Source organism: Lissotriton helveticus, chromosome 1_1 (assembly GCF_964261635.1).
Source record: "Lissotriton helveticus chromosome 1_1, aLisHel1.1, whole genome shotgun sequence".
NCBI classification, from domain to species: Eukaryota; Metazoa; Chordata; class Amphibia; order Caudata; family Salamandridae; genus Lissotriton; species Lissotriton helveticus.
The window spans coordinates 1,295,433,005-1,295,505,093 of record NC_136057.1 but is presented as its reverse complement, the minus strand read 5'-3'; the positions used below and the strand labels follow the sequence as shown (position 1 = coordinate 1,295,505,093).

General features: G+C 46.0%; 1 protein-coding gene across 1 annotated transcript; it reads right to left on the bottom strand.

Annotated features, from left to right (window-relative positions):
• Positions 1 to 20,467: 20,467 nt before the first annotated feature.
• FBXL12 (F-box and leucine rich repeat protein 12) lies at positions 20,468 to 60,347 on the bottom strand. Its single transcript, XM_078681012.1, has 3 exons — positions 59,770 to 60,347; positions 29,880 to 29,952; positions 20,468 to 21,519 (listed from the first exon to the last, which is right to left on the bottom strand). The coding sequence occupies exons 1-3, from the start codon at positions 59,859 to 59,861 to the stop codon at positions 20,722 to 20,724; spliced, it is 963 nt and encodes a 320-aa protein (XP_078537138.1). The 5' UTR covers positions 59,862 to 60,347; the 3' UTR covers positions 20,468 to 20,721.
• Positions 60,348 to 72,089: the final 11,742 nt, after the last annotated feature.

The following is a 72,089-nucleotide window of genomic DNA, read 5'->3' as shown; positions in this document are numbered from 1 at the left end:
AACTGCGCAAGTTGGTAGAACTCCAGCTTGGTCCTCTGCAGCTCCGCCTGTGTACTGGGGAAGGAAATGTAATGTTCCATTCTGTCCATCATGGCATCCAGGAAGGTGTTGAAGAATCAGGATAGACAGCTCTGTGACACTCCACCCGCTGCAGCTATCACACCCTGGAAACTTCCAGATGCAAGGAGGTGCAGGCAGCAGAGTACCTGGACATGGGTGGGGATAGCGTGGGCCCTTGGTGTCTGATGCTCCAGATAGGGTTTTAGGTCCCGTATTAGGTCCAGGATGGTATCTGGGTGCAGTCAGTATCTTTCATGGATTTCAGGTTCTGTCAATTGGAACAATGTGATGCGTAGTCTGTACACCCGCTCTTCACATCTCCAGATCCTCACTCCTGCTGCTCTCAAGCGTAGCCGCCTTGCTATGAGGTAGAGGGCCACCATTGTGTTCACACAGATGCATTTTGGGCCTGTTTTTATGCACTGCACCTGATTACCACCTGCTCTTGAAACGTGGTAAATACCGATTCGTTATTACCAAATCTGGTCATATTCGGTAATAACGAGGTTTGCTACATCGCATTTCTGGGGGTTTTACCGAATCGTTAATTCTGATTCGGTATTCATTGTTTCGGTATTTTCAAATCGGTAAATAAGGAATCGGTAATTATTTACCGATTCGTTATTATCCATTCTATTCGGTATTACGTACATCTCACATGGCTAAATACTGGTCGGTAACGCCGAAAAAGAGCCATTTTCGGTGTTACCGACCGGTATTTGGCCACCTACATATGGCCCATTGTCTAGAGACAGGTAAATGTCTTAATGAAATAATAAGATACTCTATAAATCGGTGGGCTGCTATGTTTCAGACTATGTTTGAACATAATAGCCTGAGTAAAAATCTGCAAACATATCACACTGCTCTCGGTTTTCTTTTCAATTGAGTGTTTACTTTGTGATCCGAGGAATGTCCTGGGAGATTTTCACATAGGAATATGGAAAAAAGCATTGTGGAGGTCTAACAAAACCATCTAGTCCTGGTCCTGATGACTGTGAATTATATCCTGTAAGGACGCCATTCAAACCATTTCTTTCTTCAAAAAATTGAAAATCGAGGATTAATCCGAGTCATTCATAATTCTTTAGAATAATAAAATAGGTGGCAGTTTTCTCAAGAACAGTAGAGTAAATCACTCTTTGGTCCAAAGTAATCTCTCCATTCTTGCGAAATCTAGGCAAGCCGAAAATCTCACCCTATCAACTGCTTACACGTGATGTACAATTAATAGGCAAGTAGAGCGGTTTAGTAGAGGCTGGGTCGAAGCAGCTCGGGAACCTGAGGTTTGGTATCTGCCTCCAATGAAGCTTGATTCCTACATGGTCGAACAAACTGTTGCCGTTATTGCTGGGGCTGCGGCACTAGTTTGTTAAAAGTAAATGTGGTGCTTATAACCTCAACACTTATATATATATATATAATTGGTGGAAACAGTGGCTTGATTATGCTAATCCTAATGCCTGAGTTGTGGTCCTGATCTGCCTTATATGCTCTTAAGAATGCTTTAACTTTTCTCCAAATAAACACGGTTCAAAATGCATATTCTGAACATCTGCAGAAAAGTCAGTAGAGAGCATCTACGAATACCTCCATTCCACAACAACCAAGCCCATAGACTGGGCAACTGCATTAGCTGTTCCCAACAAAGGGCCCGATTCTGATGCGGTTAGGAATGGCTCCGACCCTCGGGTCGGAGCCATCCAAACCGCATCAGACCTGCCCTTGCGGATTCCTTTCCGACTAAGCCATTCCGATGGGCTCCGTAGGAAAGGAATCAGACTCGGTTTATCGGATGGCTTCCTAAAGGCTTGGAGAGCCCGTCCACCTTCGAGAAACCCTTCAGTACTCCCTCGGCCGGCTCTTTCCAGCCAAAGGAATACGAAGGCAGTTTCCCACTGCCTTTCTGTACCGGCCTTTCCAACACAGAAAGGTAGCAGGAAACTGTCTTGGTGGGGTCCAAGCAGGGCCCCCATGGGTGCGAGGCACCAATGGTGCCCCCCTGTTTATCCCTGCACACGGTGGCAGGCACCTTGGGCAGCCTGACACCTGGTGCAGGAATGAACTGCACCTCTGCATTTAACAATGCGAGCATGTATTCCGTTCGGAATGCATGCTTCCATTATTAAGTATAGGATTGCGACCGAACAAGGTTCAGTCACATCCTATTTGTAGGTCTAGAACCAACGACAAGAGTTTGGAATCGGCCCCTAAGTCTGCATTGTTTGTTTGGCCTCTTCATCAACATCCTCAGCAACTCCTTAAACACTTCGGAGATAACAATGAAACAGCCAATTAGCAAGCTCCAGCAGAGTTTGAGCTCACTTTGCCATAAGACTGGTGGTGTTCCATGGTTCCGAACGCCTTTTTTCCCAAAGAAGAAAATAAGTTACTTACCTGTAAACTGTGGCTCTCCAGTATTTGTATCTTTCATAGATTCACATGCTTGAATCATTCCCTGTCGTTGACGTGGGAGTCCCACGGTACATAAAAAGCAGTAAGTAATTACTCTAACATTAAAGTTAATAGAGAAAAAACCATTCACTTTAATAACTCGTCCTAGTCATCAGGTATGGTCCAAACACCAGCCAATCAAGCAACAGCACCCTCTAGAACCCACCCCACAGAGGCTCCAGGCTCTCAGATTTTTTAGCACAAGTGTAGTATAAACATACAATAAAACAGTGGAGCCTCTATCAGGAGGAGGGTGGGAGCATGTGAATCTATGAAAGATACCAATACTGGAGAACCACTGGTAAGTAACATTTTCTCCAGTTTTGGGGTATCTTTAAAAGATTCACATGCTTGAATGAGTAGATAGCAGTTATCACATAGGTATGAAAGTTCATACAAAAAAGTGAGCAGTACAGAGTACGAAAGAAAACTGTACCTCACCCAGTGTATATCACACTGATGTACCATTTATTTAAATATTTACATACAAATATAATAATCTGACAATGCCTATGCACAGAATAACAGTGACCTTGAATAGAACTATTTTAAAACTTAAAGGAAGGCGGGAAGGCTAGAGGTTCAGCTTATAGAAAAAGGTTACGTAGCACCGCCTGTCCCACAGCTGTATCAGCATTAATTGCAGCTTCCAGACAGTAATGCTTGGTAAAGGTATGCCTGCTGGACCAAGTTGCTGCTCTGCAAATTTGCTGAATAGGCCCCCGGCAAAGAGAGCTGTTGAGGAGGAGACTGCTTTCCTAGAATGCGCTTTCACTGTTGAATGTAGAGGTTTGCCTACTTGCTGATGGCGAAACTGGATCGCACAGGAAATCCAACGTGCTATAGTTTGTTTGGTCACTGGATATCCTTTCCTGATTTTTCCATAAGCCACAAAAAGCTTATCAGCCTTACGGATACAGGCTGTTTTCTGCAAGTACAATTTTATACATCTCTTAACATCCAGGGAATGTAAGGCCCTTTCCGCTGGTGTCTGTGGCTTAGGGAACAAAGTATTTAGGAAGACTGGTTTGTTTAAGTGAAAATCCGATGGGACCTTAGGAATAAAGGTAGGATTTGTCCGAAATATAACAGTCTTTAGTAAACTGGACGAAAGGATAATGAGTAGTGAAAGCATGTATGCCGCTTACTTGTCAAGCTGAAGTAAGAGCCAGTAGAAGTGATGTTTTACATGAAATGAACTTAAGGCCAGCTCTACGAATAGGCTCAAAGGGAGCTTTCATAAGTTGCGTTAATACAATTTTGAGATGCCAAGGCAGAGGTGGACGCCTAATTGAAGGGAACAATCTAAACAATACTTTAAGAAATTGTTTTATTATTCCTTATGACCTAAGAGACGGTGATCCATTCTGCGGGCGAAATCTGGAAAGCGCAGCAGGGAATACTTTAATAGTTGAATTAGAAAGGGCAGATTTTGTCAGTTGGAGGAAAGAACTAAGCTAAATATAATGATGCCTATGGTATTCTTTATACAAACTGATGTTAGGACCGATACCAAAAATTATCTATCCTGTGTTTTTAAATTACTACTTGACTAAATCTCAATTTCACTTCATTTTCATTCATCTAGTAGCTATCTAACCATTTAAATGAATCAACACAAACAAAAAAAGTGGTTTGCATAACTTTTTTAGTAGTAAACCAAGTCTCTATCGGGAAGAATTATTACTCCCTTTTCTCTCACTTATTTACCTTTTTACATATATATACATATTTATCTCTTTTGACATGCATATATTACACAATATTTACAATGTGCAAAAAAAGTAAATGTGAACAAAACAAAACTTTCTCCTGAACCCTTTTTATGGTTCAATTGCCCAGTAATTTCAACAAGGAAGTTTATGGTACTTTGTTATGCAACCTTAATTCCTTCATCCAGATCACCACATTCAATACTTGAGCCTTCAAAGCTGAACATCACTTTATGCTTCTTTTCTTCAAGGTTCTCATCCAATTTTTCAAATTCAATTTCAATACTTTCGGTGTCAGATTATAATAACAGTCGACGCGTTTCAGCCTCTAAATTATTAAGGCCTCCTCAGGACTTTGGGCAAACAATACACATATTACCTGCATAAAAATGCAGTCAGAATTCGTTGTGTAATTTAAGTGAAGCGGTGCCTGCCCAGCCCAATAATGGGCGTTCTCAGTGCAGGTAAGACGTCCCAAATTCGATATTCTTGTCATTGCAGAGTGTGGCTCAGAATCGTCCCGATAAAGTTAAATCCATTCAAACGGCTGTTACACCCTACACGCAAACCGGGGCAGTCCTATGTAGATTTCAGCACAAACTAGGAGGTCCCAAGGTTCAAACGGTACCTTCTATTTTGGCAATCTCTGAATTACTCGCTGGAGGAAAGAAGGAGGCAATTGTTCTGGCGAAGACTGAATACTGTGCACTTCAGAGGTTGCACATCAATGACAGAATCTCGTCCACTTGAGTTGATAAATCTCAATAGTGGAGGGCGCTCTGACGTTAGCTAGGACCTCCCGACAGTCGTCAGGTATAACTAGGTTGGCACATTCATAGTATTCAGGAGCCAAGCTACTAATCGTAGAGATGTTGGATCAGGATGGCAGACCTGGCCGCAGTTCATTGTCAGCAAGTTCTGTAATGGGCGCAACAGCATGGTTTTTTACTGCAATAGGAGTAGAAGCTCTGTGAACCAGAATTGGCGAGGCCACCTGCGAGCTATGAGAAGTTTTTGGCAGGGTTCTTTCCTAATCTTCTGAAGCACCCTTGGGACTAAAGGAATCGGAGTAAAAGTGTAAGCATAAATCTTTGACCAATTTATCGAAAACGCATTCCCATATGATCCCTGTTGGGGTAGCCAACTAACGAAGAATTGGCATTTGCGGTTCTGACTGGTTGCAAATAGGTCCAAACTCGGTTAGCCCCACAACCGAAAGATGTGATCCAACATTGGTTGGTGAAGTTCCCATTCGTGGTTGGTTTTGTAATCGACCTGCTCAATGAATCCGCTAGGATGTTGGGCACTCCTGGAACATGCACTGCTGTCAGTGTTATCTGATGTTGAATAGCCCAATCCCAGATTTGCTATGCCTGCAGGGATAGCATAGTTGATCTTGTCCCCCCTTGTTGGTTTAAATAATGCATGCTTGTTATATTGTATGACCGGATTAATACTGATGCTCCTGATATTGAGAGAAAAGATTTCAGAGCCAGTAATATTGCTTTTAACTCTAGAAGGTTTATGTGCAATATTCGTTGATGGCTGTCCCATTTTCCCTTCACTGTCAGTCCTTCTAGATGTGCTCCCCACCCTTCAAGGGATGCATTGGTTGTTATTGTGAAACTTGGTGAGTCCACTATGAACGATAGGCCTGCAGCTATGTTTGGGATATGAGTCCACCATAGGAGCGCCTCTTTCGTTTGAGGTGTTATTCTGAAAACATTATCGAAGGACCCGTAGATCTGCAGCCACTGCTTGTCCAGCTCCTCTTACAAGGGTCTCATTCACAGACGACAGTTGGGAACAAGGGGAATGCAAGAGAACAACATTCCAATAAGCGATTTGTACTTGCGGACTGAAATGGACTTTCTTGAGAGCAGTAGAGTTACCAACTTGTGAATCTTTTTTTGCCTTTCTTGTGAGGTAACGGCCTTTGCCTGATGAATGCCCAAGGTTGCTCCTAAGAATGTTCTCACCTTTGAGGGGATTAACTGAGACTTTGGGAGATTTTCTGAGAGATCCAAGGATTGGAAGAGAGAAAGACACCTTTGAGTGCGACTGCTTGCTACTGTGAAAGATTTCGCCTTTATGAGGCAATCGTCCAGATAAGGGAGGATTTGAATTCCAGCCTGATGTAGATGAGCCGCCATCGGTGCTAGGACCTTGGTGAACACTCAGGGCGCTGAACAAAGGCCAAAAGGTAGGACTTTGAATTGGAAATCCGTACCAGCCACTCTGAAGCATAAGAATTTCCTGTGTCTGGGGAGGATAGGGATGTGAAAATAGGAATCTTGAAGGCCTAGGGTCACCATGAAATCTTCCTGATTTATCAATTGAAGCACTTCCTGTAGAGATAACATTCGGAAGGATTGCTTTTTTAGAAATTTGTTGAGGCAACCAAGGTCTAAAATGGGGCGCCACTCTCCCAATTTTTTTTATGAGATAAAACCTCGAATAGAACCCTGTTCCTCACTGTAAATTTGGTACCACATTGATCACTCCCTTCTTTAACGTTATTTTTATTTGGTTCATAAGTTCTTTTAGATGAGCAGGAGGAGGTCCTCTGGGAGCGTAATTCGCAGGAATCTTTAAGAATTCCAAAGTGTGACAGTTGGAAACTATGTCCAAAACCCATCTGTCCGTAGTTATTGCAGACCATTTGGAGAGGAAAAAGGAAATTCTTCCACCAACTTTGAATGAATTGGTGGGAACAGTGGCCAGGAGGGGGCGTTTGTCACTGCTTCTTGGAGCTATCCCTGCTTCTTTAGGCAGACTTTCCTCTGTAAAAGTGGTTTAAATGACTGTTGCTGTTGTGCAGATGGGTACCTTTATTGAACTTGGTACGGCTGATATTGTTTGTACTGGTTTAGCCTCCTCGAAAGGATGACTAGCCACAATCTCTTGCTTCCCGAAAGGGCTATTTTTTTACTGCAGAGAGTGCCAAGAGCCTTTGCAGTACCAGTATCCTTCTTGATGGTCTGAAGGGCCTCGTCTATGTGCTGACCAAATAGGGATTCACCATCATACTGCATATCTGTCACCTTTGTTTGAACTTCTCATCTAAAAGAAGTAGCCTTCAGCCAGCCCTGACGCCTCAGGACAGCAGCCCCAGGCAGTTGGCGGAATCCTGTGGAAGAAACACCCACTGCGCAGTCGATGATCCTTTCTCCCAACTGTAGAATCTTTAATGCTTCAGCCTTGGATTCATCCAGCAACATTTCAATAAAGGTGAAATGTCAGACCACATTTGCCGGTCGTATCTGCCTAGGATAGCGAAAGAATTGGCCGCTTTCACAGTTGTTGCCACCATGGTGGAAAATGTTTTGCTGAAGGAATTGAGACGTCTTCCATCACTATCCGAAGGGGTCGATAATGGAGATGCCGGATTTCTGGCACAACGTTGTGCCGCCTGTGAAGTCACGGAGTCAGGTTTAGATTGTCCGATAAGGCAGGCAGGAGAATGATCCAGAGCCTTATATTTCTTTTCCAATTTAGGCAAAACTGCTGGAAATGAGGCTGGAGTTTATTACTTTTAAGCCCTCTTGCCATATGAAGTCTACAATTGGAATAGATCAAACCCGTCTTCGTTTCTTGAAATCATACAGGAAACAATCAGCTTGTTTAGTGACAATAGGAAGCTGAAACCTCTATTTGCCGCTCTCTCCATAAGGGTATGGAAGCCCCCTATATCCTCAGGTGGTGATTCTATAGGAGGTGGAGTGGAAGGCGATGGTGTCTGGATCTATTAATCATCCCATTCGTTGGGAAGGGATATCTCGTCCAACTCTCCCTCTTATCTCTCTTCATCAATGGTATGAACCTCTTGGTCCTGATGTTGCGTTACTGTAGGTACCGGAGAAACGGGAGGGGGATCTATTCAGCAAGGAAGGCTGCGTAATAGGTGTCTGAGGAACCGGAGATGCCGGCTCGGAGGAGGATATCTGCAGTAGTAATCCTCTACCATATGTTGTAAATTTGAGTCCAGAAAAATTGGCACTTGGATTGTTTGCTCTTTTGGTCTCTCTTGACTAGTAACCTCAGGGTAAAATACATAGTCCTCATCTTCATCGTCCTGGCATTTAATGAGAAGTTCGGACGGACTGTGAGCTACCCCAACCTGTCATCATCTGATTCCTCATCTGCTCCATAAACGAAAATTTCTTCTGGAGGACAGGGAGACACCTTACTTGGAAAGGTGTGTACAGGTAATATTACCTCCTGAGAAAGCTTTCTCTTAGGTAGTCCTGAATTGTCCTTAGAAGTGGCCAGAACCGACAATGGAACAAGCATTGACGAGGATATCAAGCCTGGATGGAAAAGATGAAGGTTTCGTCAACAGTTCTTCCGTCAAAGTCTTTGGCTCAGTCGACGAGGCTACTGTCGATAAAGGTACGGCCGACGAAGCTACCGTCATCGACAAGAGAGACTTATTTTTGAGAGCTGCCGACAGCCACAGCGGCGACAATGCTTCAGTCGATGAAGGTCCAGATAAGAGCCCTTTCATTTTCATTGCTGATGACGATGAAGACGAATTTGTCATCAATGAGGGTCTCACCTTCACAGATACCAATGTCGACGGAGAAGATGCCGATGACCTAATCATCTTGGCCTGAGAAGAAGAGAAAGTCGACGTTTTGGCGACGGAAGTTCTCGTCAACGGAGCAGCTTTTTTGTGAGGTAAAGTTGTCTCAGGAAGAGACCTTGAAACCTACTTCGTTTTTTAAGAGGATTTTGAAGGCGTAAAGGGCACAGATTGACCCTTAAGAGGGGCTGGTTCCCTTTTTGAAGAGGATGGCTGATCTTTAGGTTTTGAGGTGTGGTGATGCTTTTCAACACCTTAGCAACCTTAGGAGATACCAGCTCCGCCTCACTAGCTCTTTGCTGTAGTCTTTAAAGAGGAATCACTGTCCTCGTCATATAAATGATTGTCCTTTGTTTTAAGCTTCTGTAGCCACAGAAGAAGGCGTCCTTCTCCATCTCTAAAGGTTTTTGGAGAAAACGTCCTTCAAATTTTACAATCTTTCACCGGATGTTCAGGGTCGAGGCAGTAGATACATTTCTTGTGGGGATCATCGGAGTGAATTCTTAATTTCCCACAAGAATCACAATGCCTGAAGAGACATCTTTTTGAAGAGGACATGTTGAAAAGCAAGATTTGAGGAAATCCGAAGGCCATGTAGAAAAAGTGAGCAGAGCTCAGGGAGACTCCCATCACACGACGTGCTGTAGAAAATTTGAGAGCCTGGAGCCTCTGTGAAGAGGGTTCTAGAGGGTGCTGTTGCCTCATTGGCTGGTGTTTGGACCATACCTAATGACTAGAACGACGCACTGCAGAACGGACGCTGCATTTGGGACCTGGCTGATTACCTTTCTTGCTGATCACCTTTCTCCTCTACTCCTCGCGGTACCCGCTCCGCGGGTCCCGCATCGTGAGGGGAGTTTGACCATCACCGGGGGCCACTGCTGAGGGACGTGCAAGGCGGAGTGGACTGTGCGAGGCGGGGCTGCGAGCGCGGGTGCTGGGACTCTGTTTCCCAGGAGCACCCGCCTGCCTGATTCTGACCACCTGGGCTGCTCTCCTCGACCCCTCCCCCCCTAGTCAGTGATCACCATATCTGGAGGCCAGTTCTCCCGCGGCGCAGGAGGGCGCCGGGAGAAGCCCGGGACAAGGGCGGGACCGTCTGTGGCCGTCCGGGGCCGCAGGAGGCCGGGCTGGGCCTACCCCCCTTAGTTGGTGTATTGGATTCCTGGTCATACTTCTGGTTACAATTCCCGGACGAACATAACTTTGTGCTTGGATAATGCCGTCTCCCGCAAAGGAGAGTACCCCACTAAGGCCGGGAGGTGGTAAAAGCAGAACCCTTGAGAATTACTTCACGCGAGGGGCGGGGGAGGGGGACAAAGAGTGTAACCTGTCTCGATTAAGGGCTGAAAGGAGACGCTCTATAGACAACTTGAAAAACACCCCCCTTGGAGATCAATCTATTATGCCCAGGGAGGAGCTATCTTTTACAGACGATGTTCCACTCTTGTTGAGGGGTTGTACGAATACGCCTCCAGTTGAAGCTATGAGTATAGCCCCAGTTCACAGTCCCAGCCCCACTAGGGTGACAATTGATTTAGTATCCCAAGCACCCTTAGGCCCAAAGGCTAGCAAAATTCAATCCGCACCTGCCATTGCGCAAGGAGCACTTGGGCCTCCCCCTAATAAACGCAGAAGAAAGTCGAAGGGTGTGCAGGGAAGGAATAAACCAATAAACTCGCGCTTGGACTTTGGGAAGTCTTCCACCAAACCCCCTGTGCGAGTAGCAAAGATACCGGCTGATACACATCCCAAATCTACTGCTCAAGATAAATTAGCGCCCGCTTCAACAATAAACGTGGGAACTAATATTGCTAATCTTCCCCTCTCTGTTGTGCCGCTTGGGAACCTGGAATTCTTGCTAAGGTCTCTATTATTACCAATTAGCGAGAGTATAAAAAAGATCGAGATCAGACTAACCATACTGGAGACCACATTAGGTAGTCTGAAAACCCCGGCTGACCATCAGAAAAGGAACTCAGATTCCACTCCCATTACTTCAGCCCCCCATCAGCCCGTAAATAGGACTACAAATACAGTCCCCTCACAAGCTGCAAATATGGTGGTCTTGCAAAATAACCCTGTACCAACTAGGCCCTCTAACTTTAACATCCCTATTCCCCCGTCAGGCCCAACCAATCCGGTACAGCAGGCAGACAGTACCGCAATGATCCCCTTAATGAAACTTCCACCGAGACCACGTAGGCCCAACCTACCCCCTGAGACCAACGACTTTACTGTAGTCTTGGCAGGTGTCCCCCCACTCGAAGTAGGTGAAACTGAGGATTTTTGTGCCCTTAAAAGTAGGGTCATTAAGTGGCTCAATATAAATAGACCCCTCCCGTTACACCTCAATAATGAAATTATAATGGTAAGAAGGGTGCCATGGGTGGGAAGAACCCAAAAATCCATTATTGGGGACTGCATACTTGTGAGTTTTAGGGACACAGATACAGTGTCTTTCATATGTCAAGGGAAAAATAAATCTAGGGAATCCACTATTCAAACCCTTCGGGTGTCTTTTTTCTTCCCTATCACTCCAGTCCCACTGAAGCCGTCACAAATACAAAATGACTGGGTGAGGGCGGGAAGGAGGGGGCGACACCAGGACTCTAACTACAGACCTTCATTTGGCCGACCAGAACCACCTATTCACATCTATAATCGGTTTAATTGTCTGAATGATCTAGAGGGGGTGGATTGACAGATGGACAATACCCCCCAGGGTCATATGGAAAAGAATGTCGTGTTGGAGGTGTTGGGAGGGGGTACCTCTCATGTTCAGCAAACTGTAATGATTGGTGTTGGGAACCCAGGGCGTATTGAACCTAAGGTTATAACCACAGAATGCACAGGAGGGGGATATGGGCTGGCTAGGCAGGGGCCAATGCAGGAGATTGTTTCAAACCCACAGAAGGGTTCAGAAGAGAGGGGGGAGGGAATGCGATTAATTTCCTGGAACGTAGCGGGGATAGCAGGTAAATTCACCAATAAGGAATGGGTCGATTTCATTAGGAAATTTCACGTCATATGTCTTCAGGAGACATGGGCCCTGGTGAGCAATTACCACCTACAGGGATATAAATGTTTTTTTGTTCCTGCCCAAAAATCTAGATCCGGGAGAGCAATGGGCGGGTTGTCCATTTACATAGATTTAGACCTCCCAGGTACCTGGTCATCTCCAGATTGGAACTCGTATGGGTTCCAGGTAGCTCGGTTTCGTGGAAAGGGGCTAAGACTCTCTATTTTTAACATCTATAACACTGTGTTAGCAAACACCCAAACCCAGCTACTTGCTGAATTAGACCAGAGGCTGGAACAAGAAATAATATCCCAAAATAAGGGGCAGTCTCATGGGCTGTTATTAATGGGAGATTTTAATTGCCATCTCCGTCCGGCATTGGTTACGGCAAACTCAGATTGGTCACAGTGCCCATTGGAAAAGGGGCCGCATTTCACTCATACACCCACTGGGTCGGCTCTGGGTCTACTTCGGCTGAAGTATGACTTAGAACACACTATCACCATGATTGACCCTCAGCCGGATGGCACACTTCCTCCGACTTTTAAGGGCAGGGGCTGCTCATCCATTATAGATTATATCCTGGCCTCAAGATCCCTGATAAACAAAATAGTTGGGGCAGGGATAGAATGGAGCAGTTTTAGTGACCATAACCCTCTCGTTTTGGTGCTCTTATATAGGGTGGGTGTTGGAATTAGACCCCGTGGTATAATTGAGGAGAGGGTTATAGACCAAGGTAGGCGACTAAAATGGTCCAAAATAGATGGGGCAAAGTTTTTTAAAACACTGGGCGAAAAGGGCCTACCGGCCATTAACGATTGTCTAGACTTGGAAGTCCAGGGACCAAGGTTACTGGAAGCATTCGCGCAGATTGCCAACCTGATCGATGGCCTACTTAAGTCCAGTGCACCCCCTTGTAATCTGGTCAAACCGCGGTGGTTTGACAAAGATTGCTCCAAGGCACTAAGGGAGTTGAAATGCTGCCTAAAGCAAAAACCGAGGGACCCCCGAAAAATTAGGGCATGCAGAGAGAGATATAATAAAGAAACTAAAAGGAGGAAACTTGCCCTGCAGGCGGAAGCTTGGGCAGACCTAAGAGAGGCAGGGGAAAGAAAGGATCTGGAGGGCTTCTGGAGAATTATTAATAGACCGACTTTTCGAGAAAAAGATTCTCCGGATATAGGGGCTAATATCCTCCCGGAACAGTGGACCGCACACTTCAGAGGTTTATATAATCATGAGTCCGGTCCCTCTGTAGAGCAACCGGTAGCCTTAAATCAGGTTTCTCCTGTAGTATTTACCCTTAAAGAGATCACTGTAGGGATGGAGGGTCTGACTAAAAATAAAGCTCCGGGCCCGGATGGGATCCCCCCTGACCTATTTCTCAGTAACGTAGATTTATGGGCCCCTCTGATGACCAGGGTTATAAATACTGCCATCTCTTGCGACCTGCCACCATCTTGGTCAAAAGCAATTATTGTGCCAATTTTTAAAAAGGGCAACAGGGACGACCCTAAGTGTTATCGGCCGATTTCCCTGATTGACGTATCGGCCAAACTTTTGGGTAGGGCAATCCTCAATAGACTGTCCGAGTGGACCGACGAGAATAACATCTTCTCGGACACTCAATACGGGTTTAGGACAGGGAGGTCTACCAGCGACCAATGCCTGAACCTTTATATGCTGACCGCCAAATACACTTTGGCCAGTGATGAACCTATTTATATGGGTTTCATGGATTTGGCAGCAGCATTTGACCACGTCAACAGAGGAAAGCTATGGGACATGATGTCAAGTATGGGGATTGACAGTGGTTTAATCTCCATACTAAGGGAATTACATAGCGATACCACGGCCAGGGTTCGGTTTAACAGGGAGGGAGGTTTGTCTGACCCCTTTCCATGCAAGAGTGGAGTCAGACAAGGTTGCATCCTTGCCCCTTTTCTGTTTTCCCTTTACATTAACAATTTGGAGCAGTTTCTTTTGGGCTTAAAGGCAGACTCCCCCAGGGTGGGGCAGAGGCACATCCCTGTCTTGCTTTACGCGGACGACGCGGTTCTGCTTGCGCGCACCCCGCGCAGTCTACAAATCCTGATTGATGGGTTTGTTAATTTTATGAGCACCCTGGATCTTTCTGTCAACCTGGGTAAATCTTATGTACTCCTGGCCGGCAAAAAACCTTCCTCTAGATTTATTTACACAATAGGTACCCATATCTTGGAGGAGGTCAAAACGTTCACTTATCTCGGAGTGACTTTTGATGGTGCTTTACAGTTTAACTCCTTGGTGACGGAACGTTGCTGCAAAATGATTGCCTCAAACGGGGCAATAGCTGGATACGGCAGGAGGTTAGGTAGATGGAGCATGGAACAGGTGGTGAATTTGTATTGCTCCGTATCATGCTCCAAAGTAATCTACGGGGCAGAAGTATGGGGCTTTGTGAACACCACTAAAATCCAACAGGAAGAAAACAAATATTTGAAATCTATCCTGAGGGTACCACCCAGCACCGCTGGATTTATAGCCCACAGGGAGCTAGGGAGGCCATACCTGGATGACCTGCTAAAATTTAGGCCAATTGTGGCTTGGTTAAAAATATGGGCTAACCCAGAGGCGCACCTAAGCAGAGAAATCTTATTGGACTGCTTGGCTAGGACCAATTGTATGCGTATCCCTTGGCTCAAATATGTGAAAAATACCCTCGAAGATCTAGGTTTTGGTAACCTCTTCACGAACCCCACAACGATTTTAGCCCAGCACAAGAAACAAGTAGGGGAAATTTTCCTAGAGCGGAAAGTCCATTACAGAGCTGAGGCAGAAACACTCAAAAAGACTGAGGGCGCATAATCTGGTGAAGAATGTGGAGGGTATGGAGCCATATCTGTATCTCATGCACAATGCACAGGATAGATTTCTCATGTGCCGTTTTAGACTGAATCTACTTCCTTTTATGTTGGCTTACCCAGCAGGTTTTTCTACATCAATTGAGCAGAAGGGACCCTGCGGCTGCGACAACAGGTCTCCGCAGGACTCCCTTCACTTTGTTTTGCTCTGTCCCTATTTTTCTATGCCCAGGCGCAGTTTTCTTGTAGATATTTTAAAAAATGCCCATCAGGAACATGCTAGGGATGCGCTGGTCTTTTTGCAAAAAGCCTCCGACCCCCTTACCCTGTGTTGTATCATGAATTTTATTAAGGTTGCGGTTCGATTAAGAATGACCAGGGGTTAGGTATGAAAGAATCTGGATCATCTATTGTATGTTTATGGATTTGTACACTGATATTCTTGTGTTTTTTTACCTATGCTTACTATGTATAAGGATCTTGATCAATGTTTAATAACTTTTTATTAATGTATATATGTTTGTGCTTTTATGGTGTTTTTTAATCACCGAATAAAGATTTAAAAAAAAAAAAAAAGTAAAGACTAGAACGAGTTATTAAAGTGAATGGTGTTTACTCTATTAACTTTAATGTCAGAGTAATTACTTACTGCTTTTTATGTACCGTGGGACTCCCACTTTGAAGACGGGGAATAATTCAAGCATGTGAATCTATGAAAGATACTCCAATACTGGAGAACTGGACCTCTTCTTGACCAGTCAGAACCATAGGGAAATGGTTCGATTTCACTTATTACGACAAAGCATGAATCACTAAACTTGTGTTGGGCACTTTGACAAAAGCACAGGTGAGAAGTAGTTGACCTAAGATTACGTGCAGCATGTTTCGCCACTGCAAAAAATCAACCATGGCTTACTACACGCTTCCACCACTGAATTTGCCAGTGCCCCATTCAAGACAAAACTGTTTCAACAATGTACTTTCTTGCTAAAGTTTCTATAAACTGATTAGATTTCTTCTCGTCTACACAAATAATAATCCATACTTGTAAAGCGCAAACATATCACCCCTTAAGGTTCCAAGGCTCTGGGGGTCGTCAGGGAGATTAAGTGTGCTATTGCCCAGAGTCACATGATGCGGAGCTGAGCTTCCACTGGTGCCAGCGACTGAACAGTGACCCCCGCCCTCTGGAGTCAGCTGCTCTGCCCGCTGCGTCACCTCTCTCACACCTACATGCATGCTAATATTCAGTGCCTCGCCCGCTTCGTTCGCAACAGCTGAAAATGTCATGTGGCCCTCAGAAATAACACAAAATCAGTTCCTGTAGAAATATCAATGTCTCTGGCATTATGTAAATCCTAAAATAAGCCTTTATATATACACAAGTATAAGGCAGAAAAAATTCTGACTCACTTTAAGCATCATCATCAGTGTCAGGGTACAGGTGATTGAACCATAGAGCCTTTGAGCTAAGGTCCAACAAGAGTATAAGAAATGGCTAGATCAAGAGTACTTAAGACTGTGCCTAAAGGTGCTGGAGCATCAAGCCTCTTCTTTCCTTCCTCTTGAACCCAGCCTAGACTATTCCACACCATAGTAGGACTATTTGGATACGTTCTCTAATGTGGCCTCTGGCTTGGCACTAAAGACAGCCAAAACCTGGGCCAATGATCCATAAGTAAGTGGATTTTCTTGTATCTGCCAAGAATCAGGAGCATTGAGAATAAAGAAAACTCCTATTATTAAGCACTGCATAAAATAAGGGATTAAAATACCATCCCTACAGAAGAAAACTTCAGAAACACTAAATACTTTGATGCTGCAAAAAAGCATAAGCTTTCACATTCTCGGAAGGCACCTGTGTCTTTAATGAGTTACAATTTCAACTCAAAAGCTCTAACCACTACACACCAGCCTGTGCATTCCAATCTCTATTCAACAAGGGAGCTACAATGCTGAGGTGTTGTTCTATTTCAAAATCCCTCTCACAGACACCAGTAAGAAATCAAACAACAGGCATTCTGTCGCACAGAAAAGGATGACAAAGGCGTCATTAAAGGGCAAAAAGTATTTGAAAGTCTAATCTGCTTAGAAATATTTTGCATTAATTCCCTGAATCAAGAGATTTCCCTTCCCTTCCTGTGAACTCAGTGAAAGTATAAAATTGAGTTTGATGCCACTTTCTTTACAAATATGAATTTGATATAACAGCAGTACCTGTGGGCCTTCATATAACAGAAACAGAGAAGCACTTTGCTCTCATGCTTACAGCAAAAGGTTCTTGCTACAAACCAGAAAGATGTATAAGGTTGAAACGTTATTTGGGGGCTTATCAGGGATTGCAAAATGTTTCAATTGAGTAGCAACTACAATTAGAACACTGGAATGTTGAGAGCGCAATTGAAGATAATGAACTGATCCAAAATTTGTGTTTGTCTTTCAGTTTCTCAGTTTCTAAACTAGAACATTCTACCCTCAGTGTATAAATGTTGTAATATACTTATTACCCTTTAGTTGTGTTGTGTTTGCTGTGTGACTGAGTAGCAATGTGTGAAATGATGGTGGAATAATGTAGACTGTTTGAGGTGGTCGGTTCGTATGGGAGCATGGTGAGAAGGATATGGTTTGGAGTGGGGGTTCAGTTGCAAGGTGCTAGGTATCAAGAGGTAAGGTTGGTTTGTTCCGTACTGCCAGATCTATTCTAAAGAAATAAACCTACCCGCTCACCCCAAATAACGTCTCCGTGTGGTAAAAGAGGATAGACCTGCTACACCATGACATTTGTCCTTCTTTTTCTCCCTTTTTACTAAGATACTACCCTCCATTGGGTGAAATGTTGCCATAGCTTTATAGCTCTTCTGCTTCAGGATATACTGGTTGTTAAAGGCCCTCTCTCTCGTTATAGGCCCCGCCTGTGGCTCAAGCCTATATCTTGTGTTCAGGCATTTGATAACCTCAAAAACCTGCAGTAGAAGGGCTGTAATATGGCGGAATAGCTCAGTCAGTTTTATGAGTGAAATGATTTTTAAGTATCAACTGATATTTATATTTTTTGCAGATTCATCATAGAATTGCAGAAGAAATTGGCCTATGGATGTTACAATTTCCACCTCGGGTGAAAGTAAAGTGGAATAATGTAATCTCTTTCTGTAAATTCATATTCTGAACACCACGCACTCCCGCGGACATGTGTTAGATTTGGTATGCTCCAATTTTGCACTGGTCATTAAAGACCCCCAGCCAGTCACTTGGTCAGACCACGCTGTGATCAACATCTCCTGGGCCATGGCACTGCCATCTCGCCACCCCCCTCTTCTGTCAGGTTCCTTAGCACGGAAAATTAACATTCCTGGGTTGGCAGAAGCCCTTACGCACTCCCAGATGGCTCTCGCTAGTAATTTAGAGGGGCAAGTTGACCTCTTTAACGCCTGGGTCAGTCGGGGGGAGGAAGCCATTTCCAAACCTGCCTCTAAAATCCCCCGGCGCCTGCTGCCTTCCCAACCTTGGTACACGCCAGCGCTTAAAGAGCTAAAGAGGACATGTAAGAAGCTTGAGCGGCTTTGGAGGGCTGCATATTCTCCGCAAGCTAAAGCTGACCTCCGCTCATCCCAAAGAGAATACTATACCGCAGTTAAGACTGCGAAAAGTGCCTACTTTGCGACTAGAATCATGGAGGCGGATAATAATGATAAGGAGATCTTCGCTATAGTCCAAAGTTTTCTGTCGCCTCTGGCGGAGCAAAAAAGGATCCCGGTATCCGCTGGCTGGTGTGAGGAGCTCTCCTCTTTTTTCATTAATAAGATCATGCTCATTGAGGAGGGTTTAGCCTTGAGCAATGTTGCCTCACGCCCTCTGGCGGAGACGCCCGGCACTCCTTCTAGCAGTTGCCTTGCCCAATTTGTTAAAGCTTATCAATCGGACATTCTTGCTCTGCTGAAATCTCTCCAATCGGGCTCCCCTTCGGACCCCTGCCCGGCAAAAGTTCTTGCGGGAGTAGCAGATTGTGTCGGGTCTGAAGTTACAGCTATGGTCAATTGGTCTCTGCAATCTGCAGTGGTGCCTAGGCAGTGGAAGCAAGCTAAACTTCTGCCTCTTCTGAAGAAGCCATCGGCGGATCCCCACATTGCAGCCAACTACCGTCCCATCTCCCTGCTTCCTGCACTGGCCAAAGTTTGCGAAAAGGTTGTTTTTCGGCAGCTGAACGCCTTTGTGGAAGATTCCGGGGCGCTTCACCCGGCCCAGTCTGGTTTTAGGGCCTCCTTTAGCACGGAGACCGCCTTGGTGGAGGTGGTGGAAGCCATTAGGGAGTGTATGGACAAGGGTGGCAGAGCGGCGCTAATTTTATTGGACCTCTCTGCCGCCTTTGATACGGTCCCCCATCAACTCCTCCTGGCTCGCCTCGCCTCTATCAGCCTTACTGTGGCTGTGTGGTCATGGCTGGAGTCTTTTCTGGACTCCCGCTCCCAGCAAGTCTGGATGCCCCCGTACTCCTCCTCGGCCAGGACAGTTCAGACAGGGGTCCCACAGGGCTCAACATTGAGCCCACTTCTTTTCAACATTTATATGACCCCGCTGATCTACCTGGCCGAGGAGCTGGGTGCAAAAATTATGGCCTACGCCGATGACACCCAGCTCCTGTTTACCTGGGGTAACTCGAAATTAGAAACGGATGCGGCACAAAAATGCCTTGCGGCCGTATTTACCTGGCTGGCCCAAGCCAAACTTAAATGCAATGAGGGTAAATCGGAGATCATACTATATGGCCAATATCCGAACCAATTGACAGAATTAATATGGCCTCCTGATTTCCCCCGTCCCCTCTCTGAAGGCGGCCCAGCCAAGAATCTGGGCATTTGGTTCAACGATGATTTAAGGTTCTCAGAGCACATAAAAAGACTGACGGGTGCTTGCTTTGGGACCCTTAAATCTCTGGGCAGATTCTTTCCTTTACTGCCCCAGCCGGCCAAAGAGACGGTCGCTAGAGCCCTCATATTGTCCCGCCTTGACTATGCTAATGCTCTTTATTTGGGCTCTCCCTCCTTTCTGTTGAACAAGCTGCAACTCATCCAGAATGCAGCCGCGAGACTTCTGCTCGGCATTCCCAGACGTATCAGCATGAGATCGCAAATGGCCGCACTCCACTGGCTGCCGGTGGCCCAAAGAGTTCAATTCAAGGCTCTGGTTCTCACTCATAGAGCCTTACATGATACTGGCCCGCCTATCTCAAGAGGAGAGTGGCTTTCCATGTCCCCAGTCGAAGCCTTAGGTCGGCCTCCCAACGTCGGATGGTAATTCCCCGCGTCAATCGTTTTCGGTTAAAGCGGCTACCCTTTGGAATTCCCTTCCACTCACACTCAGGGACACCAGAGACCTTAACTGCTTTAAAAAGCTCCTTAAAACCCACTTATTCAATCAAGCTTACTAAAATGCCGTTTCTCTCGATTTCCATGTGGTTTTTGCTCCGCGCCAGGATACTCAAGAGTAGTCGCGCGCGTTATAAATACCCATATAACATTCATATTCTGAACATCAACAATAAATTGGTTGAGAAAAGCAGTGTTCCTATGGTTGAGCTAGATGAGCTTCCACTGTGGTTCCACCCCCTCCCGCCCTTTGAGGCAGGTTAACCACGACTTTGGAAGACACCAAAACTGCCGATTTTCAGCTTGTTCGCGGATTTTTAGCACATTTCTCATTAAAATCAGACTATAAACGATGCCCCAAGTTTGATGAACTACCAAAGAAGGAAGGCCAACACAACACACACTCCAGAATCAAGAATGAAAACAGCTTAAGGCAGCACAGAAGAAATACTTTATTGATAAAAGTATAAAAAAGCATAGAGTGTGTAAGCAAGTAGGGCAGACTGAATGTACAGCATACCCGACTAGTTAACACTTATACAAGGCTTAGCAATTATGACGTTTCTGGGATTTTCTTTGGATTTTTTTCAGAGCCTGCATTCCATGTGGGCAGAAAAATGTAAATTAGCCAAGGTCGGACCTTTTGTAATGAATGTATTTTCTTTTATCAGTTTAGCAGACTTCAGTCTAGGTCTAGCATTTTGTTGGTCACCGCGCAATTTGGGAGGCTCTGTAGAATTCTATGTATTCCTTGATCTTCAAAAACAATTCCATTTAGGTTGAGGGACCGTAAATTGTGCAGTGTCGAGCAGACATGTATAATAGCATCAGAAGATAGTCCCATGCACCATTCTAAGCCAAGGCCATGCAGATCTTTCAAAGATTTCAAGTTCTGGAGGCCGGAATCTGTTAGGGAACGGAAATTAACAAGCTCTAATGTCCGCAGAGCTTTCAAATTTCGCCCAATGATGTCGAGTGCACCGTCTGTGATGTTGCACCCTTGAAGTCTCAAATGCTGTACATTCTTAAGATGCGCTGCAGCTTTCTCAAAACCTGAATCTGTCACTCGGTACGTACCTGTGAGGGACAAGGACTTCAGATTAAGGTTACAGCAAAGTGTTTTCAGGTGGATGTTGGAAAAGGCCGGAACGTGGCTCAGCACGAGGTGCTCTACCTTTACCTGGCGTTTGGCACCATCTTTCAGGCCAGATCCCTGGAACCAGAGTGAAGGAATCTCACAGTGGCTCAGCTCCAGTGACTTCACAGAGGATGGCAAGCAATCGAACTTCAAGCGGCGGAGGTCAGTCTCAGACAGGCACAGCTTCAAGAGGTTAGGGCTGCGTTTCTCAAGCTCCTGCAGCAGTGCCTGAGACAGGAACTCGATTTTTCTGGCCGAATGCAGAAGCCCTTTCACCTTCAATGTTCTCAAACTGCCTCCCAGGTAACGACGGACGAGATGCCACAATATCTTGGAGTTTATCTGCACATAGTGGACGAGATATAGAGATTCAAAAGGTTAATCCTTCAACCAATAGAAGATTACAAGAGAATGGTGAAACAAACTTTTGACACTGCGGAGCCCAACATACATTTAACTTTTTCATCAATTCTATGGAATACGTAACAGCTGTGTATGGGGGCTGACTGAATGAAGGGACAAGTTATGGTAAAGCGAATTCAACAGACTTTAAGCATATGGGCATATTTTTTAGGACAGCAAAGAAGTATTATGTGATATGAAGAAGCCTTTAGGGACAAAAATGAAGACAATCTTGAAAGGAGAATTTGGATTTTGGCTAATAAAGACTATCCATTTTTTTCATTTTAATGATTACAGCACCATAGCAATAAGTTGAGAAATGTATTTATTAAATACTTTTGTAAAGCACTGTATGTCTCATTTTGAGTGCTTCAGATCGATTAGATATGTCACAGTTTGAGGTTTGGGACATGATACGGGTTACTTTTAAGTTCAGGGAACAAACGGTTATATTTCTCCACAGTGCTTGGTTCCTCCCGCCGCCTCCTGAACAGAGGGCGCGTCGGCGTACGGAATCCGAAGCGATGTCCAGTAATATCCAACACTGCTTCCCATGGGCAGAGAAAGCCCACGCTGTGTCTTCGTGCAAAATAGATTTATTAGTTACCTGCAATTGTTGAACGTGTTTCGCCTGCTATGCAGGCTTGTTCACCAACAATAGCCTAAAGTTTTCACCACCATTTTAACTCTATGCAAATGTGCATCACATGACAACTACAATACAATAGAACGTGAAAACACACTGGTAGTTCGGAACATTGCAAGTTTTGCGAATTTCAACACATTTGCCGATTTTGCACACATTGTCATTTTGTGGTATTGCTAAAATGTGAAAACTTATCCATACATGGCCATCTATAAAATGTATACAATTTAAATACATTTAAGATTTTAAAATCATTTGTGCATCTTAGGAGATTCGAACTCTGATCTCTCACGGGGATAAAAGAATCATACCCCAATGGGCTATTCGGTTCCTCAGCTCTTAAGTGCTTTAACAAGGCCTGTGTAGCCAAATTACCGCCATCCGGCTTTTTACTGTAAAACAATGGGTTATACAATCACTCGCAAACCTCACGATATACAGAGCACAGCTTTCATCAAACTGCAATAGTGGGAACATCCTTCTGCCATAAACATAATAAATCACAGCAGTGTAATCCCGCACTCCGCCAGATGTATTTGCACAACCTACCGCTCACGACACAATAAATGGCACAATTATTGTCTTCTTTACTAAATTCTACCCAAGTGGGCATACGCCATACCACCGTACTACAATACCCCTACTTATCCTACCTTGTACCTTACATACCAGTCTGCAAAAAGTGCTAGTGCTCAAAATACATATCGATCACCTCCCCTTGCACTCAGTGGGACTGCACTTTGAGCGCCAACATAGAAAAGATCCTAAAGGTTTAGAGTAGTTTGTTATTGATGCAGTCTTGCTGAGTGAAAGGGGAGGTGATTGAGTAAAGAAATTAAGAAGACTTCAGTCTAATTATAGCATCATGCTCAACACTAAGACCCCTGAGGGTTTGAACATGGAAGAAGACGTTCATACCCATTTGTAATGAAATTGAGAACAGTGCTGCTATTCCCCGCTACTCTTTGGGTTTAACTTTGATTTATAATTTTAATTATGTATTTTGAGCACTAGCACTTTATGCAGACTGGTATAACCCATTGTTTTACAGTAAAAAGCCGGATGGCGGTAATTTAGCTACACAGGCCTTGTTAAAGCACTTAAGAGCTGAAGAACCGAATAGCCCACTGGGGCGGGACACTGGGGTATGATTCTTTTATCCCCGTGAGAGATCAGACTTCGAATCTCCTATGATGCACAAATGATTTTAAAATCTTAAATGTATTTAAATTGTATACATTTTATAGATGGCCATGTATGGATACGTTTTCACTTTTGAGCCATACCACAAAATGACAATGTGTGCAAAATCGGCAAATGTGTTGAAATTCGTGAAAACTTGCAATGTTCCGAACTACCAGTCTGCTTTCACGTTCTATTGTATTGTAGTTGTCACGTGATGCACATTTGCATAGAGTTAAAATGGTGGCGAAAACTTTATGTTATTATTGGTGAACAAGCCTGCATGGCAGGCGAAACGCGTTCATCAATTGCAGCTGACCAATAAATCTATTTTGCACGAAGACACGGCGTCGGCTTTCTCTGTCCCTGGGAAACAGTGTTGGAGATATATGTGTGTGTGGGGGAGGAGGAGTCAGGTGGGGGTCTCCATATCTCTCCTTTTAGGCTCTGGGGATCATACTCAGCCGAACACTGTTTCCCTGAGGCCAGTAGAGAAAGGGTTAACGATACCTGCTGACTCTTACGTGCAGGAGAGAGTCCCGTGACCGGAAAGTCTGAACCAATGGGAATCAGGAGAGGCATAGCCAACACCACGTAAGAAGAGCTGGAAGAACCTGGAAGGCACACTGAATCTGGTGGAACAAGGACGCTGTGCAAAGGAATCCTGTCCAGGAAGAGAAGAAAACTAACTGATTTGACAACGCGGAGACTCCAGGAGCCGTCTCCCCTCAAGAGCCGGACAACCAAGACAGTCGGGAAACCTGGTCCGAGGAGTGGTGGATACCCCCGGAGGTTGCATGTGAGCCACCGCAACTCAGGATAGTTGCAGCTATTGCAGTACTTGACTCGGGAGGGGGGTTGGGAGTGAAGGGAGGGAACCGGGGAATGGGTCACACCACTTCATGCACTGTGTGTTATCCTTGCCATTTGTTTCCAGCACTTTGTTTTAAAACCCTCACTTACCCTCCGCATGAAGTAGGCGTTTTTCAACATTCCTTTCCATGAGAGCTCCTGACCCTAATAGACGCTGGTAAATGAATAGCGTTTTCCAACCCTATTTTGTTGCCTCATTTTGTTCGCAGAGTAAAAACCGAAGGGCCTAGATACTGGCACACCCTCAGTACTCTGAAGCTAAAAGGGCTGTTAAAACGGGACAACGCATCAGAGGTGTTGCCAATTTCAGGGGATTGTCTTAAGGTCAGAGAGAAACTTTATTTTGCTACTTGCATGTCTCTCACTTAGGGATGGTGAAGGGTCCTATTCTGACAGGATCCTTGAAAGACCAGAATAACTTACCGCTCTTTTCTTTTCCCTTTTTCTGAGCCTCTCGGGGTATCCCTCTAATAAAAAGAAGGGCACACCACCTTAGAAGATCACGGCCGAAGACAGATAGAGGAAGAGGAGCGCATACCACTTGGCTATGCTGATTTTTGATTCCTGCTGTTTCCAATAAAGATCTTATCACAATTGATCCCCGAATTCAGCCTCTGCTCGTCCCTCTCACAATATATATATATATATATATATATATATATATATATATATATATATATATATATATATATATATTTTCTCAGTAAAGACACCTAGCAACAAATATGTAGCATAAGATATCATGTCCCTTTTTAATGGTTGAAAGAAAAAGCACAATAAGTTTGAGCGTTTAGATAATCTTACAAATGTACCCCACACACCATAACCTCATCAAAATCTCTAGAATTATTGTGGATAACCACCTTCCTATGCAGGATCACATCAGCGCTGCCACCAGGGGTGCCAACTACCAATCGCACACTAGGGAAATTAAAACTTTTCATTCCGGCTGCAGTTCTCAAGACAGCAGTTCAAGCGCTAGTGAGCAAACTAGATTATGGCAGCTCCACCCTCAAAAGCAAAACTAGCATCTCTGAAGACAACCTTTATTGCATCTGCCCGACTCATCATAGGCTCAAAAAACAAAACAAAATGTGATCATCTCACCCCTAACCTCAAAGTACTGAACTGGCTACCCTATAAGTCACAGATCCATCTAAAAATTGCATGCTTGACTCACAAAGCTCTTCACCACAACCCTCAAGCTTACCTGGCCACAACACTTGTCCTATCAGGCGAGAATTAAACTTTACGAAGCTCTGGCTCCCTTCTACTTTTCTGGTTGTTGACATCCCTTCTACTGCAGCCTACAAATAAAAAAATAGAATACCTAAAAGTGCTCCTTCTCTGGAACCATCCCCAACATATAAAACTCTCTTCCTCCGGAGACCAGATCCAACACCTCCACTGCCCTCTTTCAATGAAAAGTAAAGCATCTACTAATGAACAGATTCCTTCACAAATGAAGATGCATCCTTCCCAGACTTTAACCTCCAAGGCCTCCCTTTCCACAAGATTCTCTGGCCCTACTACATACTCATCGTTATTTTTTCTATGATGCCACTATACACATTACTCAAATGACCACGCCAAATCCAGACTCAAAGAATGCCAACTTACATGCCTATAATGACTTTATTGCTATTCCACAATAGTATACTCATATCCGTTTAGCGTTTTGCTTTCCCGAAGTACAGCGCTCTGATACACGAAAGGGTCATGTTCACGCTATATAATCCTGAATACATAAAATAAAATATATAGCAAGAAATACATGTGTTGCTGATGCTCCAATTTCTCCTTAAAAAAACTTGGTTTATTGTTGTAAATCACCAATCAGATATCATACCAGTAAGTAAGGAAAACATTTATAAAGCGAGCGAAGACCGAGGCGTCTTGGCGCGGAGTGCGACGAGTAGCAAGAATCATCTCCCGAAAGGGAAGTAATACATTCTTACATGGACGAGAATAGCTAGGTCTTAAGTATTTTCCTAAACAGGTGTCTATTAGGTTGTAACGTAGTTACACCTGACAGCGTATTCCAGAGCTTGGCTGCCCGATGGGAGAATCTGCTGCGGTACATGCCAGGAAAAAAAGTTTCTGTAGATCCAGGGCCCCCCCAAAGTATATTGCTTGATGCAACAGACACAGAGCCTTGAATTCAATTCTTTGCTGCCCAGAAGCCAAAGTAGGTCGCAAATACTGTTGGAGATAGGATGGAATTTCGGGATGTTGAGCAGCAGCCTCGCTGCGACGTTGTGCAAAGACTTGAGTTTTAATAGTTGCCATTTGTCAGTGCCCAGAAAGAGAGCATTGCAGTAATCAATTCCAGAAAGAATTAAGGTGAATATTACTGTTTTTTTGAGTTCTTAAGGAATTAACTGAAGAATTTTGCGCAGGATCTTTAGGAGGAAGAAGCACAAGGAAGTCAGGAGATTGATCTGACCTGCAAAATTGAGCAGATCAGCAAACATGACTCCTAAGTTTCTGACCTTTTCAATGGGGCTAGGACAACGCCCTGCCTCTACCGGCCAATATAAATGATTCCAGAGTGATGGCCCCTTTCCGAACTCCACCACTTCCGTTTTATCTGTGTTCAATTTAAAATAATTCTGATGCTTCCACCCAAAAGTATTCTTCAGACAGTTGTGAAACATCCAAGCCACTATTTCTGCACTAGAAGATATAGATATGACTATCAGAGAGTCGTCGGCGTAAGAAACCAACGAGAACCCATGTGCTTTGATCAACTTAGCCAGAGGAGTGACGTAGATGTTGAACAGGGTCAGTGACAGTGCTGAGCCTCGAGTAACTACTACTAAGGCTAGTCTGTAGTTAGTTTTGCCTTGCTCACTATAGTCTATCCTCCAGATGCATTCTAGACGCCTACAATTAGATTTTATACTTTTAAGTTCTGCACTGTACCAGGGGGCTGAGGCTTGATTTCTGCGTTATTTAGATGATTTTTCTGGGGCCAGAAGATAAATTCCTGATTTAATCCAGTGGTCAGTATTATCTGCAGCCTTTTAATTATCTGGGACTAGCAATGGAGGGTGTCCATCAAGGGCCTCCTCTAGATCAGTTTTATTAATTAAAAGGAGGCAGTCTATTTGGAAAAAACGCTTTTTCCTCCGGAAGAAGGAGTCTGAAGAAATATCCTTATGATCTGTCCAGGTTAACAGCAGTATTTTGATCAAGGTATTATTGAGATTATTAGTAAAGATACCATCTAGTGTATGACCAGCCTTATGAGTGGGATCTGTGATGATCTGGGTCCGTCCAAAACCTGCTGTATTATCTATCAGAATGGATGCGTCCTCGAGGTTTCCGCATTCAAGAGGAAAATTAAAATCCTCAAGTACCGTAAAAGTGGGGGGATCTTGGCACGATTCCATGAATGTTTGCAGTGATTGTGAAAAATGGGGCCCTTGGCCCCGGCGGCCGGTACAGGAGTAATCCACGGAAGGACAGAGTATTACTGAATTTGATTTTGAAGGTCATGGCTTCTATTCCAAGACACTGGGTAAGGTCAAACGTAGCCTTAAAACTGGAGCGGTATATAATTGCTATGCCTCCTCCCTTTTTCCTTTTCCCGTTTACACTTGCAAATTCGTACCCTGTTGATAACGCTGCTATCCAGTCGGGCTCAGAAGTTTCATTGGTCCAGGTTTCAGTTTAAAAAAATCAGATCTGGAGTAGGTCTGCATCAAGCACTCCAACTCACATTTGTGCTTGATCAATGATCTGGTGTTCAATAGGAAACAAGTTAGCGAGTTGCTTATAGAGTTATTTTCCCTCTTTGTAGCTTTTGGTGAGTGCGTCACTAAGGGAGTGGCTGCTAGAGCACTAGCAGAGGGGGGAGAGATTGCAAGAGTTACAGCGATAAGGGAAATTTCCCTTCTTCCCATCCAATAAGGGGGAGTTACAGCGCTTCCCCTTATTGAGTGCGAATAGCTGTTCCCTTGAGTAGACATGGTAGGAAAAAAGACCAGGGGTCCTGGCTCAAGGCAGATTCCAGGCTTGCATTTGGCACGCCTGCTGCGCGGTCGCGTCAGCATGGGCTTTTATCGCCCTAAGTGCAAAAACAACTATCTTGCTAACCTTGTGATGGCAGGCCCGCTCTTACTTACTGGCACCGCAGGTCGGGAAAACAGCACAGAGGTAGTTTATTAAAATGGCAACCTATTAAAAGCAAAGTGCAGTAGTGCGATTTAAAAAACAATAGCTATGCCGGAAATTAAATCATGCGTCCATTCTAGTTCCAAGTAAATAAGTGCTCGGTACATGCTGTCACAGGCATATTTTTGCAGCACACGTGTAACCCAGTTTCCCGGGATCAGAACACACGAGTCACAAGTTACTCAAGGATCTCTGAAAATCACATAAACTTAGAGTAATCATACTAAGATTTTAACCTAGAAACGTGGAGACATTAGCATTGTTACTAGACTACAAGACAGGTAACAACTTGCATGTCAAAAAAAAGTATAAGCGTGTTTGCACTTGTTTGTTAAACAGGTTACTACATTTTGCAGTTTAATAGCAATATAAATAGGACTTCAGCACAGCATAGGGGAATGTCACTTTCCCACGTCAACGCTCAAAGTGCAGACTTTGCTTGAAGGGATGTTAGAGCAGCAGATAAGCAAACCCTCAGAGAGCCAGTCAAGGGCCTCTCCGGACTGGTGGAGTGACTCTGAGGGTGGCAAAAGACTCGCTTTTGTTTGGTTGAACCCTAGCTTGGGATCTGTTGGGTCTAACTAATCTGAGAGGGCCAGATTGCAGGATTAACTTGAGGTAGTGGAGGGCCACCTAAAGACTCCTAGGATTAGCAGAAGATTTATGACGGTAAGCGGAGGGCTCTACTATAGGCAGCTTAAAAGATCAGTTGAAGGCCCCTATTCCCTCACCTCCCGCAGATACTTTTGGGGTCAGAGGACGTTGCAGTATGGACACATTCCCCAATTTTACCTGCTGCTCTCCAAGCTCATCCTGTTGTCTACGAGATAAGATGGTAGTGTTCCTGCATGTGCTGTATCTGTTTTGAGTATGAAAGAAGATTGTATTGCTGATACCACTGCTGTATTAGCTCTGTGCTTGAAGGAAAGTTTGAAATACTGCTGCCCATAACTGTGGAATATGAGGGAAGCTCTTACTGGTGAAATAAGTGATGTATCTTTTTGATGTCTGAGGGAATGCTTACATTACTGCTGCCTACGCTATACCTGTTCTTGGTATGTTAGAGAAGCTCGCACAATCTCTGGCTGTGCTTTGATTTTTCATTGTGTGCAAGTTGTTTGAACTTCTGCTGCCTGTGCATACAGTATGGCATGTATGTATACTTTACATTTAACATTTAGAGAGGGGGGTACATACCAATAAGTATCATATATGTTTGATGAATAGATTTCAGACTTTTTAATTTGACTTTGTGAATCAACATTCCGACTACATTTGATACTGAAAACACACAAAAAAAGTTAGAATGAAAATGCACATTTAAAAATAAACTTTTATTTTCAAGTGTAATGCACAGACATAATAACAGCATGCACTGTAAATCTTAAGTCAATTGTGGCGCTTGGAAAAAATGCAATACCCTGTGAGCTGTTAAATCCACCTTTCTCCACAAAGCTTTGTCCAAAACCAGCCTCTTCCAGTGTTTGCAGACTCTGAGAAAATAGAGAAAAGTATACACGTTTAACCCCTTGCCTTTGGTATATTGCTGTAAATTATACATTTAGTTCCCTAATTGGTCAGGTTTCACTTTTCTAAATAGCATTTTACCTTGTGCTCAGTGAATACATATGAATATACGGATATAGTAATGTTAGACAGCTTCACATTTGCATATTTTATATATATTTTACATGGTTTGCTGCAATTTGCCAGAGGTCATGATTTTGGTTTCAAGTGTTCGCAACACACTGGTGAGATGTTCCCTTGCAGCACAAACTATGTTAACAGATGCCAAAAGCATTAAGGTATGTTAATTTTTTACTGTTTATAAATTGCATTGCACTGTATTGTATTATAAAATGTGGATAGCACTTTCTACCCATATACAATTTGGCTATTAGTTGAGGGGTGTAAGTATCCACTTCAAAAAATAAGTAGTAATAATCACAATTCTTCTTAGAGTAAACTGCTGAAGTCACTACATATAGCTGAGCTCAACCCATGGTAGCTATGGTACTTTACTGATAGGCTTAACTTAGAGGCAATGTGTAAAGTTTTATGCAGTATGGGTGGCGCCTACATAGGTGACTGCAACGTCATAACCGAGGCCAACTACACCAAGTTTATGCGTAGCCGAACTGAGCCACCCTACGGAGCGCAGCGGTACTGCTCACGAAAAAGTTACTGGATCCAGCCTGACACCTGGGAAATTCAAAGGTAAGGAATCTGCAGCTAGAAGTCTCTATCAGATAGAAGGTCAGCCGTATGACCCTTTGTTGGAGAACGAGGCAGCATCTGTGAGGCCTGCACAAATAACATGATACATTTGTCCTTCACTGGGAACCAAACACCCTAGGGCAGTGCCTGACTCTCAGAGGGTAGCGTTGCAGAGCAGTCTGAGGCTTACTCAAGGGAGGTGGTGTGGGCTAGTAATCGCCATTTGCAGGTGTACATAAATAACATTCAATAATTGATTGTCCAGTCTGTACTTTGCTTTATAAAAGTAAGAGTACATTTATTAAACACACACACCACTCAATACTATACACCAATGTACAATTATACATAAGCTGATGGAATTACTTTGTGACATTCCATAACATCTCCACCCCTCCCACAGGGGGGGTGGGGTCTAGTACCACCACTCCCATGTAGGCACATCATCTTGCCCCCAATGCAGTGAATTGGTCTTAACCTGGAGCGAGGGCCCTGCGCACTGGCACCATCCCAGTGGCGACCCCCCCCCCATAACCTCAACAAGCAATAAACAGGCTACGCCTGCCTTGGTGACACATGACCCTGACTGAGCATCTCCTACTGACCATACAGTATGCACCTCTTCATCTTAAGGGCTAACAGTCTGGGGTCTTCACCTAAGCGCAGCAGGAATACATGTCTACGCACCCTTTAGAATGAGAGTACTCAGCACATTTGGATATCATTAGAATGCATTGCAATTACAGCCCCTAAAGGCATCACAGAATAAATCACAGGTTTTAAGTATCTACAGTCAGACACCCTAGCAGGAGTGTCTAGCCACTTAAATCCACTTTGCTTATGACATCACCTTAAACCAGTACTTCAGATGGAACATCAGTCTCTTGAAAAGAAATAACGATTAATAAATGCATTTCGGTGCAATTACACTTTTCACCTCCAGGGGATGCCCTTCTCCAGACATCCCCCGCTCAGCCCTTTCCTCCTTGATGCAATTATCAAAACACCCTCAGCTGAAGAACAAAAGTTCCAGCCCAGAAGGTGTTAAAGACAGGTTGAGCCCTGGAGGGGTTATTCTTTTCAAATCCCCAGGACACCTAGGGTGACTTGTCATCTTCGCGCTGGGGGAGACTGTTGCTCCTGCAGCTCCCCCGGCACCTTAACACTCATGTGGTGGTGACCCAGTCCTCCTGGGGCCACCACAAGCAAAGAACCCGCTGATAGCCCTTGCAGGCCGGTCCTGGCCTGCAAGGCATTATGGGCTGTGCCGCATATTAGATGAGCTTTTTTAAGACACAAGGGGGACCCAACAGATAGCTAAGTACCATGGGTATAACAACGTTATAGTGAACAAGGGTCCTTAGCTTATTTCTGAATAAAGAACACAATACTGTATAGAAACACAATGGAAACCTATACGTTATAAACTTTCCAAACCCAGCCGGGAGAGGAGTTTATTTCAACAAGAAGTAATGTCCAATCCAACAATACAAACGTAATCACAAGACACAAGCCTGTGCCGTACATAAAAGAAGGAAAAGAAAAAATAGAATAAGGGTGAAAGCGGTGTCTATCAGGCATAGAGAGAGAGCAAAGACAGGGCACTGTTGATAGGTAAAAAATCAATAACAGTGTCGCCTGGAGTGGAATATAAACAATCTTATTGGTCAATATTGTAAATATGCGCCCACTCATGGGTGTCGACGTTTCGATCCCTATTGCTCAATTAGATACATGGGATCATCATCAGGACATTTGTAATGAACAAGACATGCCTGATTGTAAGGAAGCCACGTAGTGATTTGTCGTGGAATTCGCTTTGGGGGTCCAGATCAATTTTAAAATTGGAACTTATTAATTCAAAGTTTTTCGTTTCCAGCCGCATATGATGACGCTTGACTAGCTCAAATCGGGAGACCGATAAGGAGTTAAATAGTATCCGTGTAGGCAGCTGTGGCCATACACGTGTGGTGCCAGCAATGTGGCTTTCCGACGTTAGTCCAGATGAGGACTCGTCTTTCCCGTGGCTTCCCGGTCAATGCATTCGGCATTGACCGGGAAGCCACGGGAAAGACGAGTCCTCATCTGGACTAACGTCGGAAAGCCACATTGCTGGCACCACACGTGTATGGCCACAGCTGCCTACACGGATACTATTTAACTCCTTATCGGTCTCCCGATTTGAGCTAGTCAAGCGTCATCATATGCGGCTGGAAACTAAAAACTTTGAATTAATAAGTTCCAATTTTAAAATTGATCTGGACCCCCAAAGCGAATTCCACGACAAATCACTACGTGGCTTCCTTACAATCAGGCATGTCTTGTTCATTACAAATGTCCTGATGATGATCCCATGTATCTAATTGAGCAATAGGGATCGAAACGTCGACACCCATGAGTGGGCGCATATTTACAATATTGACCAATAAGATTGTTTATATTCCACTCCAGGCGACACTGTTATTGATTTTTTACCTATCAACAGTGCCCTGTCTTTGCTCTCTCTCTATGCCTGATAGACACCGCTTTCACCCTTATTCTATTTTTTCTTTTCCTTCTTTTATGTACGGCACAGGCTTGTGTCTTGTGATTACGTTTGTATTGTTGGATTGGACATTACTTCTTGTTGAAATAAACTCCTCTCCCGGCTGGGTTTGGAAAGTTTATAACGTATAGGTTTCCATTGTGTTTCTATACAGTATTGTGTTCTTTATTCAGAAATAAGCTAAGGACCCTTGTTCACTATAACGCATATTAGATGAGCGGCTCTCCCGCTGCTCCGGGGAGAGCCGCGCTGGCGCTTCGCCGCTTTTCCCGGCCTCGGTGGGGGGCCCAGTCCCACCCGGACCTCCAGGGACGCACTTAGTGCTCAGGGAGCCCACCCCCGGCCGCTCCTCTTCTTTTCTGGGGCCTGGTCCCACCCGGGCCCCTCGCACCACTCAGGACCCTCGTGGTCCTCCTTTGTTGGAGGGCAGTCTGGGGAGCCCACCCCCAGCTGCCCCAGCCGGCTCCCCATGCATCCAGCACTCTTCCGTGCTGCCGCGGGAGCCAGCAGATTTCTTCTGGTCGGCGAAGACTCCCGCAGCCCTCGGGGGAGTGCGGCGGCACTCCCCCGGCATCCTCCTCTTCGCTGGGGCCCGGGGATGGGGTCCCCAGGCCCCTGGACATCTTCGGGGGAGTGCGGTGGCACTCCCCCACCTCCGCCTCACTTCGAGACCCGGAGATGGGGTCCCACATGGGCAGGGGGGCCAGGGTAGGCTCCTGGCACCCCCTGGGGGCATCTTCACAGGGGTGCAAGGGCGCCCCCCGGCTTTGCTTCTTCCTTGGGAAGCCCCCGGGACCTGACCCATCCCGGGGGCATGATTGCGACCAGCGGAGGAGCCCCACGCGCTTCGTCGTCGGCCCCGGGCGGGGTCAAAGGTCGCCTACCTTCTCGGGGGCATATCTCTGCCCCCTGGAGTCCGATTTTCCCCATTTCCGCGTCTTCTCGTTCCTGGTGGCGTCCCCCAGTCACTGGGAGCCCTCTCCTTCGTCCTCCGGGTCTCCAAGAGTGTGCATCCTGCAGGGAGCAGTCTTCACTGGCTCCCTGCGCCTTTCTTCTCCCTGCGCAGAGGCCTCTTCTTCTGCGCGCTGGTCCTGGGCTCTTCTTCTGGCACTGTTAGGGACCTGGGGGGCAGTCAGGGGGTCTCTCCTTCTAACTGCCCATTGCACCGGGCTCCAGCACCTTTCGCCTCAGCAGACCACACCCCAGAGAGGGCTTCTCGTCCTGTGCAAGTACTTTTAAAGGTTGAGTAGGGGGCTGGCAGGAAGTCCACGGGTGTCCTATCAGACAGCAACACATCACTTCCCTGCCCCCTCCCTCCTTCTTGTCCGGTCTCTGGGTTGTTCAAAATGGAGTCATCCAGTGTCTCTGAAACCCAACTCCTTCCCCCCTCAGTGCCTTCCCTCCTGGGTGCAAGCCGGTGCCTGGCACCCAGCGACAGCAGTTGATGGATTGGCTTTAGCTCCACCCATCTTTTCTCCTTGGAGGGAAGATCTGTGCTCTGGGAAGAAAGGTCATTAATCTAACCTGCCATGGCCAGACCCCAGCCAGGGACTCCGAGAAATATGACATTTCTGGAAGACCCAAAAGCAGTACAAATATGACTTTGGACTCTGCAGAATACTCATTTCCACATCTGCTACACTGGACATTAGTGCGTGTCTGGAATCTGTAGGCTTTGTGGAAGTCATTTTAGCCATGGGACCCACATCCCCAAAGGGAAATAATGGAGTGAAAACACAGTAAGACACACTGACTTTCCCTGGCATGTTCCTTTCCAATGCATAAAACCTATTCCATGTCACCACCCAATTCTGCCTATGTCCTGCCAAACCATTCACTCTATAGTTGCTCCTGGACTGCGCACGCTAGGGATCTCCCCTGCGCAGCCCCTACACGTGTGCACACGCATGTACACCCGTGTCTGCATGCAACCAGCACGGTGTCCCATACTCCAGCTGCTGCACAGCGGCTTAGTCAAGCCAGGGGTACACCAGTAAAATCTCCATGCAGTCTCCTTCATTATGAGTTCACTGTGGGCGAGTCCCAGATTATGAGTCTCCCCCACAGTAAACAAGCATTAGAAATGCAATAGGTCTCGCAGCATTAGAGTTAGTGCTTTTAGAATTGTTAATAGGTTTTTTTGTAAATCTTTAGCATGAGGTTGAGGGTGAGTGAGGGTGAGGGGTTGAGGGTGAGTGAGGGTGAGGCTGAGGGTGAGGGTGAGTGAGGGTGGGTGAGGGGTTGAGGGTGAGGGGTTGAGGGTGAGGGGTTGAGGGTGAGGGGTTGAGGGTGGGTGAGGGGTTGAGGGTGAGTGAGGGTGAGGGGTTGAGGGTGAGTGAGGGTGAGTGAGGGTGAGGGGTTGATGGTGAATGAGGGTGAGGGAGGGTGAGGGGTTGAGGGTGAGGGGTTGAGGGTGAGTGGGGGTGAGTGAGGGTGACACAAAAGGTACGAGAAAAAGGACGACGACAGGCTGCTATGGTATTAGGCGCACATACATATAAGACCATGAGCACACAAAACACGCCCATTGTGGGAGAAGACGTGCAGTAACACTTCCAGCCCACATAACTAACAGCATGAAACCATGTGCTGCCTTGCAGCACACTGCTCAATGTCAATCTTTTATGTATGCGTCTACATGCGACTCAGTCATGATACCAAGAACGAAGGAACTTCAAAATTCTGATGTCACGATACTGTTCAAAATAGTATGAAGGCGAAAAGTTTGTTCAAATCTGCAATCATAGAACAGAGCACTCTAAATGTAAAATGCTGTTGCATGTTGTACACAACGCGTTTCTCACTTGCATCTACGTGAAATTTCAGTACACAACTCATCGAAGGTGTAGGGCACAGGCGAATCCCTTTAAAAACGCTGTATGTTCATTCTTAAACCAGTTCCGTAAAAAGACCGTAATACTGTGAGTGTGTCTGCTGTAAGACTTGGTGATATCAACATCTGTTCTCGAATGCGTTTCTCAATTAGAGTTACCAAAAATCGTAAAACAGACTCACCAAAGATGAAAGGTAGCGTGGGGTTCCTTTCAACACGATCTTTATTCATTGAGTAACACGCTCTGTAAAAAGACCGTAAATGCGATAAGTTTACCCGCACTAAAACTTGGAGATGCCTGCCGAGTTCCCAGTCAAGAGTAAGCACTTCTAGAATCCTCTACTCACCAGTCGAAAGCAGCCTGTGGTGTTGTCTCCTGAACACGAAAAACGCGAAAAGCACGGAAACGAAAATCCGCGGGTGACTGAATTTAATTAGCCTGTACCTCCTGAATGCGCTTCCTGCATGCGCATGAAAAGAGGACTAAGCTTATGCGCCATATTGAATGGGTAACTAGACCGTAATCTACGCTAAAAAGCGGTCCATATAAGAAAACTGCATACAGCCGAGACACAATTAAACAACTCAATGCAATGGTCTGAATGTAAAAAGAATCCAGCTAGAGGGTGCCCAGATCTCCACAACAAGGCGAAATGCTTATGAAATTCGGTGGTTTGAGCAGTTTAAAAAGTGCCTGGACTATCCGCTAGATACTGTGATTTAAATTCATAATGAAATGTAAACGTCAGGAACAATATACTCGTTGCTTATTTAAAAAGTTCCTGGAAGTTTGTGTGTTTGAATGCTAATTCATGAAGTGAACGGACGGAGGAGAGGGGAGGGGGGAGGAGAAATGCGACACGGCGGGAAGGGGAGGGCTTTGCATTGGACTTACCGGAGGACTTCGACTGCGAGGAAGACCGCTCACAAGACTGCTCAGCAAGTAGGGATGTGCAACCTTTTCCCCTTTCTACCTTCGTGTAATTTGAACTAATGCGGTTAGCACCCGCAAACTGAAGTTTACGCGCTTTCACGTTAAAAGTAGGAATTTCATTTCCCTCTGAATTTTGGTTTGAGAAAAAGATCACCAATAACGACCCACTTCCAACGTTGCAAGGAAAATGGTTTCAAAGTGTCTTTTAACATGTTTTTATTGGCGGAGCGGGGGTGTGGGAGAAGTGCGGCTGGCTGCCTGATGGAGTGGAGAGCGGGCGGGCAGAGAGAGTGAGGGGGCGGAGCGGGGGTGTGGGAGGATTGCGGGAACAGACGGGAGGGGAGGAGAGTAGGAGGAGGAGTAGGGGAGGCACGGCCTAGCGGCCGTGCAATCAAGAAGTGAGGGGGCGGGAGAGTAGGCAAGGCAGGCGGCTGGGGCCATGTGCACGCGCTTTTAAGCTCAATGCGCATGCGCATTGAGCTTAAAAGTCACGGGCACTGCAAGGAATCGCCACGATTCCTTGCAAGTTAGATAAAGAGTCGATGAGCCCCTATAGTCTTGCTTGCTCGATGCGCATGCGCATCGACAGGCGAGACCTAAAAACTCAACAATTAGGTTCTCAAAAAGCAAAAAATTCGGGCCTGAGGAAGGCGGCGGACACTAAGTCCCCTTACTGCTGAAATATGTCGACCTTTGAAACTAGATAGTAGCTATTTGCTAAAACTACTATATTCCCACACTGATTTTTAGCCTTGGAAGTATAAGAGACACCTATTAAATTGATTTATCTCTATACTCTCCAATTTTAGTTTTTCACTATCACTTACATTCTTCACATGCACTGCTATTCAGGAATCGTTGTTAGATGACCTTTACACACCCTACATAACATTGGGGCATCCGTTTTTCAATCAAGGGATGCAATGATACTCTCCTTGGTGTAAGGAGTCCCAAATGATGACAAGGGCGGCATCAAACGATATCTGATGGGAATTTTTTATACCTGAGAAGTACCCTACATTATTGAGGACTTCTGTCGAGCTAGGAATAGGCTGGTGGTTGGATTTTCACAACTTTTGATGACGATAGACCCACAATTACCTTTTTGTTGTATAATACTGTATTTAGGGGTATGTAATTGTGCATGGTCTTTAAACTCCCCAGGGACCCTCACCCCATCCGTTTTCTTGTTGGTGACAAGAATGCCCATGTGACTGCACGGTGAGCAATGCAACAGTGTGATAGTAGGGTAAAAGGAGTGACTACAGGTTGAGTGAGGTGACCATATGAATTTGGGTTCGGCTGTAAGTGCAGAGTGGTACGAATTAGTGCATGGCTAGTGATGGGCTTGTTTGAGTGAGCTACAGATTTATCAGTGTGGGGGGTACATGTGAGTGGGGGGGTACATGTGAGTGAAGTGTCACATGAGTGCAGGGTGAGAAGTGTGGTCGTGTGACTGCAGGGTGAGGTACAGAGTGGACAATGCAAGCACATTTTTAGTGCAGTGTGATCACTGTGAGAGCAGGGTGAGCGGTGAATGTTGTGAGTGCATGGTGATCACTGTGAGTGCATGGTGATCACTGTGAGTGCATGGTGATCACTGTGAGTGCATTGTGATCACTGTGAGTGCATTGTGATCACTGTGAGTGCATTGTGATCACTGTGAGTGCATTGTGATCACTGTGAGTGCATTGTGATCACTGTGAGTGCAGGTTGAGCGGGTGAAAGTTGTGAGTGCATGGTGATCAGTGTGAGTGCATGGTGATCAGTGTGAGTGCATGGTGATCAGTGTGAGTGCATGGTGATCAGTGTGAGTGCATGGTGATCAGTGTGAGTGCATGGTGATCAGTGTGAGTGCATGGTGATCAGTGTGAGTGCATGGTGATCAGTGTGAGTGCATGGTGATCAGTGTGAGTGCATGGTGATCAGTGTGAGTGCATGGTGATCAGTGTGAGTGCATGGTGATCAGTGTGAGTGCATGGTGATCAGTGTGAGTGCATGGTGATCAGTGTGAGTGCATGGTGATCAGTGTGAGTGCATGGTGATCAGTGTGAGTGCATGGTGATCAGTGTGAGTGCATGGTGATCAGTGTGAGTGCATGGTGATCAGTGTGAGTGCATGGTGATCAGTGTGAGTGCATGGTGATCAGTGTGAGAGCATGGTGATCAGTGTGAGAGCATGGTGATCAGTGTGAGAGCATGGTGATCAGTGTGAGTGCATGGTGATCAGTGTGAGTGCATGGTGATCAGTGTGAGTGCATGGTGATCAGTGTGAGTGCATGGTGATCAGTGTGAGTGCATGGTGATCAGTGTGAGTGCATGGTGATCAGTGTGAGTGCATGGTGATCAGTGTGAGTGCAGGGTGAGCGGGTGAATAGTGTGAGTGCATGGTGATCACTGTGAGTGCATGGTGATCAGTGTGAGAGCATGGTGATCAGTGTGAGTGCATGGTGATCAGTGTGAGTGCATGGTGATCAGTGTGAGTGCATGGTGATCAGTGTGAGAGCATGGTGATCAGTGTGAGAGCATGGTGATCAGTGTGAGAGCATGGTGATCAGTGTGAGAGCATGGTGATCAGTGTGAGAGCATGGTGATCAGTGTGAGAGCATGGTGATCAGTGTGAGAGCATGGTGATCAGTGTGAGAGCATGGTGATCAGTGTGAGTGCAGGGTGAGCGGGTGAATAGTGCGAGTGCAGGGTGAGCGGGTGAATAGTGCGAGTGCAGGGTGAGCGGGTGAATAGTGCGAGTGCAGGGTGAGCGGGTGAATAGTGCGAGTGCAGGGTGAGCGGGTGAATAGTGCGAGTGCAGGGTGAGCGGGTGAATAGTGCGAGTGCAGGGTGAGCGGGTGAATAGTGCGAGTGCAGGGTGAGCGGGTGAATAGTGCGAGTGCAGGGTGAGCGGGTGAATAGTGCGAGTGCAGGGTGATCAGTGTGAGTGCATGGTGATCAGTGTGAGTGCATGGTGATCAGTGTGAGTGCATGGTGATCAGTGTGAGTGCATGGTGATCAGTGTGAGTGCATGGTGATCAGTGTGAGTGCATGGTGATCAGTGTGAGTGCATGGTGATCAGTGGGAGTGCATGGTGATCAGTGGGAGTGCATGGTGATCAGTGGGAGTGCATGGTGATCGCCGGGAGTGCATGGTGATCGCCGGGAGTGCATGGTGATCGCCGGGAGTGCATGGTGATCGCCGGGAGTGCATGGTGATCGCCGGGAGTGCATGGTGATCGCCGGGAGTGCATGGTGATCGCCGGGAGTGCATGGTGATCGCCAGGAGTGCATGGTGATCGCCGGGAGTGCATGGTGATCGCCGGGAGTGCATGGTGATCGCCGGGAGTGCATGGTGATCGCCGGGAGTGCATGGTGATCGCCGGGAGTGCATGGTGATCGCCGGGAGTGCATGGTGATCGCCGGGAGTGCATTGTGATTGCTGTGAGTGCATTGTGATTGCTGTGAGTGCATGGTGATCAATGTGAGTACATGGCAATCAATGTGAGTACATGGCAATCAATGTGAGTACATGGCAATCAATGTGAGTACATGGCAATCAATGTGAGTACATGGCAATCAATGTGAGTGCATTGTGATCGCTCGGAGTGCAGGGTGAACGTGAAAGTGAAGGCGAGAATGAGAAGTGAGTTGTCTGAAAGCAGGGTGCATTTCCAGAAACTTGAAGCGTAGGGTTTCAGATATAAGTTAAACTATTGCTATAATGGCATTAATCAGGGATCGAGGGTAGAGGAAATAAATAATGTGCTGATCCTGCAACAAACTTCCATTCTAATGATTAGGGTTACCAGCTCATTATTTTGATGGCCCAGAAATAAGCCGTCACCTAAAGCTGTATTTTTTTAACTTATCTGTGAATACTTGGAACGGCAAATATAAATAGAAAGCACTTTTAATTGTGTTCTAAGGATGCCTCAATGATCCATGACTGATAATTAAAGAGAATAAAGACAGAAAAGTCACATAACTAGTCAAGTCAAGTCAAGAGCCAGCTTTATTCGATTAATTAAAATCATAAAAGCAACAATACAGTACAATTTATAAAAACAGTTGTTAAAAAGTTATTTAACATGTCGTATAATTCATATAGTTAAAACTGTTTAAAAATCAGTCAAAGTGATATGTAGATCCAGTCAATAATTTAGATGTTGAAACAAAAACAGCACATTCGCAATATAATCATAAAAAGAGTAGTTAATTTAAGAAATATTAGCTAAATCTGCAATGTAATGAGAGCGCCCTTCCATGGCCTTTGGGGATAGCTTCCTGGTTTTTGTGCGCATAGCTGCGACTAGAAAGCTAGCAACCCCGAAGATTATCTTGGTACTCCCTAGTAACTGCAAATTAAGAAACGCTGGGCGCACCTGAGTAAAGCCTGCTTCCCTTAAAATAGGGACCAGGTATAGTTTTCTACTCTTCTTAAAATGCTCACAAAACATTACAAAGTGTATAAGGGACTGCTCTGAAAAATTATCGCAGCTACAGGGAATTGACTCATCTGGCACCCCCCATACAGGGAAAACTCCCAGAGAGTACTGAATGATGTTGAACCTAAATCTAACAAGAAGGTGTCGATGGTATGGACGGCTTACAATTGTTAGATAAGGTTCAATCGACGGTCTGGTCAGGAGGAGAAAATTTGCTCTTGCTCTGGGTTTAGTCAACTCCTCACTCTCCCGCTTTAACGCTGCCCTCCTCAGGAAATTTTCCTTAATCCATTTCACGTTCCCGTTGCAGATTGTATTAGGGTGGCTAAAAAGGTTGGGCCTACCAAGACTTTCCAGGGCGCCCTTCACATAAGCCAACCATGGGATCTTTAAAGCATTTTCCAACACCATACAATCCCTAAGAATAATGTGGTTAAGCCTAATTTCATTATTCAACCAAATTTTAGCCCAACATACCAATGGTTCCAAGAGAAGCTGATCAGTAATGAAGCCCAGGCCTAACTCTGTGTGTAGGGAAAAAACTGGGGTGGATTGTGGAACACTTAGTAGTGATCTTAGAAACTGATTTTCCGCAATCTGCAAATCACCGGTTGAATAGTAACCCCACAGCGCTGCGCCATAGGTGGCTATGGAGAGGCATTTTGTTTTGTACACTTTCAGTAGTGCCTCCATTGGCCGTGAGCCTAGTCGCTTTGCGAAGCTTAGCAAGGCTGAGGTTGAGCGGGTTACGGCAAGTGACTTAGCGCGCACCTGCGGTTTCCATGAGCCCTTCTCCTCAAAGATCACACCCAGGTAAGTGAAGACCTGTACCCTTGAGACCCCCTCACCACAACAACTAAAACTGTTTAATTTTTTTGGCATTTGCCGCCTCCCGGCCACCATAACATGAGATTTTTTATTATTGATCAGGAGGTCGAGCTTCGCCATAAAATCACCAAATGCATCCAGAAGCTTTTGTAGCCCCACTCCCGTACGAGCGAGGAGGACCGCATCGTCTGCGTATAGCAGAACAGGCACTGCGGCCCCCCCCACGTACGGGATGTCAAGTGTGGACCCCTCCAATGCTTTATCCAGAGAGTTGATGTATAAGGTGAACAAGAGTGGGGCTAAGATGCAGCCTTGCCTCACTACTCTTCTGGATTTAAAGGGTCTGGTGGTATTGCCTTCCTGGGTTATTCTAATGGAAGCTGATAGGTCTTCATGAAGGGCCGCCAAAAAATCTATAAGAGGAGGATCAAACCCTATGCCAGCTAAAATGGCCCATAACTTGGTCCTATTGACCAAGTCAAAGGCCGAAGAAAGGTCCATAAATGCAAGGTATATGTGACCCTCTTTTGCCACAGTATATTTGCTAACCAGTATATGTAAATTCAGGCACTGATCAATTGTGCCCCGTTTCTCACGGAAGCCATACTGGAGTTCCGAGAGCACCCCCTTCTCTTTAGTAATGTTGCTCAGTCTAGTCAAGATAACTCTGCCGAGAATCTTGACAGCGGAGTCAATTAACGATATCGGCCTGTAACAGGACGGATCGTTTCTTGGCCCCTTCTTATATATTGGGACAATAGTTGAGGTGGCCCAGGATTCAGGGAACCCCGCTGTAACCATTGCATTAAAAACGTTAGTAAGTATTTTGGCCCAAAGGAGTGGACTCGAGCTGTATAAGTCTGCCGGAACACCGTCGGGTCCTGGAGCCTTGTGTTTGTGCATCTCAACCATTGCCTTGTTGACCTCCAATTCATTGAAAACAACAGGGGGGGCTTCGGTCGTGGGCTGATGGAACCTGCTGGGAGCATATCACTCTTGTAGATCTTACTAAAATGATCAACCCATTGATCTTCAGAGATTACACAGTCCATGACAGTATTGGTTGATGTAGAAAAATAAGGATGGTTGATGACCATCCAAAATTTGGAGCTATCCTTCAAGACATTGGCCGATATTAGACTATCCCAAGCCTCACTTTTAATAGACTTTTTCCGCTTTTCAGTCGCCTGTCTATATTTTTTCCTAAGCCCAGCCACAAGATCTTTATTTCTTGGCTGTTGTTTTAGGGCTTGAAGTAAATCCTTATGTGTCCTTGAGCATTCTTTATCAAACCATCTTGGGGTGGAGAGCTCAACCTGCTTCTTGGTGCAAGTTAATTCCTTATTAATGTTAAAACAAATAGTGGAAAAAGAACTAATAATGACACTACCCTCAGATGTACTATCCATGCAGATTGACATGTCGTCTTGGGAGATCTGTACAAGGTTATTCATAAAAGAATCCGGCACCACCTTTGCCCATTTTAGTCTGCGGCCCTGGTCCTTAGGGACAAGGGTATCACTGCGACCCCCCAGACACTCAACCTGGGTGACACTGTTGTGGCCCATGTTCAGGAGCAGGACCACTGGGTTGTGATCACTAAAGGGGGAGGAAATCACTTCGTAAGATACCACTATGTCGATTAGCCCTGGTGTGATAAAGATATAGTCGATGACCGTGCTAGCATCTCTGCCAACAAAGGTCGGTGTTCTTACGTCCTCCCATGACCCGTGTGCCTCGTACAAGTTTTGGTTTGCTAATAAGTTCTCCAAATCCGCCCCCTGTGTGAGTGTGCTCGAAATGAGTACTGAGAGCTCCTGGTGGGCCCAATAGCTCCTTATTCTGACATCCCCAATTACACGGATGAACATTAAAATCTCCCAATAACAGAGTTTCGAATAAAGCAGATTGCTGTGACTTATATGTTATTAAAAAAGAATTTAGCGAACTCAGATGTGAACAGCTTCTATCTCTATCAGGTGCATTATAGAAGTTGATTATCAAAATTAGGGGGGAATTTGGTCTTTCCCACTCTATACCTAGTATATTATCAGATGAAAATGCAATTTTCCGTGCAGAACCCCGCAATTTTATGGAAATAAATATATACAGGCCCCCCTTGTGTCTGCCACCCTCCCCAGGGGTGGCTTTAGTCGAAAAGCTCCGATACCCATCCATGAAAAAATCCCCACTGGAATCCCAAGTTTCCTGGAAACCCAGGATATCATATTGTGTGATTAGATTTAACCATCTTTCATCAGAGACTTTCTTCTTTAGCCCAGCAATGTTCCAGCTCATTGCAGTGACATGGCGACCACTAGCTACTGTAGTGACATCCCGAGATGGTAAGACAATGGGTGGTTGTCAATCATTTGTATCTAGCGTAGAAGTGTTTAGAAGAGGATGGAACCTATTGCTGAGTGTGATCCCTGGCCCATGACTGGGGGTATGCTCTACTTCGGATGCTATTACTAGAGCGCTATTTGGCCTTCCCCGCAATAATGCCTGCTGGGTTTGATAGGATACATGAGTCTTCACTCCCTGTCTCTCCACACTGCCTAAGGGGACTGGGACATAAGGGAAGTTTGTTTTGGGTTGAAGGTAGGTGGGGGGAGGATAAAAGTACCCTAATGGGAATGGTCTGATACCTCCACTCCCTGGGTCAGAACCATCCCAAAGTAGGGAATCTGCAATGTTGGGTGTATCAAAGGTAACAATCACGCAATCTCCAGCAATGCATTTAGGCCTCCGCCCCACCCAATCTACCCTTCGTGCCGCTATAATATGTTTACCCACATCCAGACTGCCACTGCTGAACTGGCCACACCATATCCTAGTTCTATTTAGCAAATCTAAATCGGATTCCCTCTGTTGTGGTTTAATGCGCGGAATCCCTGTTAGGATGACAACTAGGCTTGCTGCCTCCGGGGGGAGATCCACTGGGCGGCTCAGTCTATTACTGGGCTTACTGGAGGGGTGCTCCTGTGGTCTAGGGGTAGGTAACGTATTAGCCCTCCCCATCTCCTCGACCCCTACTAAATGGGGCCCCCGTGTTAAATCAATATTTTTATCAAGTGACAAGGATGCAGGTAAATGTTGCGGGCTGTGCACTTCCATTTGTGAACTAGATAAAGCCGCAGTTGATGTTATAACCCTCGCCTCATGTTCACATGCCACTCTGCTTCTAATGTGGGGCTGACAGCGTGGACAATGTATATTAGGCTCCGTGAGATATTTGTCAATCCTTTCACATTTTTTCATAATGTTATCTACACATAATTTGAGAGTGTCCACAATGTCTTTGGCCAAATTCACAAGTAAAGGTTCCAAGCGGGATTCGAATAAGCCCTCCACTACCTCAACCAAATTGTCCTGGAGGCCCTGGAATGTCTGTTTATCCGCTTTAGCGCCATGTACTACATGTGACTTCTTCCCTCGTAAGTTTTTAGCCTTGTGTCGCGTGTTTGCAGTAGAAACTACATGTACAGTGTCGCTATCCAGGGCATGTGGCGGGGTAATGGCCCTGGGAGCAGGGGGGGCAGTAGAAGTCGTGACTTCTATAATGGGTTCCAAGGGGATGTGTGTAACATGCTCAGGAACCACCGTGTCTATTAAATTCCTCCTCTCTGTATCCGAGTGGTCAAGGCCCAGTTCTTTTTCCGCATTAGCAATTTCATCGTTTAATGCCCCTACTGCAGATGTCAGGTATGAAATAATGGTCTCTGATTTCTTAGGGACTTTAGCCTTCTTACCTTCACCACCAATCGTGGTTAGCTTGCGTTTACCCATTGCGAGGGGCAGAGTCTCTGGCCTTGCCCTGCCTCCTCCTGCCAACGACTGCCAAAGACTGTCCCGCCCTTGTCCCGGGCTTCTCCCGGTCGCTCCCGCGCGCGACTCGCGGGGCGAATGGGGGTGTCAGCCTTTTACAGGCGCCTCCGGGCGCTCTTAGCACGTCACGGGCGCGCTGCCGCCCCAGGGGCTGCTGGGGAGTGTGGTCCGCTCGACCGGGCTGCCTCCCGGCGTCCTGCTGCTGCCGCCGTTCCCCTCACGGCTCTGGCCCGCTGGCGTGGCAAAGGTAGGTTTTTGATGTTCCCCCCTGGGCTCCCGGGGGGTCAGCCTTTTACAGGCGCCTCCGGGCGCTCTTAGCATGTCACGGGCGCGCTGCCACCCCAGGGGCTGCTGGGGAGTGTGGTCCGCTCGACCGGGCTGCCTCCCGGCGTCCTGCTGCTGCCGCCGTTCCCCTCACGGCTCTGGCCCGCCGACGTGGCAAAGGTAGGTTTTTGATGTTCCCCCCTGGGCTCCCGGGGGGTCAGCCTTTTACAGGCGCCTCCAGGCGCTCTTAGCACGTCACGGGCGCGCTGCCGCCCCAGGGGCTGCTGGGGAGTGTGGTCCGCTCGACCGGGCTGCCTCCCGGCGTCCTGCTGCTGCCGCCGTTCCCCTCACGGCTCTGGCCCGCTGGCGTGGCAAAGGTAGGTTTTTGATGTTCCCCCCTGGGCTCCCGGGGGGTCAGCCTTTTACAGGCGCCTCCGGGCGCTCTTAGCACGTCACGGGCGCGCTGCCGCCCCAGGGGCTGCTGGGGAGTGTGGTCCGCTCGACCGGGCTGCCTCCCGGCGTCCTGCTGCTGCTGCCGCCGTTCCCCTCACGGCTCTGGCCCGCTGGCGTGGCAAAGGTAGGTTTTTGATGTTCCCCCAGTCACATAACTAATTAATACATACTTTTTTATTTAGAACTCTATTTAGTGTAAAGAGCAGGTCTCTGCAGGCTCTTTAAACAACACACAGCAGGCATGTTTCTTTTGGCAACCCAACTTTATATTCCTTTTCATTAAATGCATTCTCACACTACAGCAGTAAGTGTAAAACAACAAATGTAAGGAATAGGCAGAGTGGGGGCCCAGGGGGTACTGGAACCATAAAAAAAACTAAGCTTTGGTAACCAGTGAACAAAGGCATGTAAATATGCTAATGTTCTTTAAAGACCTGTGAAAAACTCGGGCATGCCGGAGATAAGACTCCAGACACTGCCCAGCCGAGCCCCCAGGAGCGCGAGCTGCACTGCAGCAGCCCGGGCTGAGACACAGGATGGGGGAGGAGGGAAGCTGAAGCCCTGGAGGCCAGGGCAGAAGTGTGAAAGTGAAGGCGCGACCCCCTTCACATCACTCCACGGCCCCCCTAGGGGTCGCGCCCCACAGTTTGAAGACCCCTGCCCTAGAAGGATAAATACAAGGATGTTTAATGGACTCCTTATAGCATAAATGATGCCTGGGTGTGGAATGTGATACTTTGGTATTGCTTAAAAAAAATGCTCGGGGGTACTTGCCAAACGTCCCCTGCTCCTGTTGCCCTGATTTTGCTGGTCTCCCTCCGCCACCGCAGCTCTTTGCCATCAGAGCGCGGCCGCAGAGAGGGGGGGACCACAAATACCGGGACCCTTTGCGGCAGGAAGCCGTCAACGTACATCCCGCGCCAGGAGGCGCATAAATTCACGCTTAGCCCCCGCGTCGCGGGATCGCGTGTGGGTCGCGCCGGGTTAAGCCCGGGCCAAGGGCGGGCCTGTTTGAGCCCGTACGACAACAGCTCGAGGACTGGATGGGGCCACCCTCTAACAATGACTTGCCAAGGTTAGTACGTATCAGTTATTGGGGGCCCTCCCTGGATCTGAAACCTGTACACTGGCTGTTGGCCGTTCGAGTGTTTCTCCACTGTATTACTATCTGTAGCAAGTTTACACCCATTGCAAAAAATGGCATCAAAGGCTGCGAAGGGAGGGAAAATGGCCCCCACTGGTACTATTATGGGAACGCTAGACCAATTCATTGTACGGGCTTCTTCAATTTTAGCTCATGAAATCGACCGTACAGAAGAAAGACTGTCATTGGATCCTGCTTTTAACAAAAGGTCCTCAATAGGTCCATTGGCTAGGGCGGTTTCCCTACTACCATCCCTGGCTCTGATGCTCCTATAAGTGAACGTGCTGGGGTGGACCATGGTGCACATTCTGTCTTAGTACATTCAGCCCATAGGGAGTCTGTTCATTCATGCCCCGCCCAAGGTAATACGCTGGATGTACGAACTGGTTCGTCAGAACGTAGCATCTTGTCTGACCCCATGGAGAGTACTGCAAGGGACCGTCCTACACGTGGTGTAAAATCTGTGCAACCATTACCGGTGTCTAAGAGGAAGCGTGGGGGTGCAGCCCATAAGGGCAGAAAAGCTAAAGTTAAGAAGCCAAATGCTCTTCCAGAGACCTCTGGGGTTATATCGATATCCTTGAATAACAGCACTGAGGTTCTGTCCCCGACGGCTGTTGTGGAAGACCCAGTGACGCCACTCAGGTTGGACACTCCATTGGAATAGACCCAAGAAACGTGGGATAAATTTGAGCAGCTCTTTTATAGATCTTGTATTCCCATTTATAATAGACTGGACTCCATTGAAAAGAGACTCGCAACTCTTGAATCTGCAGGGGCTAAGGCCAAAGACACTAGTAGGCCTGGGTCTGTGGCCAGTGCAAAGAGTGGGTATGGGGCTGTGGGTGTCCCTGAGGTTATTTTAAGTGCTAATCCTCCAATACAGTCAACGCAGGTAGCGGCACGAAAAGTAATCTTACCATGACTGCTAGCGATTCTATCCCCCAGACTAGCACGTGTGGTACTAATGGATCGCGGACACCGTGTGGTAAGGGAGTAGGGGTGGGTGGTCCTAATTTAGTGCCCCAACAGTCAGGCAGTTGTAACAGGGCGTCCAATGATATATCTTTAGTCTGTCTTCCATGTATAGATCTCCCCCCGGCCTCCGCTCCATATGTGTGTATTTTGACGGGGGTTCCCTCACTGAAACCAGGTCAACGTGAGGATACACAGATTTGAAAACTAATTGTATTCATTGGCTCAACGTGAATCGGACTTTAACCCCTGGGGTCTCGGCTGAAATCCTATTTGCAAGAACGGTGGATTGGGTTGGGTCAAGTCATAAAACTATTACGGGTGATAGTATTATCATTAATTTTAGGGATACCAGAGCTGTTGAGCACATTTGTGGCTGGCAACATCAAGGTACGGATTCCCTTATTAAACCACTCCCGTTAACATTTTTTTATCCAGCTTCCTCCATAGGTCCCTCGAATGCCCAGGTAGGAAGGAGTGGGTTTGTCCAAAGGCCTTGGGGGGGGGGGGGGGGGGTTTGGCGTCCCCACAGGGAATAGGTACGATGTTTTATCTGGCCTAGAGGAGTGTGATTGACATCAAACCACTCCCAATCACCAAGTTCCAGCATGTACTCCCAAAGGTGCTAATCCCCTTAATTCTGGCCAAAGATGGGATGACTTGGTTCATGTTGATCCTAGCTTAATTAATTCACCGCCCGGCAGGATTAAAGTGAATAAAGCCCCTGCTGATGGTAGTTTAAAACCCCCTGGTGGAAATGGGGCTAATGAATACGCACCGACCACGGGGTTGACCACGAGTCCTGGTCCGGCCCCTATCCCGGATGGCTGTCCTACGATAGCGGACTTCTGTACTCATAGGCCTACTACTGTGACGCTATTATCCTGGAACATTGCAGGGTTGGGCTCCAAACTAGCACTTCCTGAATGGTCAGACTTCATCGAAGCCCACGATTTATGTCTCTTTCAAGAAACATGGGCGGTAGTGCCCATGTTTCGTTTGGGGTATCTTACTTTCCAGGTCGCAGTGGTAAAACAAGCGAAGGGCCGTGCAATGGGGGGGTCTGGTGATTTGGGTACGGCAGGCACTGCGGGGCAAAGTATCCCAAATAACCACAAATAATATTCATATTCTTGCGATAAAAATCATTCCAGAGCAGGGTCCCAGTTTGTATATCTTTAACGTCTATGCAAGAGGCCTCATTGGTGGGCGACGTTCGGATGTTGTAGCTGACCTGGAGAGGTTGTTGGATGGTATGCTGAGGAACACTAGTCCGATGGTCGTGGGGGATTTCAACACTACGTTTGAACCACTAGGGCCTGAGCATCAGTGCCTCACAGAGGATGAAGACGTAAAATGGGGTATACCTATCCTTGAGATTGAGCCAATTAAAAAATGGTCAGAGGCGGCCATTCAAATGAAAGGGATGTGTATAGGGCACCAGGTGAGGGCCGTTAATGGGCGAACATTGTCCGACAAGATGGGGGTCGACACCTTTAAAAACGGTCTCCGGTCGAGCCGTATTGATTATGTGCTAGTAAGTCTGTCGTTGTGGCAGTTTGTAAGGGATATGGCCGTTATTACTAGAGTTGAAAGCGATCATAACCCACTTATTGTTACAACAGCTGGGCTGTTCGGAGAAGCTTCATTCAATAGGGTAGAGGCAGGGGCTAGATAGCTGGTATTGACTAATGACACTCGACACCTGAAATGAAGAAACGTTCTGGAATCCCCAGAATCGTTGCTAGCGATGAATAATGAGGTAGACCGGGTACTAGAAGTCTGGGGAACCAGCGAGGGAAGCCAGACCTTCTTGTCCCATATTACCGAGAAGCACACTGTGCTTTTTGACCTACTAAAACTGTTCTTTTGTAAACCTGCTAAGATTATGAAAGGCAGGAATAAGAAAGCTGTAGGGTGGTGCAATGACCATTGTCGCCACTCACGGAGGGCATTGGGGTCAGCCCTAGGTGCAGGGGACCCAGTAATAGTAAGGTTGGCGCGGGATTCCTATAGAAAAGCAGTCAAAGAAGCCAAAAAAACTCTGGGACCAGGCAAGATGGCAGGAGCTCAAGGAAGCTTGCGTATCTCGAAACTCTAAAGCATTTTGGGATACGTATAAGTGGGACACGGGGGGTGCCCGGAACCCCCGCAGAATAACGTTGTCCATCACTTATGGGTGGAATATTTTAAACCACAGTATGCTTCCCTGGATGATGAACAGAATACTGACCCGTTCGATCATACTTTTTCACTAGTGGGATATTCACAGTAGTGGATGTGGACAGGGCATTAGATACCATCACACCAGGCCGTGCCCCTGGAACGGATAGCATCCCTGCGGACGTCTTTCTAAGTCATAAACCTTCTTGGCGTGTGTATATTAGATATTTGGTAAACGCAATTGCCTGTGGTGCTCCAATCCCGGCCTCCTGGAAAGGGGCAGAGATAATTCCAGTATTTAAGAAGGGCGACAAATCTGTAGCAGCTAACTACAGACCAATCAGTCTTATAGATTCCATCCAAAAGATTATGGGCAGACTGATTCTACAAAAACTTCAGTCATGGATGGAAGATGAGCAAATCCTTACCCCACTGCAGGCGGGTTTTCGACCCCTTACAAGCACCATTGATCAGGTCTTCCGTTTTATTAATATCTACTGGAAGACAGTTGTTCTGGGGAAAGGGGCCTTGTACGCGGTTTTTGTGGATCTGAAGGCAGCCTTCAACCTAGTGCCACGATGCAGGCTGTGGCGTGTTTTAAGTGAGATGGGGATGTCGCCTGAATTATTATCCTTGATCGTCCGCTTACATGAGGGTAACCATGCACGGGTTCGGTGGGGGGCCAGGGGTGAGGTTACCGAGTCATTTGCCGTGAACAGAGGAGTGCGCCAGGGATGTGTGCTTGCACCTACCCTGTTCTAACTCTTCATAAACGGGGTTGCCGATTTCCTCTCGGTGGTCCCCTCCGATGCACCCATGCTGGCGGAAGAACATATACCTATCCTCATGTTCGCGGACGACACTTTGATTATCTCCAAAACTCCCAGCGGTCTGCAAAAAGCCCTAAGTAGGTTCGAGGACTTCTGCACCATTCGGGGCCTTGTAATTAACACGGAAAAGACAAAGTTCATGTCATTTAATGAGCATAGATCATTCCGGGGCAAGGTATACATGAACAAAGCTCCTCTTGAAAAAGTCGAAGCCTTCACTTATCTGGGAGTCACGTTACAGGCAGATATGGGGTGGTCTAACCAAATTAATGTGGCCACACTAAAGCATAAACAGGCCGGGATTCTTGCAGCTACATTTAAATCCTCTTTCTCTAAACCGATTAGCCCACTGATGGAGATCTACTGTATGAAAGTCCTAAGCTCCGCTCTGAATGGAGCAGAGCTCTGGGGGTTCACAAACTTATCCACCCTAATTGCAGCTGAAAACTCTTTTCTGAGAAAGGTCTATCCGATCTAGGGTGTTTCCCTAGGCCCATTCAATTGATCTTTAGCTTTAATGTTACCCTGTACAACATGTTATGAACAGGAGTTATGAAATGCTTGGGGTTAAATGGGATTTTATGGAACTGTATTTTTTTTTTAAAACATAATTTTTTAGATTCATTTGATTCGGTAGCTTTTCAATGTTTAATATCTTCTTAAAATGTTTTTAGGTTCAGAATATTTATACATTTTAAATTGTATGTTGTAATGTATATGTTGTGCTTTTATGACACATTTGTCGAATAAAGCGATTTGAATTGAAAACTGATACTTTGGCAGGTGGGTGGGTAGCGGCATGTGAGAAGTAATGGAAAAGTTAGGCATGTCTGCTTGTATGTATTAGTAGATAAATGGAGACATGGGGAGTTGGATAGATAGGTGTGGGGGCGAATGAAAAGATAGACTGAAAAATGAATGGATGCATGTCAGCTTATAATTAAACCAATATGGGATGGACAGATAGTTGGGTCAGGTGACATGTCAATGGAACGGTGGTGGATTAAGGAATGAATGCGTGAGGAGATACCCTCAGTTATAGTAATCAATGAGTTGGTAAATGGATGGAGTGCATGGGGTTGGGGATGGGTTGGAAGATTAACCTGTTGAGGGACCCATGAGTAGACACGGAAGTGGCTAGATGGGCGGTGGGTGCATACTTGAGTCGCTAGATGCATGGGTGGAGGGCCATGTAGTTAAAAGTGACAATATTTTAAATGGTTGGAGTGGCGGTTGGTGATTGTATGCTTGGTAGGTGGAAAGGTGGGTGTGTAGATGAAAGGATGAGAAGATTAGTGTAGTGGTGGTGGATGAATGGCGATGTAAATCTGTGTTGATAATTGGGCGGATCTGAATGGAAAGATGGAGAGGCAGGCGGTGAAAGGGCGGGTTGCAGAGATCTGGTGTTCAGGATGTTTAAATATAATTGACATCATTAACCAATAGCGTGAAATCAAATCCAGGGAAGAAGAAGTTAAGTGCACTTTGAGGGGAGACACTGTCCCTCGCCTGTAGCACTCCCACTCACACATCTCATGGAAAAAGAACAAGATCATCATGCCCAGGGTGGGAGACTTTATAGTCCTAGGTCGCAGGACATGAGGATTTATTTCATAAACATTAATTTTAACAGCAACTGCATTCTGAGCGCAAGAGTCTTGGTTTACTACCAATAAACTGACTATTAAAATGTAAAGACATGATTGTTTTAAAAAGAAAAGCCAAATACAGAAAATATGACACCATGGGTGGCATCAGGTCACCTTGTTGCCTAAACACAGAGGGCACAAGACTGCATGAATGGCGAAGAAGCTGCACTTCAGGCCTTGAGGCCCTTAGGCATCTGACCTCACAGTTCATTCACCAATCCATCCAGGAATACACAAAACGTGCTTCCCAATAAATTCATTCATTAATCCGTGCTCCAACCACCCACAGTCAACCATCCATACATCTATCCTGCACACATTTATCTACCCCTCTCCATCCATCTCCAACACAGCATCCATCCATCCCCAATAACATGTACAGTTGCCTCCGTGGGTCATTTCTCTGTGATATTCTGTCAGAGCAAGAAAATATTTTGTTTCCGCATGATCATGAGGGTAGCTGACAAAAGTATCACGGCGACGGTCCCTGTGATCAACATGTTCCTAGTGTAAGCACGATATAGAGCTGATGTCAGCAACCCTATTCTCAGATGCTGCTATTTTCTTGGAGCCTGCTCTTTCAGGCCATGAATGGAGCCACAGCACGTGCGTGTGAACTGTATGGCACTCACACCCACAAACAGAAGGCATGCTCTCTCAGGCCGACGGGCCTAGTATGGAGCCCCAACATGCGGGTGTGCAAAGTCCTGCATTGACACACCACAAGCAGACACCAGGGAAGCTATCGTACGCCAAGAATGGAACACAGCATGGGGGAGTGCAGTGCATGATACTCACGCACCATGATGAACATAGACACAATGACAGTGGCCGTGTTCTCTCAGCTCCTGAATGGAACCTCAGCAAGGGAGAGAGTGTACCATGAACAACACCCCCACACCACGAGCACTTGATAAGACACGAGGGCAGCCTGTTCAGGGACGCCATGTTGTGGGGTTATGATTAATGTCAATATTTATTTAGACACACACTAACCTCCGTGGCAGTAAGAGTCTGCACCCGAGGCTGAGAGAGTAACTGAAACCCACAGCCATGATGAGCAATCTCCAGCAAACTTGTCCAGTTGCATTGCATCATGCTGAGAGCAGCAGTGGACTGCAACTTAACTTACAAACTTCTGCCCACTTGTGCAGCCCACTTAGTTGCCTCAGGCGGCAAATGGACAATGCTGTGAATGCAGGAGTGGTGCTGGTGCCAATTAGAGACTGCAGCCACAGCAGCGGACTGATAGGACATCGCTCCCCCGGCCCCTAGAACCCCGACTGCAACGGAGTCATTGTACTATTAAGGCGCAGCGGTGGTACCCCATCGGACCATAAAGTGTAACTTATACGGCATGGAGATATAGGATATTGTTCCCCCCGGCCCCCAGAACACCACCCATAACGTGGTTAATACGCCACCAAGACGCAGCGTTGTTACCCCTGCGGACCCTGCAGTTCAAATCAGACTGGTTGGACGTAGGATAGCACACCACAGAAATAATCTCCGTGGTACATACAAGGACCGGCAGTCCATTCCCCACTGTACGGACCTTTAGATTCAGGTAGAGCACCCAGACCGCGATATCAGCAATCCGCGCTGTCAGCCAGCCGTACAGGCTGGCACGCAACACGCTCCCATTATTGAGAGCCTAGAATTTGGCGGTTGTATTATAATTACAGGCAGGCAAATGTTGTCAATTGTAGTCCTGATGATGATCCCGTGTAATTAGAGCGAAAAGGGATCGAAACGTCGACTTTAAGTAGTGCTTTCACAACCTAGCCATTGTGTTTTATCCTAGTTGTGTTTAGCACTGACTGACAAATACTTTAATTGAACACTGATTTAAAAAGTGGCCAGCATTGCTCTTTTTTTGCCTGTGGAATCTTTTCTCCCATGTGTGGTTTGTCCTTATTGAGTAAGGTACAGGATTGTGCCTAAAAACTATTCCTACAATTGTTTTTCATTGTGTTTAAATAAATACCCTGTCCGGCTGGACAGAGGACAAATATAGTTTCCTATTATGGCCTATATTTCATTCACATTCTTTATTTTGATAAGCTTAGGAACTTTGTCTTCCAAAGCTGGTGCCAATTAGAGCACAGCTGAGACCAGCCTAGTTGGTACGACCAGAACCACCTCCTTGCTGGCAGATGAGATAGATTGTAAACAAAGAATAATCCAACACCGGAGCATAACAGTTGCACTGCACAGTGTGGTGCATTCTGTCACACACTGTGGGCTCAGGCTGCCAGAGCAGCGCGCGGTTCTTGCTTTCCTTAATGAGTGCTAATATAGTCACTCCGTCTCCTTTTCCAGCCAACTTAAGGAGGCGCTATAAATGCGTGACTTCGCAGGCAGCACAGAGCCCGGCCCCCACTCTCTCCTCTCCATAAGCAAAGCCCACCCCACAAGAGAACATAAGAGACAGGGACAAGGTTGGGATGGGGGCCCCAGAGACTGAATTCTCCAGGGCAATGCTCATATGAGAAGGGATGAGGCAGCAAAATGGGGCCCTCAGGTAAGCACTCTTGTTAGAATGCACCATGGGCGTCCGCAGGGAGGGGGCAAGGGGCGGGCAGGGATTACCAGTGCGTCTGGCGTGGGCCCAGTCAGGGCCAGCCCATCATGCTTTTGAAATCCTGTCATTGTTCCAGGTGGCACCCCCTCCATTGGGTGGGAAAGGTGCAAGGGGGTGGCCGGGAAGGGTGCAAGGCAGAGGGGAGAAGGGTGCAAGGTAGAGAGAAGAAGGGTGACGGCAGAGGGGAGAAGGGTGCAAAGCAGAGAAGAGAAGGGTGCAAGGTAGAGAAAGGTGCAAGGTAGAGAAGGGTGCAAGGCGGACGGGAGAAGGGTGCAAGGTAGAGAAGGATGTAAGATAGAGAAGGGTGCAAGGCAGAGGGGAGAAGGGTGCAAGGGGGAGAAGGGTGCAAGGTAGAGAAAGGTGCAAGGCAGAGGGGAGAAGGGTGCAAGGTAGAGGAGGATGCAAGGCGGAAGGGAGAAGGGTGCAAGATAGAGAAAGGTGCAAGGCGGAAGGGAGAAGGGTGCAAGATAGAGAAAGGTGCAAGGCAGAGGGGAGAAGGGTGCAAGATAGAGAAAGGTGCAAGGCAGAGGGGAGAAGGGTGCAAGATAGAGAAAGGTGCAAGGCAGAGGGGAGAAGGGTGCAAGATAGAGAAAGGTGCAAGGCAGAGGGGAGAAGGGTGCAAGGAAGAGGGGAGAAGGGTGCAAGGCAGAGGGGAGAAGGGTGCAAGGTAGAGGAGGATGCAAGGCGGAAGGGAGAAGGGTGCAAGATAGAGAAAGGTGCAAGGCAGAAGGGAGAAGGGTGCAAGATAGAGAAAGGTGCAAGGCAGAGGGGAGAAGGGTGCAAGATAGAGAAAGGTGCAAGGCAGAGGGGAGAAGGGTGCAAGATAGAGAAAGGTGCAAGGCAGAGGGGAGAAGGGTGCAAGATAGAGAAAGGTGCAAGGCAGAGGGGAGAAGGGTGCAAGGCGAGAGAGAGAGAGAGAGAGAGAGAGAGAGAGAGAGAGAGAGAGAGAGAGAGAGAGAGAGAGAGAGAGAGAGAGAGAGAGAGAGAGAGAGAGAGAGAGAGAGACTGGCTGAGTGACTCAGAGACTGAATACTAACTGACCGAGAGACTCACTGAGAGAGAGAGAGAGACTGGCTGACAGAGAGTGACTGACTGACAGAGTGAGTGAGTGAGAGAGAGACTGACTGAGGTAGAGAGATACTGACTGACATTGGGAGAGACTAAGAGAGAGAGGCAGAGACTGAATGACAGAGAGATAGACTGATTGACTGCGAGGGAGACTGACTGACAGAGAGACTGACTGCGAGAGAGACTGAGGTAGAGAGATGCTGAGAGGGAGAGACCAAGAGAGAGAGGCAGAGACTGAATGACAGAGAGATAGACTGATTGACTGCGAGAAAGACTGACTGACAGAGAGACTGACAGAGAGAGAAAGAGAGACTGACAGACAGAGAGGCTGACTGACTGACTGAGGTAGAGAGAGACTGACTGAGGTAGAGAGAGAGACTGACTGAGAGAGACTTACTGACTGAGAGAGAGAGAGAGACTGACAGAGAGAGAGACGGACAGAGAGAGAGAGACGGACAGAGAGAGAGAGACTGACTGGGAGAGAGAGAGACTGACTGACAGAGAGAGAGAGACTGACAGAGAGAGACTGACTGACACAGAGAGACAGAGACTGACAGAGAGACTGGCTGACTGCGAGAGCGAGAGAGAGAGAAAGAATGACTGACAGAGGGAGAGAGAGACTGTCTGGAAGACTGACTGACAGAGAGAGAGGCTGAGAGAGAGACTGACAAAGAGAGGGACTGACAGAGAGAGGGACTGTGACTAAGAGAGAGACTGTGACTAAGAGAGAGAGACTGAGTGAGAGAGACTGATTGAGAGAGAGACAGACTCTGACAGAGAGAGAGACTGACAGAGAGAGAGAGAGAGAGAGAGAGACTGACTGACTGAGAGAAACTGACAGAGGGAGACTGACTGACAGAAAGGGAGAGACTGACTGACAGAGAGAATGACTGACAGAGAGAATGACTGACAGAAAGAGAGAGATAGAGAGAGGGACTGATAGAGAGAGGGACTGATAGAGAGACTGACAGACAGAGGGACTGACAGTCAGAGGGAGAGACAGAGCGAGAGGGGGACTGACAGAGAGAGAGACCGACTGACAGAGAGAGAGAGAGACCGACTGACAGAGAGAGACTGACTGACAGACAGAGAGACTGAATGACAGACAGACTGACAGAGAGAGAGACTGACTGACAGAGAGAGACCGACAGACTGACAGAGAGAGAGAGAGAGAGACTTACTGACTGACAGAGAGAGACTAAGAGAGAGAGAGACTGACAGAGAGAGACTGACCGAGACTGAGAGAGAGAGTGACTGACAGAGAGAGAGAGACTGACAGAGAGAGAGACTGGGATGGAATTAGGGTCACAGTGTGTATGAAGCTATGCAATGCCTCTTAAGATTGCTATTGTCTACTAATAAAAATGTATTATCAAAATGTGCTCTTTGTAGTTACATCTGCTTTTGAAATACTGCATTGTCGCATTGTCTAATGTTTTAAAACGAGAAGGAGCAGTGGATGCACTTTTGTCAAAACTGAACGATGAGTGGACCAGATGTTGTATATTATGACAGGAGTCTGCATCAGGAAACCCACCTAAAATTGGGCATATCATGACAGGAGTCTACATCAGGAAACCCACCTAACATTGGGCAAACTTCCCGGTCTACCGATGGCAGGGACCCTGTAATGAATGGACCACCACCTATGATACCCTGCTGGCAGACTAAGCCCAACCTTTTAACTCCACCATCCAGTGTTACTTTTAACGGCTGTATTGGTGACAGCGGCGTAACAATAGCCCTGCATCCCCTGCAGTATGGCGGGTCACTGGCCTGAGAGCTCTAGACTGGCACGGAGAAGGGGAGTGGGGCTCCCTGTAGTTTGCAGGGGAGCCCCTCAAGTTTCGTTACGCCACTGTTTATACATGGCATCCACTAACCCCTTAACTCCTGGACAGCTGATATCAGTGGGAAATGAAACAACGCTAATGCATAAAATACAAATAAACGTAGGTAACAGTGAATAAAGGAAATGTTTTTCACTTAACATTTCTGTGTTACATCATAGAAAACGCGAGCGTCGCTCGTTATCTGATATCTCTTAGAACTCCATGGAAAGAAAGTGAAGATTAGCCATCAGAAGCGTCTCCTTTGTGAGCGCTCTACATCCCACACTACAAACCTTTGTATTCGAAAACTACTGGGAACTTTATGGGCAACTTTGAGCTACACGTTCTGCCCACATACAAACTCCAACCTGCGCAGTGCTTCAAGGTGTGCATTTGACATACTATACATTCCCTTGATAGATGCCACCTAATACATTCCCTCGATAAATACAAATATCTATGTTATAACAAAGTAGCTACAATAAGCTATCAAGCCTAGTATAAACAAGTCAAAGACTGTAATCATTGATGAAAAGTTGATGCAAACCAAACATTTTTATATAAAGGAACAATGCTGGGCTGTCAATGACTTAAATAAATCACAATTATCTGACCCCCAACAGATTTCATGTTACTCCCACAGACCTCTGAGTCGTTCTGGTCGTAGCTCCCATAATCCTTTGAGACACCCAAGCCCCTCCTGATAACCCCAAAAGACTTAAGCCACACCTGCCGCTGCGGACCAAGTCTGGGACCGACAGGAAACCAAACACCTCCACAAGGATACTGTCCGGGAGGCAGCCGATCAGCGTAGCTGCCATGGCTCCCTGTTCAGGAACAGAAGAGATGCGAGATACCTTCAAGCTCCGCCTCACAGTGCATCAACGCGTCCGCCATCTTGGCACAGGCTCGCTGCTGTTCCCCGTGGAAGATTTAGGTGGATGACGCAGGGTTCATATTCCAATATAAAGGCCGACTGCGTCAAGATCGCGTTTTCATCATGGAACGGGCTAGTACGTTGTCAAAGCGTCACAACGGAACTCAGCACGAGCCGTATGTGACGGTTGGTTGGCTCCATCTAACTAGGGTGCGGATATCCTGTTGCCCTTCTTTTCAGTGGCTTCCGGCGGCGTGTACAAAATATTTCGCTACTGATACTGTGAAATCGTTCACGTCATGTATGTTTTTTTTAACTAGCTAAAATATCGACAACGTTTAACGAAGCAGTTTTACCGCCTCCTTCCTTTTCAGAGAAGAAAAATATCCAAAAGATATACGAAAATCTGAAAACGGAGACCGAACGAAGACCGAAGCAAAAAACATCGGTAAAATTGATTTAAACTGATATAGTGAGAAGAGAAAGAACGCAAACGGATGTCGCAAAAAAAGAAAGTGGTGAGGGAGAAGTAACTGAGTCAAAACAAAGCGGTTGATGCAAGATTAATATATAAGAGATACTAAAGATGTGAAAAGTTAAGAGCTCTGTGTATAGGGTGACCAGCTTTTGAGAAGCAAAAACCGGGATAGCTCAGACATAAAAGTAGGACTAACGCTCTTTGGCTACTCTATATCTGGCCTGTCCAGTTTTTTTGAGGAGCCTTGTAAATGTGTGTATATATAGATACAGATGTTTGGCATAGAGTACAGTGGGCCAGAGTAGGGTGTAGCTGCCATAGATAATGCTATGTCTATTTATTTATTTTAAATGTATTTTAAAAGTTTTGTATAGCGCTAGCTTAACCCGTAGGTATCAGAGCGCTTTACATACACACAGTAAAAAACAGAAAGACATTACATAGTAGGCTGGCAGTAAGGAAGCAAACTTAAGAAAAAAAAATACAGCATGGGAAATAAATATGCAGTGCAGCAGAGGGAGAAAGAACAACAAAAAGAACAAGCATTGGAAATGCAATAGGTCTCGCAGCATTAGAGTTAGTGCTTTTAGAATTGTTTATGGGTTTTTGTGTAAATCTTTAGCATTTTTGTTTCCTGTAGCCAATGCTAAAGAATAAAAAAAAAAGCCATAAACATTTCTAAAAGCTCTAACTCAAATGCTCCGAGACCTATTGCACTGTGTGAGGGTGAGGGGTTGAGGGTGAGTGAGGGTGAGGGTGGGTGAGGGTGAGTGAGGGGTTGAGGGTGAGTGAGGGTGAGGGGTTGAGGGTGAGTGAGAGCGAGGGTGAGTGAGAGTGAGGGTGAGTGAGGGTGAGGGTGAGGGTGGGTGAGGGTGAGTGAGGGTGAGTGAGGGTGAGTGAGGGTGGGTGAGGGTGGGTGAGGGTGAGGGGTTGATGTTGAGGGGTTGAGGGTGAGAGGGTGAGTGAGGGGTTGAGGGTGAGTGAGGGTGAGGGGTTGAGGGTGAGTGAGGGTGAGGGGTTGAGGGTGAGTGAGGATGAGTGAGAGTGAGGGTGAGTGAGGGGTTGAGGGTGAGTGAGGGTGAGTGAGTGAGGGTGAGGGCGAGTGAGGGTGAGTGAGGGTGAGTGAGGGTAGTGAGGGGTTGAGTGTGAGTGAGGGTGAGTGAGGGTGAGGGGTTGAGGGTGAGTGAGGGTGAGGTTGAGGGTGAGTGAGGGTGAGGGCGAGTGAGGGGGAGTGAGGGCGAGTGAGGGTGAGTGAGGTGTTGAGGGTGAGGGTGAGTGAGGGTGAGGGTGAGGGTGGGTGAGGGCGAGTGAGGGTGAGTGAGGTGTTGAGGGTGGGTGAGGGTGAGTGAGGGTGAGGGGTTTTGGGTGAGTGAGGGGGAGTAGTTGAGGCTGAGTGAGAGTGAGGGTGAGTGAGGGGTTGAGGGTGAGTGAGTGAGGGTGAGGGGTTGAGGGTGAGTGAGGGTGAGGGTGGGTGAGGGGTTGAGGGTGAGTGAGGATGAGTGAGAGTGAGGGTGAGTGAGGGTTTGAGGGTGAGGGTTTGAGGGTGAGGGGTTGAGGGTGAGTGAGGGTGGGTGAGGGGTTGAGGGTGAGTGAGGGTGAGTGAGGGGTTGAGGGTGGGTGAGGGTGAGTGAGGGGTTGAGGGTGAGGGGTTGAGGGTGAGTGAGTGAGGGTGAGGGGTTGAGGGTGAGTGAGGGTGAGGGTGGGTGAGGGGTTGAGGGTGAGTGAGGATGAGTGAGAGTGAGGGTGAGTGAGGGGTTGAGGGTGAGGGGTTGAGGGTGAGTGAGGGTTTGAGGGTGAGGGTTTGAGGGTGAGGGGTTGAGGGTGAGTGCCACAGATCTGAATGTATGTAAAACAACACCCTTCTATTATTTATTGTTATGTATGTAACTGGGCTGCACAAAGAACACATCCGTCTGACTGTGATTGGTAACGGTGGCAAAAAATGAGCCTGGGCTTCTGCCTGAAGATAAATCCTTCATTATCTCTCTAGGATTTGATTTGAGCTCGTGGCTTATTTGTATCTGTACAAAAAACGTTTGGCTCCGAGAGGGAAATTTCTGTGGCACTCTTTTTTAAGGTTAAACTCAGGAACTTTAAGGAGTCAATGAAAGCCTTGTTGAGTGGTGTAGATCCTCACATGGCTGGTCTTTTTTTTAACCCTTTGAAAACGTTTAAAGATGAAAGATAATTAATTGTCTAAAAACGAATAATGAGGGTTCGTAGTACCAATTATGTTTTTTTTATTGAGTTATTCACATTGCCTAATGATATTACTCGTTTTATATTGAAATGATTTAAAAAATATTTGGGCAATAAATATATACTTACTAACAACCCACCTAGGTTCACTCAAAATGGGATCTAGTTGTTGCCGTATCCCTGACTTACTGTGCTTTAAAATGTTCATCTCTGTTGGAAAATAACTTTAATTCTACTCTGTCTCTCTCGTTCTTGCACCCGAGCATCGCTGGTGCCATCGCACTAAAGAATATAACAGCTACGGTTGCCAATGGCCCATTTAAAAAGATAGCAAGCAGTCCTGCTGAGAAGTACTAAGCACAATCGTATTCAAAGCAAACAATCACGATAACACGAGAGTGGCTTTCACTTCCACCATAGTGAATGACATATATAAGATAAGGATGATAAATAACCACACGGCCATTCAATCCCAGGAGAGACTCTCCCAGCTGACACCGACAGCAAGAGCAGGTACATTCTTCATAGACAACACAGCTTCATATTCAGATTACAAATACGTTTCTGTATGAGCACCAAAGCAGAGTTAAGGCTGAGGGCTGGTTCTTCGTGCACACTTATATCCCTATCCACATGACAAACCCCTCGAATCAGCCGGCATGGCTCCCGATAAGGGCCTTCCTTACCTGCCGTTCTCGACAGAAGATTTCAAACATCCTTTTGCCGCTATCATCTATAGTTAATACGTGAAACCGAAGTAAAGGTTTAAAATTGTTTTGACAAGCAAAAGAGAAATAAAACCATACGGGCATTTGAGGCTGTACTTCACAGAGAGTCCTGTGATTGGTCAGCAACATTGGCCCGCCTCGAAATAGACCGCCCATCCATCCACTAAAAAGTCTGCTGCACCGGAAGATGCTGCTCCTGACAGCGCACCGGAAGTAACCTCTTTGCTGCTCTGGAAGATAAGGAATAACCCACACGTGAGCAGTCCACGCAGCCGGTTGTGAAGGAGGGGCGCGCGAGTGGATTGTTGCTACAGCGAAAGCTGAGCTCGAGGACGATGAGAGCAAGCAGACTCCGTAGCAGGGGTTGTTCGGTGTTAGGGAGTGGGCTTGTTATTCTTCGTGTGGAAACAGAGCACACTGAGAACAGGTCCGCCCTCCCACAATGCGACGAGTTTAACGTGGGTGGGGGAGTACCTTGGGAAGGGGACCGTGCTTGGAGTCTGCTGCTTTGTTAGGCGCGACTTTAACCTAGTCGAAGAGCTCACTTCATTGAATTTTAATTAGGGTGACCCGTTTATGTAACGCATGTAATCCTAAATCCTTATGTTTTTATTGTGCCTCTGTGTTTGATGTAAAGTACTCCTGCATCTACACTGGGATAAGTGGACTCAGCTAGCGGCAGGCAGGCAGGGGAGGAGGGGGGAGGAGAGTAGGGGAGGCACGGCCTAGCGGCCGTGCAATCAAGTAGTGAGGGGGCGGAGCTGGGGGAGGCTGTGGAAGAGAGTAGGCAAGGCGACACGGCGGGAGGGGGCGGAGCGGGTAAACAAAGACGGACATGCACGCGCCCGTGACTTTTAAGGTCAATGCGCATAAGCTTAATGCGCATGCGCATTGACCTTAAAAGTCACGGGCACTGCAAGGAATCGCCACGATTCCTTGCAGTGTGGATAAAGAGTGGATAACTCGCAATACTCTCGCCTTGCTCGATGCGCATGCGCATCGACAGGCGAGACCTAAAAAGGTGAGAGTGACATAGTCTGGTCACCCACTGTCCTTGAATGTCCAGAGAGTGAGGAGACAACTCGGATATAGAAGTCTGGGTTAGTTGATGTTGGTCAGGAAAGTATTTGTTTAGGAGATGGAGTTTCAGGTCCCTTTTGAAACCGGAGAAGGGTTTGCATATGAGGACTCCCGGGAGAGCGTTCCACATCCTGGGAGCGTTGCCAGAAAACGATCGGTATTGGGTGGTTTTCTTTTTCAGTTTCGAAGGAATAAGAAGGAGTGAGTTGGAGCTTCTCAGCGTTCTGGATTGACCTGCTCTTATCAGTTTGTTATTTAGGTAGTTGGGGGTAGGAGAGTGAAGGGTTTTGTGTGTGATGCAGGCCAGCTTATAGATACATCTCCCTTCCATGGGAAGCCAATTGAGGCAGTTGAGAGCTGGAGTGATGTGTTCAAATCTTTTAACTTCAGATACGAGTCGAGCGGACATGTTCAGCACTACCCTTGGAGTCCCTGTAAGGATGGCATTTCCGTAGTCGATTTTAAAGAGAACTAGGGATTGGACTACTGTCTTGAGGTCATCGTGGGGTAGGAAAGGTTTCAATTTCTTGAGGTGTTTTAGAGAGAAAAGCACTTTTTGCAGAGTTTTTGATGTGGGCATCCATTGATAAGTTCTTGTCAAGGGTGTTGCCTAGAGACTTAACAGAGTCGGATAGGGTATGGGGGCAGTTTAGGGCAACCAGATTCTTGAGCCACTCTTGGATTGGACGATGGTTACTTTTTGGAGAGAATAGGATTAGTTCCGTTTTGTTTAGATTGAGCTTTAAGTGGTTAACGTAGAACCAAGTTTGGATCTCGGTTAGGGTGATATTGAGGAGTTGGATGTCGCTGGGAGACTTGATCCTGAAATCGATTTGGGTGTCGTCCACGTAAAGGTGGTAATTCACTCCAGCTTTTTTCAGTATGATTGTGAGGGGCTCCATGAAGAGATTGAAGAGGGACGGGGAGACGATCGAGCCTTGTGGGATCCCAAGTCTGACTTTTGTTGGCTTTGAGAGACACAAGTTGATTTTAATTTGTTGCGAGCGGTGTTGAAGGAAGGAGGTGAACCATTTTAGTACTGTGCCATTAATGCCGGAACGCTTTGTATATATAATATATATATATATATATATATATATAGCATTATCTATGGCCCCTGCACCCCCTGCCATTCTCCCCCCTGCCCTTTTACTCAATCCATCTGCTGGGAGCGGGCATATTAGTGAAAAGTATCTTCTACATCAAAGATGAGAGGGGTTCTAGTAGTTTCAAATAGTAGGTTTATTTACGATAAGTGAGAACAGCTCATCCACCCAACTGGCTCCAGCTCAAGCTGATCTTCAAGTCCCCAGCAACATTCCGCAAAAAAACAGGCTGGCTAACAAGTCTGGAATCTACACATGTGATGTGGAGTACAGCTTGAAGCAGAAGCGCAATGTAACATCTCCCTCACTAATACAAACAATACTAATCTATGATAATGGACTTAAAACAAAACAGGTCGAATGAATTGGTACAACATAGTCATCCAAATATGAAGGAGCACATGTTTCCCTCTCCGACTTCCTGGGGAGAACAACGTCACTCTTGCTGCCATCAACAACATCACTTTTGCCTCCATTATTACTACTGGACCCTTCAACATCTCGGTGGTTCCCAAATTTCCTCCCTGAGCACACAGCAATTATGAGATTCCAGATTGTGATCTGATGTTCTGAAGAATTGAAAATCTTCATTCTCAGGGAATACTTACTAATTAAAAAAAAGAACTTGGCACAGAAGCTGAAAATATGAAAAGACATCTTTATTAAATTTAATAAGTGAGGCCATGTCACACAGAAGCCGTAGCAACTGAATGAGGTAGTCTGAGGAATACAGAGAACAGAGGCCTTATATATGTTTAGGAATACAAAACAGCATAAAAGAAAGGGGCAGTCCTTGCTTTTGCAAGCATGCAAAATGCCTAACATTCCTTCTTACACAAGCCGGCCAAACCCATAATAAAAGACCACAACCCATATCATAAACGGGTCATAAAAGAAGGAACAGAAACAGATGAGAAGCAAGATAGAAGGGTGTGTGCATGTACCATAAACTCAGCAATGTCCTGCTCTTTGATCTCTATCTTGATCAGCTAAAAGGCAAAAACTGGTTTGGCAAGGTCAGCTTCAGGCAACAGGGTCAGTTCACTCAGGTCATCTAAGAGTCAGCTAAAGTCATCTGCCTATGTGAGGGCAACCACAAAATGGCTGCCATGCACAAAATGGAACCCAAAGGTTCAGAACGAAATCTTCAAATACACAGTGAATCCATTGGTGTAACATGACGAAAACACTCATGCTTGCTGAGCTCACTGGTTACGGTTCGCTGTTACCAAAATCGTAACAGAAACACGACCATTATGACCCAGGGTCAGAATTCACGGAACCTCAGTTCTAATGGTATTATCAAACACTTTTAATAACCTTCAAAGGTTTGGAACATTTAGAACCTGTAGCACACCATCCAGGTTTCTTTACCATAACAAAATCACCAACCACAACTTTGGTATTTTTCACAACATGTCTTAAATCATATTGCATTTTGCTATTCACACATTTTCTTTCCTCCTTTTTTTTCCAATCTTCCGCGTTAGAGTTGACACGTTTGTGAGAGAGAAATTTGTTAACCCACGGGGGTTCCAAGAAGGTATCAGGATGCCTACCACGAAACAGAATAAACAGAGATTTTCCTGTTGTGGTGTGTGGAGCAAACCTATACACCGAACCCTCTTGGAAACCTCCTCTTTCCAATTGAGATGGTTATTCTTTGCCAAAGAGATAGTTTCCTTTAAAACCCTGTTGAACCGCTCTACGGTACCATTGGATTCAGGGTGAAAACTTTCCATTTCTTTAGAAACAAGTTGAACTCCAATATCTTTTCCCATAGTTTCTGGTAGTCCCTCTCTTGAGAACAAGGTTTTGAGAAAATTAATCACAGTTTTAGTATCAATGCTTCTAGAAAAACAGATCTCAGGCCACCTAGAATAAAGGTCCATAGCCACAATGACATATGAGTCTTGACCATTGCCAGGCACAGGACCCAGAATGTCCAAGGCAATGTCCTTCCAAGGTCCACTAGGATGAGTCCTGGTCACCATAGGCGGAGTTCTGATCTTCAAGCTTTTTTCACTCAGGGAGCATTGCACACATTCTCTCACCAGGCGCTCGACCTGCAGGTCCATTCCAGGTCACCTGTAAATGGACCTCAATCTCTTCTTGGTTTTTGAAATACCCAAGTGAGAATTATGTGCTAAATTTAGCAATTCCTCGCGTAGCACAGTTTTGAGGAATTAATCAATGACCTCTACAAAGCATGCCCTCACTAGAGGATAATTGGTCTTTCACACACCAAAAACCTCTAGAGCATGAGCCTCCTTGTTCTTTGTAATGCCAACCATCACAGATGAGCTTCATGACATCTTGAAGGACCTCTTCCTCAAGACACGTATCACGCCAACGTTCCTGAGTAATATTCTAAAATCACTTTCACAAACAAACTCATGGGATTTGTAGAAAACAGGATCAGAAACAGGATCATCCTGAGGCATTGAATTAGCAGTAGGGACCAATCTGGAAAGTGTATCCACTACAATATTTTCTGACCCAGGAATGTATAGCACACAAAAATTAAACCCTTGTGAACCAACAATCCATTTTGAAATTCTAGGTGAAATAAAATCCATCCCCTTGCTAGTAAAAACCTCACATAAAGGCTTATGATCAGTCCTGATCATGAAAGCGGTGCCCCACAAAAATTTCTTGAGCTTTTTGATGGCCCAAAGGAGCCTCCCTCTCAATAACCGAGTATCTGCAATCAGCCCCTTTAAGACTCCTTGAGATTAACATAATGGTATTGTCAGGACCAGAACCACCTGGATATAGAACGGCACCAAGGCCCTTCAGGCTGGCATCTGTGGATACAACAGAGGATTTGCTTGGATCAAAATTGCGGAGTTTAGGTGCATGAGAAAGTTTGGTCTTGATCTCTCTGAACTCTTTCTCACATTCGTCACTCCAAATAAATTTAACACCCTTTTTTAATAAGTTACTCATACTAAATGTGACCTCTACAAAGTTTTTACAAATGTATTATAATACTCAGCCATACCTAACCAACGCATGAGTTCCTCCTTAGTTGAAGGAGGAGCTATATCTTTAATGGTATCAACCAGATCTGCCTTGGGAACTATACCATCAGCAATAATGAAATGCCCTAAATAATCTATTTCATTGAGACCAAATTTAAATTTTTCAAGTTTGATGGTGAGATTGTGGGCACTAAGTCTGTCTACGACTTGTCTGACTCTTCTACCCTGTTCAGTTTCATTACCTCCATAGAACAAAATATCGTCTTGATACACACAGACTCCAGGCACATTAAGCAAAACTTTCTCCGTTGCGCGCTGAAACACAGAAGCAGCGGATACAAGTCCAAACGGTAGTCTTTCATACCTAAATGTACCAAAAGGCGTGAAAAACGCAGTGAGGTCTTTTGACAACTGATCTAATAAGATCTGATGGTAGACAGAACTTAAATCAATGGTACTAAAATTTTTAGCACCACCCACCATGGTCAAAAGATCAGTAATATTGGGTAGAGGATATTTATCCACCAAAACACACTTATTAAGTTGTCTGAGATCAACTCATAGTCTCAGTGAGCCATCACCCTTCCTAGAAGCCACCACAGGGGCAAACCAGGCGTTTCCTTCAACCTCTTCAATGATGCCCTGAGACTTGAGTTTTTCAAGTTCACATCTCATCTCATCTTTTACCGCGAAAGGCACATTACGTACCGTGCTTGAAACAGGAATAGAACCTGGAGCCAACCTTATTTTGTGACAACAACCATTAAGGCAACAAAGTTTTTCATTAAAAACTTTAGGGTACTCTTCCTTGAAACAATCTTGTAAAAGAGAATCATGTCCAATAAGTTTCACATCTTGCTTCTCTTTCAAGAGAATAGGGGGGTCATGGTTGGGGTCTAATATGACACCAAAATCTTTCTGATGCCACCAACTTAAGATACTGTCCCCTTTCTTTGATAAATATACCTTACCTGAGGTAAGACGTCCTTCATACTCTAGCAAACCAGTGAAGTAACCTCGTAGCTCAATGGGATCCCCACCATGAGCAAGAGGGCGGATATCAGGTTTGAGTAAAGTTACTTTGCCTTTTAGCTTGTCTTCATAGAATTTATTTGCAACTAGGGTAACTTTTGCCCCAGAGTCGAATAAGACTTTAAGTTTTTCACCTTCCACATCAATGTTATCTATGGGACCTTCAGCTCCAATTTGAAGGACGATTTGTCCACGCTCAAAGTCATGGGAATACGGAAGGGAGTCACAATCAACTTCACTCACTCTCTGTTTGAAAAATTTAACTCTACATGCTACTTACTGCAAAATGTCCACTTTTTTTGCAGAATGTGTAGACAGTATTAAGAGCTGGACATGACTTGTCATTAGCCGAATGTCCAGCCTTATCGCATCTATAGCACCTGGTCTCCTTTCTGCCCTGTGATTTGCTTGCTTCTTCACCATTATCCCAAACTCTTGCTTGAGCGTTCCGTGTGGAGGATTTAGACTTAACTGAAGAATTAACCCCAGAGCTAACTACAGATACCTCTGTATTGAGATCTTTCTTGATCTCTTTCAAGCATTCCAGAGAATGTTCAATTCGTTTAGCCACAAGCAGAACTTCATCACTAATAGGTTCATCCTTGAGCCATAGTTCTTCACACATTTTCTCAGTTCTACAAACTAACATAAACTGATCTCTGATTCTTTCATTATTTAACACACCAAACGTACAAAAAGAAGCCAGACGTCTAAAGTCTGTGACATAGTTCTCAGTTGATTCTCCGTCTCTTTATAGTCTCATACCAAAATGATAGTGTTCTAATATGGTGCTCACCTTAGGTAGATAATGTACATCAAGTTTGTACATGCACATTTCATATTCATTGAGATCCACCGTAACACTATCAGGGACATCAGGAAGATGGTCAAATACCACCTGACCTTCTGATCCCAGGCAATGTAACAATAAAGCTGTCCTCCTCGCAGCACTGAAGGAAGTGCCGCAAACTCGAGCATACTTCTCGAAAACCTTTTTCCACTTGGACCATTTAATAGGGGATCGCCTGGAGATTGAAGAAAAAATGGAGGTGCAGTAACATTTTTCATTGTCTTTTTTCATTATAACCGCAAAGAGTAAAATGAAGAAGCTGTTCGAAAGAGACAAAGGCAGTTATGAAAGGTCTGTGTATTAGACCAAAATTAGTGACCCGCAGTGTAGAAGATGTGCGTGTCAGTGTTTAAACATGAAACACAATGTAAATTGAAGTGTCAGTAATAGTGACATGCAAAGCTACAGTTGTGCAGATCAGCGTAACCAAGAGCTAGAAAATAATGATAAGAAAAATAACGAGAACATAAAACTATGTAGAAGTAACAGTGGCGGACACTGTCACAGTTACAATTAAAGGCTGTGCGTGCCAGCGCAGTATAGAAACAGCACGCAAATTTGTAAACGTTAGCTGTGTGTGTCAGGGCAGTTTTGAAGAAACACACAAATGTGTAGCTGTGCTTGTCAGCACAAAGTAAACAAATATTTGCTGGGAAATTTAGCCTGTACAGCTCCAAGCAGTGACGCACACAAAATAACAAGCATTTACAATGCAATGGTCTCGGCATCATTGCAAAAGTGACGAATAGTGCACCAGTTGCTTCGCTCAAGATATGTGAATTTGAAGGGGATGCTTGTTTGGAATATGTATTTCTAAACAATAATTTACTTAAAATATGATGGAAATTGTTTGTCTTAACTCAGGAAATGCTTGATGTGTGTGATGACTACATTGCATACACATATTATTAGAAACATGGGTGTAAGGCACTATTGTCTGGGAGTACCATACATCCTCCTGTTTATTAGGGCCTGCTCATCCTGTGAAATGCATAAACATGACCTAAAAGTTATAATCTATTATAGGCATGTAATCAACCAGATTTGTGCAATTTGATAGAGATGTGAATACGTTTTTTGCCTGACGTTTGCAATGGTTCCATTTCACGAAGTTTGTGAAATGTCCTGGTTTACGTTTGCTTTCGGCCATGCAGTTTTTTATGCATTGCACGATAACGTTTTCTGTACAGTGCAATATAATCTTTACTCTTATCAAACTGTGCAAAGATACAGGTCACACAGGAGTTTTCTCTGCAAGATTACTTTTTGCAGAGCATTTCTATGCACAGTGGCAAATATATGTAAAGTTTGTCTCAGCAAGTTTATCGTTAGCATCATTGAATGTTGCAAAAAAGCATAATTCGTCATGCACATATGGGCAAGCACAAAGCTTTTCAAATTCATGCAGTGTGCAAAAATGTCCATTGAACTTCACGACGGCTATTAGTTTGAATAATATTTTTAAAAAACCTTAGCGTTGCACGCCCCTATACTGAAGCAGTGCCTTCGTGATTCGTCCCCACAACCCGCCATCTTCAGTCTTTAAGGTCAGCTGTCAATCAGGGCCTGTTCTCTAGAATGGCAATTGTAGGCCACATTGTAGGGTGCCAGCAGCAGGGGGCGCTATATTCCTTATTTTGTCTCTAGAAGCAGCAAGTACGTACCAATTGTAATGTGGGCACAAAATCGAAGGTACCACCACCTTCGGGTGAAGT

What these genes read in the sequence shown, in the direction of transcription:
- FBXL12 (XM_078681012.1), bottom strand. Translation starts at nt 59,861, where the DNA reads ATGGCAGCTACGCTGATCGGCTGCCTCCCGGACAGTATCCTTGTGGAG. An exon ending in GACTTGGTCCGCAGCGGCAG is followed by an intron (nt 29,953 to 59,769) that starts GTGTGGCTTAAG and finishes CTATTTTCTCAG; the next exon opens with AGTCTGCAAACACTGGAAGA. An exon ending in TGGATTTAACAGCTCACAGG is followed by an intron (nt 21,520 to 29,879) that starts GTATTGCATTTT and finishes CACTATGTGCAG; the next exon opens with ATAAACTCCAAGATATTGTG.